Here is a 57,341-nt window from a genome sequence, read left to right as displayed (position 1 = left end):
TTCATTTCATTGCTATATTCCTCATAATCCCTTACGGATCCTCTGCCTGAAAGGAAATCTCTAGGATAACCAACATACAAATATCACAGTGACTTTCAATAATAAACATTCAGAGAACAAAGAAAATTCCCGGAGGTTAAAGATCAGTAACAGTCAAAAGTATTTGGTTCCATGAAAAAAAAATTGTTGGTTTTCTTTAAATGATTGATTTCAGATGTTAAAATTCAGTAAAGAGAAAACGGAAGAAATTGATCCAAATCAAATACAAACCAGACTTAGCCTTAGCCCAGCAGTCATCCATTTTACGAGAAGGACTGCTAAGTTCCTAACATTGCCAGAAAAAAACTTCGTCAAACCCTTTGCTTCAGGGTTTAAAGATCTTTCAGTGAAATGACAGATCGCCTCTTACCTGTAACATGAAAAGCTTGTTTTGCTCTAAAAATATTTCTTTCTTTTAGCTGTGGGAATCACCTTTGCAGGGTGGTAGTGTCCGTTTGTGCTTCTCCACACAGTTTATAGCTTCTCAGACTCGCCCTAGAGGTTCAGTGGCTCAAACATTAACAGCATGGAGAATTATTGATCCTTAATGACTAGGTGTGTGGTATGAAATAGCAGGCATGTAAGGAAGCAGTGCAGCTCTAAGATAATTTATGGCTCCTTATTTCCTTTGGGATTTTCTGTCTGAATTCAGTTTTTCAGTGTGGCTGCAAGAAATGAACAAGCAGTGCCTGGATCGGTGCCCCTGGGGCAAGTTGTCCTTTCTGTAGGAGAGAAGGTGGAGAGGAGAAGGCATGGGCCTCTGGTGCAGATCACGTTTGCTACTCTCCCAGTCAAAATGATAATTCACGTTCAGAAGACAAGAACTTGGACATTAAAGTGACTTTTTTCAGAGCAGCTCGGTGCATGGGGAGGACTCAGCCTATTTATAGGAATAATTCATCAGATATGGACTCAGAAAGTTAAGTTTTCTGTGAGCTTTGCAACAAGTTTACTTTGGGTAATTTTGGGCAAATCTCTTTGGTGTTTCCAGATATTCATAATGGATATAACTCCTCTCCCCCATGTTTTATCTTTCATGTCTGTTTAGGTTTTCAGTTCTTCAAGGGAGTCAATCCCCACTAGTCTCGGTGTCATAGCACCTATACTAAGGAGAATGGAAATCAACTGGACTATAAAGGTCTATAGTAAAATTAATAATAAATAAAATACCATGGAAAATATAAGTGGAAAAAATAGACTTTTTAAAAGTCTTAATCCTTGAGATGTATGTTTTCTGCTAGCTCACTTTTTAATATCATACTTATTTCAGATGTTTTGAACAGCCTTATTTTCTTCTCCCGTAATGTTAATTTTCATCCAGGTTCCAACTTCTGGCTTCGATTTCCTGCTTGTGCTGTATAACTCTTGATACTTGTTTTTTGTGCAGTGTATTAAGCATTTTCTGGCCTATGCATTCAAAGAAAGAAATGGTTTGAACTGATTACAGCTGGAAGGTATACAGTTCTGGAAAAGGTGAGCTTTCTATACTTCAGATCACGCTTTTCTCCCAAAATCAATTTTTGTTTCTGAGGGGAAAAATGTCTGAACTGTGCTTGCAGCATGCTTTCAAACACAACTGTTCTCCATTTGCTCACAGACTCAGCATGTTTTGGACTTTCCAAAAGCTGCTGCTAGCAGAGAGTTATCTTTAGAGCGCAGCTCAAAAACAAGTTTCCATTAAAGCATTACAACTCATTGTTAATGATTTCAAAATAAATATAATAAGGGGGAGGGAACTGAACTTTCTTGGAAATATATTGGCTTAAAGTGACTTACATGGAGATTAATTGTGTATTAGTTGGACATGAATGAGCAGTATTTTCAGCGTGAAATGTTTCAAAATGGCTAGAATTTATAGTGCAGTAACAATCAAATTCACATGAACAAGCTCTGAATTTCATTCTTTTCTTCCTTTACATTAAAATTATACAAAATAACTCATGTAATGATGTTATGAGTCAGAGTCACATAAACAAGTCAGATATTTGTCCTTAAAATGCTGAAGTCCATGTTTAGAACTCTTATTATTAGAAAGTGCAGCAGGGTATTTGAAATACAAATTTAAGATCTATTATGTGCTTAACTGAATGCATATATTTTTTAAAGTCACTGGAAGAGCTGAGTCTGTTCACCCCCAGTGTCTTTCTCTGGCTGAAATAATTTCTCAGTTGCAGAGCAACTGCTTGCAGGTTGTAACCACACAGGAAAAAATTCTCCCATGTCAAAAACATTACAAAGTCCAGAAGCACTTAAGGCTTTACAACAGTCATAACACGGTGCCACAGATAAAATCACAAGAAGAAACTCAGCAGTGAGACTGGTTCCTTGAGCCAGCTGTTTCTCGAGTAAATCTGATGAAAAGAAGGCAAGTGTCTAGGTGTTTATTGTGTGAATCATTGTTAAACGAGTCAGTTTTTCCAGAAACAACTCTTCCCATATCATTAGTCACATCCTCTTCACTCTTCCCATTTATCAGCTCTGAAATTCCTCCCTCCCTCCTTTTCCACTTCTTCTTTTTGTCTTTTTCTTCTCATTTTAATTCACTTGATGTCTCTCCATGTACCTCTTTCATTTCCAAAATGAAATTTCCATTTCATTTTCATTTCCTCCCTAACCTCAGCTTCTTTCCTTTTCTGCTTCTTCTGAGACCATTACTTTTATGGATCTCTTAGGGCACAATAATTTCACAACAGCATCAATAAGTATGAAAGCGGGCTAGTACCAGTGGAGGAAATAGCAGCATAGAAAAACAATGCTTAAAGAAAACTCAAGTTGCTAGTTATCTATCTCCTTCACTTCTCTGAGGCATAATCAGTCTTTTTGCAACCGTCCTGATTGCAAAAAATGCAAGCAACGGCCACTCCTAGTCTCCACAACTGCTTCGTCTGAGTATTTCCCGATGCCTGGTAATTAACACTATCATCTTCTGGACGTTGTTCAGTTGTTCTCCATCTTTGATGGTGGGCTCTGCCCCAGACTCTTCCAAATGAGGTTTCCCAATGCAGCTGAGGACGGACTTCCACAAATAATATTCCCTGAGAATATTGCAAGTCTTACTAATCTAGCTATAAAGTATTTTCATGTTATTTTTATTATTTTTTGGTAGTTGTACCTCAATTATTCTGATTTTGTCTGTATTTGCCTGTGCTATATACTCACCTTTAGTAATAAAATCTACTTATGACTGTCTTTGTGATTCCTTTATGAGTCTGATGTCACTTAAGAGTTCTGATTTAATAAAATGCTTTGCTCTTGCTACCCTTCCTAACACTACTGACACACTGAGACAGAATATGCCCTTCAAAACATTTATACGGAGGCCTGGTCTTTTCTGCTAATGCTTTTCTTTGATATGTTTCTTATGAAATCCTTCTTATCAATAATCTGATTTTATAGAAATCTGCTTTCTTGAAGTCCATTCTAATTTTTTCCCCTTCGCTCTTTCCCTTTGCAAGAATTGTAGACTCTGTTTCACCACAGCATAATTACCAGGGACTTACATCATCCCTATCTCCTATACTCTGGACTTCAAAATAAATATATTCATCCCCATAAACATTTCACTTTTTTTCCTGACAGTTCTCTCTGAAGCACTTTACCCTTCTATACAAACAGCCCAGTTACAAGCTATTCAACAAAATCCTTGCAGTTCTCATAGTCTTGATAACGTATTAAGAGTTCCAGGGCCCTGTATTACTTGCATTTCAAAAGTTCATCAGACTTTCCTTTTACATCTCTCACACTATTTTGAAAGCCTTGCCCTTTCTAGTGCTTAGATCTTTGTCCATGTTGAGATTATTTATGTTTATACGATGGTACCAGGTGTTGTGGTATTGGGGAGAGGGACCTTTGACACCAAGCACAAACAAGGACAATCAGATGGGCGCAGCTTTTTGTAAGCAATGAGCTAAATCATCCAAAACAAGGGGCCACCATGGTAAATGGGGTAAAGGGGGATAACGATGTAGACGTATGTGGGATAAGAACAAAGCAGAGCATTGATTATTTAGCAAGCTCTCAGTATGGTTTTTGTACTATGGGCCTTCATCTTCAGCCTTCTCTGATCCTAATTTAAATCATTCTTGCTTGTTTAGGCAACAAGAGCCCAAAATGGCAAGCAGATGTATCCAGCAGTGTTTCATGTCCAGGTTCAATGAAGTCAAACCACCCAGCCAGTGCAGCCAATGCTGCACTTATCCCAAGGATATATATCTTTCTGATTGGCCTGTGAATGACTATACCTTGGATGATGGAAACCTCACCTGTACCATTCTTGTCATCAGAACCTGATAGTCAGTTCTGACCTACTAACCATAACACTTGGCAGTATCCTTAGGGCCTGCTGGGACAGCAGCTAATGGACCACTAGAAGTGTAGGAGAAGTACATAAACTGTTCCCCACACCGTCTCAAAGACAGGCACTGTCTGCTTTCTTTTTTGAAGATGTCACTGTTACTTGCACAGCCACTGGAGATGAGGCCTCTGTCCTGTGTCAGGGAGCTCACAGCCGATTTCTACCCCACAAATGGGCCTGCTCCTTCCCCACTGTTGCTGGGGAAGTGTAGGACACTACATTGCTATCATCTAGGCTTCCCTCCCCATGCCAATTACATTGATGAAATTATCATGGCCGTTGAAGTGTCTCAGCCTACCCCCTCCTCCTGTGGCCCTTCACCTATGTAGTATCTCGTTTCTGCTTCCATCGATACTGATACTATTTTGCAGTTCAGTAAATCCAGACCAGGACTTGAGTGGCGCTGTCCCAAGCTACATTCAGTTGTACCTACATGTGGCCACCCTCCATGCAGGCAAAAGCTGAATCAGTAGCATCAGTGGCAGCACTTCTACATCTTTGTTCCCAGAGGATCTCCCCAAATGCTTCAGTCAGCCTCAGCCCTGCAGCAGATGTGTAGTCTTTCCAGCTACAGCTCCAAAGTCACCCAGGCACAGAGGTCGGACCTCTCCCACAACACAGCCCAATGCAGAGACCATTTGCCTTCTCCATCATTAACACAAAAGGTCCGTTATAAATTCTTCCATTTGCTGCCTTTCCATGTCCTGGCCCCCGCTAGTTGTTGAGCTAATGCTATTTAACTCTTAAGCTCTTAAACATGCCCCAGTCACGATGATAGATTTTAGTTCCTCTTTTTCTTCATGCAAGCAATGACATAATGGAACCAAATAGCTCTTCTGGAATAAACAATGCATATTCCAGAGATTACTTCTGTTTACACTACTTATTGCAAGACCTCCAAAGGAGATTAAAAGTTGTGTTCCATGCTGAAGCACAGGGCAATTCACTTTCTTTGAGCATGCTGGTATCCTCCAGCTAATTCTTATGAGGACATTGTGTCAAAACACAATACAAAACCAAAACCTTTTTTTCAGATGCCCTGTTTAGAAAAGAGCATCACACTATTATGACATGAGAAAACCAGTAAGCTGGCAGGCTGATACTGTTTTTTGTTTATCCACATGCATATACAACTGCAAATGACCCTAGGATCCGTGAAGCAGATGTTCTGTGAGCACTCTGTCATCTGGGTGTACGTGCCCACTTGTAGGACATTGAAATAGCCGTGAAAAAATAAACCAGTCTCTAGGACCATATTTATCACAGTAATCACAGATTCTACTGTCTGGACTGTTACATATAGCAGTCACAGGATAAAAAATCAGAAATAAATCTGGGAGCAGAGCCCAGCTGCCAAGACTCGCCTCTCCAGACTGAAGTATGACTTGAGGACTCTCTGTTTTCCTTTTAGCCCCACAGTTTGCTGCTCTTTCTGCATCGTGAACAAGATTCAACAGGAAGGTAAAGTACACTCTTTCTACCATTCCTGTTAAGTGTGAAAATAATAAAACCTCTGGGCTCTGGGGTCGTATTTTACTCTGAGGCTCAGGTGCTTAAGAGAAATTCCCAGCAGTGTTTAGGCTTTTTCTTAGATCTGACACCTAACTTTGTTATTAAAACCACTACTATAGTATGCTATGATGACAGCTACAAAGGTCTGTAAAGCCAAACTGAATTTTACCGAACTAGATGCACAAATCTGCAGTGGCTGGGCATCCTCCTGCCCCTGAGCCCAGCTGGGAACATGGAAAACTGGCCTCTAGGTAAAAACAGCTTTAAAAATCCAACACAAGTAGCTGGACTACAATCCTGCAATTGGAAGCTGATGTTATTCCTCCCTCCCTCCAGCCCCCACACCTCAGACTGCAAACTGAGTTTTTGCTGCTCACTCAGGCCTCGCTCATTCCCGCCATGCTTGGCAGGGTGAGCGCAGAGGAGGAGTTTGGGGATTGCTGTCGCTCTCCCTTGATGTCCCCCGTAGTCGAGATGTGGATGCCTGGCTGTGTAAGCAGCCACAGTGGATCAGTGCAACACCCTCATCTCAAGGGGAGTCCTCCAAACAGCGGGATTTATTGTTGTCATGCTCAGCTAAACGTAAGAAATTGTACTGAGAGTTTCAACTTGATCCACCAGGTTAAAAAAGTCCCACTTTTTTCATAAGCATGGACCAGACACACCTCATTCATTCTCCCGTGGGTTTTAGCCCTTCTTTCCCCCACGTACACAGTATTCAGAATGACACTGTTTTACATCACAGGGTGGAACTTTTACAGCCTGATAAGATACCAAGTGGCTTCCTTGAGCACAGTATTCCTCATAAATATTTGTGCCAGCAACTGTAATAGTGAAAAGAGCAAGCAAACTCCAGCTCATCAGGAATTCTTCCTGAGAGCTGAGTTGCTAGAGTAAGTTTCCCTAAATAATATCTGTATTTCTCATTCTGAATTTCCTTCTCTGAAGCCTTTGACGAGAGTCAGAATTTGTAGCAAGGGACTGAATATTCACATTGATTTTGACTAGCAGTGGAGGTACATTATGTCTAAACATCCAATTCAAGGTTCATTTTAGAGTATGTTCTTTTCAGAGGCACTGCCAGATAAGCATAAACGCATTTCGTGCAGGAAAAATTGCCACATATCAGTTCTACTACCTCTCATCTCAGCAGGAGCATGAGGTCTGGTTGTAGTAGTGCCTTTACTGAAAGCATTATAAACTCCCACAGAAGTACTAGAAGTGGACTTGAGCCCTCAAGAGATCTGGCTGTTTCATTTCAGAGCCAAAATATATGGCCTACATCACAAACTGGGTACTTGAATCAATTCTGAAAATGACTTTTATCTATTGGAAAGAATTTTACACGCATTAGAGGCCTACTCTGATATAAATAATCTCATTTACTTCAATTACCTACTTTTGTGATCAAAAGCTAGCCACATGGATGAGCCATTAGAGACAATAAGGCCTGTTTTCTGCAAGAGAGGATTGTGCACATTTGGTGTTGCAGCCGCCTACCACGAACATTATTTAAAGTACTAATTCCTATGCTTAAAATAGGAAATGCCAGAAATATCGTGTAATTTTAACTTCTGCAAGCAGTGGCTAACCCGCTTTCTTTGGCATGCCATACACAAGCTGGGACCTCATGGGACTACTTGTCTGACTAAATAGTTGTGGCATTAGGCTATCAGTGTACGTACTTTACGCTCACTTTTTCTGTACTCTCAAAGATTGTAATACCACCATTTTAGCTCATTCTTTTCTTCGTTTGCGACTTATATGGAAATCACTCATTGAACACACACCTCTGCTCGGTTGACATTAATGGAAACTGTATGACTTAATGCCCTTCCCCATCTCCCACCTGAAAGTCTCAAACTAAGTGGGTGATGGCCTGGTTTGCTGGCACCAATGTACATCCTAGACCTCAGTGATCCAGGACCAGCAAAACTAGGTCCATATGTTGTGAATCTCAGGGTTTATCTCGTGGTCAAAGACAACAGAAGACAGGACAGACTTCTTTCTTAGGAATCCAACAACGAGGTTGAAGGTTTCACTGAAGAAAGAGAAGAATAAAGTCATTTCCTTTTACTCAGTGACTCCAGCAAGATGTTGCAATCAGCTCAGACCACAGCAAAGCTTCTAGTCCATTCTCAGCTTTACATTTCCTTTCCTTACAGTTACTTCTCAGACTGTATCACCAGCTCAGGCACAGTAGGGTAAGGCAGAGGAAGCAAGTGCTCAATGCCTAGCAAACACATTGCCACAGGCAGCATTCTGCTTACAGCCCAAAAGGAGATCGTGCACTTGGTTAGCACATCAATCAAATAAAAATGCTTTGTTGATGATCTGATGCTCTTGACTATTATGGGCAAGCGCTGCATGGACCCAGCAGCTTGTGGGATCACATAGAATCATAGAATCGGTAAGGTTGGAAGGGACCTCTGGAGATCATCTAGTCCAACCTCTCTGCTCAGCAGGGTCACCTACAGCATGTTAGACAGGGTTGCATCCAGGCGGGCCTTGAAGATCTCCAGAGAAGGAGACTCCACAACCTCTCTGGGCAACCTGTTCCGGTGCTCCGTCACTCTCACAGCGAAGAAATTCCCCCTCACGGTCAGGCAGAACTTCCTGTGCTTCAATTTCTGCCCATTGCCTCTTGTCCTGTCACATGGGACAACTGAAAAGAGTTTGTCCCCGTCCCCTTGACACGCTCCCTTCAGGTACTTGTACACATTGATCAGATCCCCCCTCAGTCTTCTCTTCCCAGGCTGAAGAGGCCCAGCTCTCGCAGCCGTTCCTCATAGGGCAGGTGCTCCAGCCCTCTGATCATCCTTGTAGCCCCACGCTGGACTCTCTCCAGCAGCTCCATGTCTCTCTTGGACTGGGGAGCCCAGAACTGGACACAGTGCTCGAGATGAGGCCTCCCCAGGGCTGAGGAGAGGGCCAGGATCACCTCCCTCCACCTGCTGGCAACACTCTTCCTCATGCACCCCAGGAGACCATTGGCCTTCCTGGCCACAAGGGCACATTGCTGGCTCCTAGTCAATCTGTCATCCACCAGCACTCCCAGCTCCTTCTCTGCAGAGCTGCTCTCCAGAAGGTCAGCCCCCATCTTGTGCTGGTGCCGAGGGTTATTTCTCCCTAGGTGCAGGACTCTGCACTTGCCCTTGTTGAACTTCAGGAGGTTCCTCTCTGCCCAGCTCTCCAGCATGGCCAGGTCTCTCTGAATGGCAGCACAGCCCTCAGGTGTGTCAGTCACTCCTCCCAGCTTGGTGTCATCAGCAAACTTGCTGAGGAGGCACTCTGTCCCCTCATCCAGGTCGTTGTTGAAGAAGTTGAACAGGATGGGACCCAGAACTGAGCCCTGGGGGACGCCACTAGCCACAGACCTCCAACTAGACTCAGTGCCACTGATGACGACCCTCTGAGCTCTGCCTTTCAGCCAGTTCTCAATCCACCTCACTGTCCACTCATCTAACCCACACTTCCTGAGCTTATCCAGGAGGATGTTAGGGGAGACAGTGTCAAAAGCCTTGCTGAAGTCAAGGTACACAACGTCCACTGCTCTCCCCTCATCTACCCAGCCAGTCATTCCATCATAGAAGGCTCCCAGGTTGGTTAAGCAGGATTTCCCCTTGGTGAATCCATGCTGACTACTCCTGACCACCTTCTTATCCTCCATATGCCTGGAGATGACATCCAGAATGAGCTGTTCCATCACCTTTGCAGGGATGGAGGTGAGGCTGACCGGACTGTATTTGCCTGGGTCCTCCTTCTTGCCCTTTTTGAAGACTGGAGTGACACTGGCTTTCTTCCAGTCCTCAGGCACCTCTCCAGTTCTCCAGGACCTTTCAAAGATGATGGAGAGCAGCCTGGCAACAGCATCCGCCAGCTCCCTCAGTACCCGTGGGTGCATCCCATATGGGCCCATGGATTTGTGGATGTCTAGCCTGCCCAGAAGGTCTCTAATCCTATCCTCCCCAACCAAAGGAAAGTCTTCCCTTCTCCAGACTTCTCCCTTACGTCCAGGCTACGGGATTCCTGAGGGCTGCCCTTAGCAGTGAAGACTGACGCAAAGAAGCCATTCAGTAATTCTGCCTTCTCTGGATCCCTTGTCACCAGGGCCTCTGCCCCATTCAGTAGCAGATCCACATTTTCCCTAGTCCTCCTCTTGCTGCTGATGTATTTGAAGAAGCCCTTCCTGTTGTCCTTAACATCCCTTGCCAGACTCAGTTCCAGCTGGACCTTAGCCTTCCTCGCCGCATCTCTACATGCTCTAACTGCATTCCTGTAAGTCTCCCAAGTAGCCTGTCCCCTCTTCCACGTTCTGTGTACTTTCTTCTTCTGTCTGAATTTGGCCAAGAGCTCCTTGCTCACCCATGCAGGTCTCCTGCCTCTTTTGCTGCACTTCTTACTCATAGGGATGCACCACTGTTGAGCTTGGAGGAAGTGATGTTTGAATATTAGCCAGCTCTCCTGGACCCCCCTTCCTTCTAGGGCCTTAACCCATGAGATTCCACCAATTAGGTCTCTGAAGAGCCCAAAGTCCACTCTCCTGAAGTCCAGGGTTGCAATCCTGCTTGTTGCCTTACTTCTTTCCTGCAGGATCCTGAACTCCACCATCTCGTGGTCACTGCAGCCAAGGCTGCCCCCAACCTTCACATCTCTAACCAGTCCCTCTCTGTTGGTAAGGACAAGGTCCAGCAGGACACCCTTCCTCTTAGGCTCCCCCACCATTTGTGACAAGTTATCATCAGTGCATTGCAGGAGCCTCCTGGACTGCTTGTGCCTTGCTGTGTAGTCCTTCCAGCAGATGTCAGGGTGGTTGAAGTCCCCCAGGAGAACCAGGGCCTGTGATTGTGAGGCTACCTCCAGCTGCCTATAGAAGGCCTCATCAACTTTCTCTTCCTGGTCAGGTGGCCTGTAGTAGACACCCACAACAGTGTCCCCCATGTTGGCCTGCCCTTTGATCTTTACCCATAAGCTCTCGGCTGCCTCCTCCTCCACCCCGCCTAGGCGGAGCTCGATGCATTCCAGTTGCTCTCTCACATAAAGAGCAACTCCACCACCTCGCCTTCCTGGCCTGTCTCTCCTAAAAAGCACATATCCATCCGTGGCAGCATTCCAGTCATGAGAGCTATAGCATCCCAAAGAAACCACACTTCCTACCGCAACATTCATGCTCTGTACTTGCAGACTTGTACAGCTAATGAATGATAGTTACTTCCACCATCAACCCCAAAATGATTAGGGGGACAAAGGCAACAATCTTCTGCATCATTTTGCAGAGATATTTCTCAGTGATACTGATTTTGTGTCACAGCCCTAAGTTCCCAAAGTTCATTCTAAATAAAATAGATGATCTCCCAACTTTGGTTTTGGATGTGTGCTTTTGAACGACTAATGGACAGTTCTCAGGATCAAGATTCTATTACTTTCAGTGAGCTGAACTTCATGAGAATATCTCGGTTTTGCCAGTCTTGCCACTGGAGGTCTGATGACAGGTATTCGGCTCACTGGAAATGGACTATACTGTCTATGTATGCAAAACTGTAAAATACTTTGCTACTATTTTACGGAACAGTTCCCTATTTGCTAGGCATAACATCTAACGATATAACTTAGAATGACAGACCCTCTAGATACACATTCCATATATATAGCCAGATCATGATATTGAATAAACTGTATCAGTTAATGGTTAATAATACATTTACATTTTGACAATGCATTTTAAGTGTTCCAAGCATTTTGCTGACTTGGATTAATCCCATCAACAACCTCTCTGTAATAAAAATTAACTCCCTATTACAAATGTAATGCTGCTGCCAATTCCAGGAATTAAGAAAACATAATTCAGGCCCCAAAATACCATGACAGACTTAAGAAGATCTTAATAAGAACAGCCATGTGAATGAGTGTCTTTTTATTCACTTGTTGCCATGTGACTCATTATATTTCTTTACAGCTGTGAAGATTAGATTGAACAAAATGAAACTTCTCACATATTCGTAGGCTTGTAGAGCTATCAGACAAACAACGAAGAATAAGATTGTTCCAGTATGCTCAAAGAATAAAAATACAGCTTTGTCTGAACTTTCTATGCATTCTTCAAATAAATTAGTAAGTTGTTTGGAACTACAGAGATGTTTCAGTAATTCAGCTAAACATTTTAGCAATCTTCACCTAAACTGAAGGATAAAGAGGGTGGTATCTGTCTAAGGGCTTTGAGCTATGTTTGCTGAGCAGTAGTGCTGGTAGTAAACTTTTATGAATGACTTTTGCTGCAAAGTTAAACAGTACAATGAGCATCTAATGCAGAAAGAGAAGCAATACAACACGTCCAGCATCCCTGGTACTTGTGCAATCTGCTGTGACAAGATCACAGACACTGACATTCAAGTCAGCCTCATTCAGTGTCATGCAGCACTTGGCACCAAAGTGACTGAGATGTTCGGACACTTTTCCCTCTTCTCTGCTGTGAGACCAGAAATCTGTAGAGTGGAATGCACAGCTGAGGAGCAATCATTTCTAAAACTGCAAAAGCATCAGCTGCAAGACCACTTTTGTCAGACACTGACACCTTTCTGAATTATCTTTTAAATGATATTTTTATTTTCAAATTATTTTTTAAAACTAGGAATTGAATCATCTTTACTTTAAAAATACCAGTCAGCCTATTATTTTCATTAAGCCCCATTAAGTTAGAGTCCTTTTACCTCTGGTAGTTTCCTAACCTGTAAAGCAACATACAAACACAGAACTTTCACAGCATTTGATATTCCATTTGTGTTTTAAAAACAAGCATGGGAGAAGTTGCAATTGTCAGCAACAGTTGACAACAACAGGGAAAATTGAAAATTGAAAGATAGACTTCTGACTATATGTTTTGACTGCAACATTATTTTTGCAGTTACGTCCTACACAGTGTTAATTATTCTTACAGTTGGTTACTTCATACCACTGGAATTTTTTTTACTAGATTAAGCTTGATGGACATGACAGAAACAAATTTACTTCACTCATTTTGGTCTTGTTCTTGATTTTTGACTTCTTATTGGTCTGCTAGCTTTAAATATGCCATATTTGCAGACTTTCTGCTACAGTTTAAGAGAAAAAAATCTGCTTCAATGTTTTTAGGTTTGTTTTGGTTTTCTTTTAATAAAAAGCTTAGTTGCTGCATGGAGTTGCTGCATGGAAACCTATCCATCAAGCAGGCACAAGTATTTGACATAAAGAACAATAGAAATGCTGTGACTGGCATGTGAATGGCATTCACATGGGAAAGGGAATCTGACACTGCATAAGTTTTATTTAAATAGCATGCCATTATTTTCTTTATTATAAATAATAAAGATATTATTTATATAACATATAAATGCATGTATTTCTTCTTAATTTACTTTTAAATATTAATTCTTTATCTCTTAGATGGTTAATTTATTCCCGTTACTTTTTCTTTTTAGTACTATTCTGTATATCTGTAATATAGTTCTAATTTTTTTATTAGTTTTTGCTCAGTTTATAAGTACCAGTATCTTAGCAAAGATTCGGTTGTAGATCTTCCAGAATTATATTTTCTTGTCATTGGGGAGTTCCGTAACTGATTATTGCTCCTCAGTTTGGACAACATTGGCTATTGTGTGAGAATCTATACAAGATGCAGGCTTTATTGTGCAGCCAGCCAAACTGTGTCTGCAATCAAGAATTGCTTTTCTGGTGGTTTCTACTAACGGTTAGCTGGAGTTCATCAGTGCTGTAGGAAGTTCTGCTGGCTGGTACCACAAAGCATGCACAGGCGTTCTGTAGTTATAGTAAAACTGCTTCAGAGGAGGAACACATCTGGATTCACAGCTGACACTTCTGTTGTTGCCGTACTATCTTTACAGTCGGAAAGGAACATTTCTGGCTCACTGTATTACAGTTCCAAGCCACACCTAGTTCTCATCTACATGCACTGAAAAAGACACCATTCAGAAGAGGAAGACAAGAAAAGGCAAAAGAAAGAAAAGAAAGCACAGTATTCTCAAGGGTCTAAATAATATTGACTTGGAATAATTTGAAAGCCAACAGCTCACTAGTTCCCTCTCTCTCTATTTCCCTTTCCAGACCCAGCAGTAAGTCTCATGTGCCTCTGGAGGTTCTTGCTTGCTTGTGACTCTCTTGTTTGACAAGGAACCTGYAGCCATTACTTGTATGACCTGTTTAGCAAGCAGCTGTGAACTGGCAGAGGTCAGCTTCCAAGCAGCCTGCTACAGCGAAGGGGTCGTCGTTAGATCGACTAGACGGTGGTCAGATGGTCAAAGGCAGCACCTTTGATTACATGTTTCTGCTCACGACTTTTGATGCAAAGTCCTGTTGCAAACCAGCAAAGATCACGACAGAAAGAGAAGCCATATGAAATGACCAGCATTTGTGTTACTTACTTACACGGCCCCCTACAGCAGGACCTCAGCCAGCAGAGCTCGGTGATAGCAGCGCATTTCTTCTGGAGGATTTTCAGAGGTGCTGTGCAAGGAGGCTTCTGCTGTATGATCTTGTATTAACATTCTTGCAGACATACGGAGAGTCATATTAGAGACACTGCTTTTTTTCTTATTTACATGTGAATCTTGTTTCAGTTTCTTTAGATAGGTTGACTGCAGTTTATGATAGTCACTAGCATACGCATCAATAGCTGACTATGGTATTCTGCTTCTATAAACACGGCTAATATTTCTGTAACTGTTTTAAGTACATATTGCATGCAGACAATAATGTGGTTTCTGGAGGCATATGCAATTTTTAATCCTGTGGTTTCAGGTCATAATCCCAACACTATGTACGGATTTGAATTCTTACATACATTGGCGTGCACTCATGCGAAGCTTGTTTTCTAATCTGAGAGGGAAGAATTTGTTTATTAGTTTATTTGTATTTCAGCAAACTTAGGAAAAGACATTCCCAAGTATAGCCAAAATCTCTATTGCAAATGGGCACCAATAGAGCCTAAATTTCTGAAGCTACTGTTCTGCAAAAGGATTTCCTTTACTATATTAGTCCAGACTATTGCAAGCACGATTTTCTGATTTCCTTTTCTAGGAACAAAAACTCATCTTTCCCTTTTGAGTTACTGCTCTGGAAACCAAAAGTATTACTAGAAGCTTGTATTTCAGCAGTCTTCTTGCAGGAGGTAATAACTAGGTACTGTCAACTGGGGATGCAGAAGTTCTACACAGTCCATGGGGTGCTGGTAGCAAATCCTGCCTTCCAGAGCGAAGTGTATAAAGCTAGTAAGAGTTCTTTTATGGATCTTAGGCAGAGTCTGGCCATTTCCATCTTCCATTTAAACAGAAGTGCTCAATAATCATGCCGATGAAATATTGCAGGTAGGAGCTACTACAGGTGTGGCCTTTAGATGTGGAGCTTAACTACTGTTAAGCTTTGCCTGGACCTCTTCCAGCTGGCGGGTCCAGGAGTCCTCAGCCTGCCTGTGACAGGGACATGTTTCTTGTCATTCTCCCATCCACTAGGGACCAGGTGCACCATGCTGCACATTATGTCTGGCAGAGCTGGAGGTCACCTATTGTATCCTGAGGAAGGGGTCTCAGATACCTCCAAAATGAAGCAGGCAATATTGAGCCCTGAACAGACATTAAAAATGGTATCTTTCAATAATGTATGTTATAAGAGGAGGCAGTATTTCTCTCAGGTGCAGAGGGCAAACTGAGATATGAATTTATTGTTTGGCTATAATCAGATCCAAAGTCAAAGCTAGGATCAGGAATAATTTTGTTAATCTTTCCCAGCCCTGAGGTCACTGAGACCTCTGAGAGGCCTCTTTCCAACCAGCCTCTAGGCAAGAAATCACTCTTTCAGAGCAAATGTGAGTCAATTAGTAGACCTACATGCTATTTCATGACTTCTGGCCATTTTAAAATGTTTGTTGGTAACCCAGACAGTGACTGACAGAAGGAGGGTGCCTGTATAAGCTGAATGGAGAAGTATGTGTGCACAAAAATTGAATTTTTCTCCATCCAACATGCACTCAGCAGTGAACAGTTTAGAGAAAAGCCTGTATTTAGTTTCAATACAATCTCTTGTTTCAGTGTGTGCCAAAGTGCAGAATGTTTTCAGGCCCTACCCAACAAAGATAAAAGCACATCATAAAGTCTTAGATGAATCAGAAGAAATCATGGTATATTCCTATCCATGCAGGAGAATGACGTAGCTTTTTGGTCACATACAAAATGACAGATCTTCTTTTGTCACGTAGCTCTTTCTCAGTTCAACAGAAAAGACAGTCTAGTCCTAAAAATACCACTAGTGCAAATAACATTCGTTGGACTGTTTGCATGAGCAAACATCTATAAGTGCTAGCTGCAGGTGTCCCTCTTGCTTGCTCTTTGTATGATGAGACACTAGACACTGGCAGGGGTGACAGAATTGTCTTTTATCAACTTGTCACCTCTTTTTAGGATTTTATTTAAGATTTTTATCTGCAAGAAGGGCTCGCTCTGATAATCTTTACGAAGGCAAGTTTTGTTGCACTCAGAATACGGGAGCTGTATAGTGCAACCAAATATATGCATTCGAGTCACAAATTATTAACTGTACAAATTATCTTGTCATTTTCAAATAATGGATGAGAGTGGTATGGTGCATTTAAATAGAGTATAATTTACATGAAAACTGTTTTGATGATTAAGGAGCTCATAAAACCAAGTGAGAGGGTAAAAATGTCAAATGCAAATCAGTGCAGATAAATGTAACATAATGCATCTAGCAAAAAATTATCTAAGCCATGTGATAAACTTGGAACTGGTAGTTACAACTCAGGAAAGTGACATGTCATCACTGTTGACCATGGCCTGAAATCATTCGCTAATGGTGCAATGGCAGCCAAGAACACCAACCATGTGGCTTTGCCTCACTTTCTCAGAGACATCTGTGGCTAGAAGGACTACGGGTCTAAGCCAGTAGGGAATTTTTTCTTATCAATTTCTTAGATTCCTTCTGATCATTCTCCAGTGGCAGTCTGAAATCCATAAACTAAAGAATATGAATCGCTTTTGACAAAAACATCAGAGGAGTGATTTCTGTAGCACATTCATCTGGGATGTGAGTGACATGTTTCTTCCATCACCTCTGTAATTCCCAAGTAGCAAGCTCTTTCCACCTCATCCACTGAAATGTTTCACTTTCTCTCTCAACAGCCTGGAGTGAGGTACCTGGGACATGGCCCAGAGCCCAGCACTCCTCTGCCATGGTGCTTTCCCATTTATTGATGGGATAGTGTTGACATAATCACACTACGCAGCTTCATTCCCAGAGCTTCATAGCTGTGCGTAACATCCTGACCACAGCACAGGTGCTGTGGGAGCTTCTCCAATGCAAGCCCAGGTGCCGAAAGATTTTAGGTAAATCCTGGTAGCAGGGGGAGAGGTGGGGTGAGAAGGTAGGTGGTTACCAAGAGCCAACAGTGGCAAAAATGCTGCCATGGGTGGGAAAGGATCATTCCAGCCCAGCTGCTCACTTCTGAATTGAGCAAGTTGATGAGAAGCAAATGCAGCCATTTACACAATACGATTTCATCACAGTGAGGAGGAAAATCTGAAAACTTAGACGACTAAAAATGTAATGAAAAAGTGATTAAAATAATATCCTAGTGGCAAAGCTTGAGAAATCTCTCTAGACATCAGTTGGGCTTTAACAGTATTTAGAGAGGAAATATATTTTGAGCACCTTCAGAGCAAGATTGTGAATCAGAGAAATACGCACTCCAGTGAAGGCCACCTTGTACATGGGGACTGTAGACCCACAAATAACACCCTGCTCATGTAAACATTAATGGGAGGTCACTTCTGACTTCAGTGGAAGTTAAATGATTTAAACCATTCAGCAAAAATCACGCTGAGAATGGGCACAAGGCTCAGCTGAGCCAGGGTCCCTCCTCCAGGTGGGTTGTGGCTGCGCTCACCTTTTCCCAATGACCTCCTGGCACCCTGACTTCAGGCAAGTGGCATCACTGGGACGGGCGCTGTGGCATCCAAGGCCAGCAAGCATAGGGGACTGGGGGACCGATCGTCTGCGCTGGGCTGTGCAGAGGCAGCATGTGTGTGCACAGTAGCTTAAGTCAAAGATCATCCAGCACATCTGTATGATCGGTTGAATTTTTGCCCTGCCTTCCTGCAGCCCATCTCCTGCTGTTTCACCCAAAGGGGAGGGAGGACTGTTTGCCAACGAGCAGGTAGAGTTCAGCTCTGGGATCACAGGTCAGCGCAAACAGTGTCTAATCCGAGGCTTATGAGTTCGCCCAGAGAGTCTCTGCTTTCTGCATGCTGCGGTGTTCGGAAATACCATGTTTTCTTGGTGTAGGAGCACTTTCACAAACACGATGTTCAACCCAGAAGGCGTAACTACATTAACATGACTGCCACTAAAAAAATAATTTGATTTTAAAGTTACTCAGGTACAAGTTTCAAGTCTTAGAGGAAGTGTGTTACACTAATCATTCTCTTAGTAAATTATTAGCCCAGTGACAAGACATTGCTGGTGTTGTAAAACAAGCTGCACAAGACTACAGTCTTGTGGGTGTATCATCCTCGCTCTCTGACAGAACGCAACATGTTGCAGCAAAGTAACTAAAATTTCAAGTAATTAGCACACTGAATTTCCATATCTCTAGGCAAAAAGCCATTGATTTGATAGTCTTACCTATGCGATCTCAGAGAATAAAATCAGAAAGATTTCCAACTTGTGCGGGGTAGTCGCTGAGAGATGAGGTCCTGCTTGCCCTGATGTCTGTAGGAGATTTCTAGAGTGAGAGTGCCGTAAGGAAGGAGCACACGGGGAAACCACGTGCAGTCTGCAGACTAGTGTTATGTCCCGCACTCACTGTACACGAGATGGGAAGAACCAAGACTCATCCTGGTTCCTGTAGCCATCTGCCGTTGCGTCCTTGCACCTGCAGGCAGCCTCCCGCGACCCCTCCTGTAAACTGCAGAAGGAGCAAGGCTTCTCCAGAGCCTTTCTGGAGGGTAATTAACAGCATAACAGACTTGTGCTCCCGTCTTTAACTGGAAGAGGCCACATCTAGAGGCCTAAAGGTGGTAATATAAATATCCCACAGGCCACGTCTAGCCTGGGCTTTACATCATGCTCAGCAGTTGCATTGGTCCTTCAAGTAGGCAAGCACCGAAGAAACCACATTTTATCCTGTGCCTGACCGGTGCCTCCCCACTGAACTAGAACTGACATGGGACTGTGGTCAAAGGAAACAACTCTAAGTATGATTTTGTGCATCTGGAAGAAACACTCATCAAGTGCTAGCAGTGTGTTGAACAGCCTGCAGCATTTGCCATTCTAACTGAGCAATGGCCTCTAGCAAGTCCAGAAAAGAGACTCAGAGGAGGACCTGCTACGCTGGCTCTTGTCTCCCGCACAGGCAAGAGCATTTGCAGGTCACATCCAAGGATGATTCACGCAGTCGCTGCAGCTCGACAGCTCTTCAGAGGTGTTGCAAAGAATGTGAGTGCAGGGCTCACTTTTGAGAGTTCAAGAATATATCACTTGGGGGATGTCACCGGTGAAGCACCCGTAGCAGAGCTCACCCTCTCGCCTCTTCTCTGGGTGCCACAGCTTTCTGTAAGAAACCTGCCCAGCCGGAAGGGAGAGGTGTGAGAAGTGTGGCTGCTCCAGAGTTAATGCTGTGTAGAGCGCAACCGCCTCCTTCCACTGGTGCAGCCTTTTGTTAATCATGTTTTTATCTCCAGAACTGCCGCTGGGAGCCTTTTCTTCCATTTACATCTACACTCCAAAGCAGCCCAAGTGAGCTAACTCTGGTCTATGCTCTTTATAGCTTTCCAAGGGACTGATGTTAAAAGACTTGTCAAGGTGAGGGTTAAAAGCGTAGTGTAGCTATGGATTTAATTGAAGATGTCTCTCTCAACTAGATTTTATCAATAATTCTCCCAAATATGAACATATGTAGCACCTTCCGATCAACTTGGTGCCACAGTAGAGGCAATGAATAGTACTTTAGGTAAATTATCAGGGGAAAGTAATGAAACAGGGTAATTTTATCCTAAGCATAAGTAAACCTTTCTTCTTGCAGTAAATCTGTCATGATTAAATTAATTAAAGTTGGACATTCCTCCTAATGCCTCTTGCTGATCTGATCTGGCTTTCTAAAAAAAGTTTTTTGTAAGAGCTATTACACTACAATTGGCATTTAATGTATTCTTAGACTCTTCTTTTTTTGCTCTATTTATTATATTTTATTTGGACTCCGTGAGTTTTGCCATTCTGGTCTTGGTGCACTCACTGCTGTGACTCACTGATTCCACAGTTACTGCCAGATCTCTGCAGCCGACATTATAATTATCGCATTAGGATCTGTTATTGTAGCCCTGACTTCACAAATAGTCAGAGCAGGAATTAGAATCACTGATTGAGCCAGTCCATGGTTTTGGACACTCACATAGGAGATGAACAGGACTGTGGCTATTAAGAGTTCGAAATGTCAATGTTCCAGGTAATAATTAAGTATTAAGTAGTCATTCCAGGTACACTAGCTGTTAGAAATAGTGAGCATTTCTGTATTTGATAAGCTGGTGTTGATCAGCCAAAAAAGGTGACAAAAATTCATCCCGTAATAAAACCCTGGCCCTTTCTCTGTGCCCAGCTCCTTGGGCTGTGAAGGAGTCTCGCAGCACACGACTTTCAGATGAAATTAAAGGTGCCCTTCAGGACTGCAGCCTCACATGGTCATTCGGTCCATAGGCCCAGACTAGACCAAGTCCAAAGCGGAAAAAGCTCTGACACGTGCACAGAGTGGATCCTCAGCACCAACCACTTCACACCACATACAGTGGTTGAACAGTAGCACGTGCTGATGATACCTGAGCAAATTGAAGTGACAGCTCCTCAGGGGCGGGCTGCTGTGAGTGGTTCTTCTTCAGCCTCCTCCACACTCAGAAAACTTTACTGGAAACTCGCAGTAAGCCAGGAGCATGCAGGATGGGCCAAGATGGCCAGTGTGAAGTTGACTTGGATGCATATAATAAGGTGGATATAATTCTCCAAAGCATTTTGGTCTGAAGTCACTGCCACACTACACAGCAGGACCAGCCTTGGCCTAGCAGCACCCCCAGAAGCAGACCTGCAACTGCGGAGCTGCTAGTAGTGGGAGCTAAATGGAAGGAGCCTACTGCATGGCCATCGCCATTTTCCTTTAAAAATACATTCTAGRCTTATCTAATCCAGAGAAAAGCTTGAAAACACAAAGACTGTTTTTAAGGCTCAGAAAATAGAACACCAAAAAGTCAAAAGCTTTCCCCCCAAAATTTACATGTTTTATAAAGAAATGCTGTTATTCTGGAAGGAGGTGGGGGTGAAAACTGCCTACGTGACTTCAGCCATTTATGATACCATCCAGCGATGCCATGAACATGAAAGGCTTTTACCCATAAAGTCTATATGATCAGCATAGACATTTTATATTTTTTCAAAGCCTGTTTAGTTTAAACTTGTAGGGCCCATATATTGACAGATACAGAAAAAGCTAAGGAATTCTCTGCCTGCACTCAACTATACTTTAATATTTGAAAATTAATATCTATTTAATTTTTTCTACTTTTTCTGTCCTTGAAAGAGGAAATGCTAGTTGAAAAGTTCTGACCTCAGGTGTTGGAGCAAGTATTGCTCTGTAGACTCCTCTGGATTGACCTTATGTTGCATGCTAAAACACATTCCTTTAAAATCCTCTACACATATAGGGTGATAACAGCAGGAATCTTGTCTTTGTGCTGTTCAAAATATTGCATTCTGCTCTTGCCAACATCTTATTCTAGATCAGGAATTCCCTTCTAGAGAGATTTGAATACTGTAATGTGATATTTTACCCCTAGAGAACAGCTACCCCTTTTCCATTCGCTTACCAAAGGCAGTTTTCGGCAGACAGTAAGTTCACGCCTTTCCAGAGCATCTGCTGGATACATGTCCCACAGCCCAAGACGCGGAACCCAGTTCTCCTTTTGTAGTGGTTCATTTTTTTGCATTCGTCGGCAAGGAAGAGGAGGCGTCAGGCTGGCCATTCAGCTCTTCTGGTGTAACTATACATCCGCACTGACCTTGGAGGTGCGCTCACAAAAGCCAGTATAATCTAGGATGCAGGGCGAGTAAAATAATTTCCAACACTAATTGAGGATTAGGGCAGAGCCTGCCCTGGAGGCCACGCCAATGAAGTGCTTTTAGTCCCTGAATGCAGCATTTTGCTTTCTGTCTCTAAAATGGAGGTAATGATAGTTATCTTCATTTCTAAAGTGTTTTCAGGCTTAGGGCCAAATACCTTATTTAAGAAAGGATTAGTTTTCTCTCTGTCATCACAACCTCATTTGCACACAGGGGATAGTGTGCATTAACAGCACGGAGATTGCCAGTGATTCTTGCTTTGTGATTCTAGGTTGCTAAGTAATCTGTGTTTAGAGATGCATGTAAGGAATCCTCATTGCACTTGTCATGTAGCAATCTTCCCAAGCATTCAAAATATTTTCTCAACTTAAAAAAATTCCTAGGGGTTTCCTGGTGAGGCTCAAAGGCAGTCATATATTTTATTTATTTTATTACAAGGCATGTAAGTAAAAACTTGCATAATCTGAAAAAAGTTATTAGATAGAAAACAGTAATAAAATTAACATTATTCTTTTAAGAAACTTGGTAATAAATACATTTCCCCTCAACATTAATATGCTTGTTATTTTGCACAACAATAAATACAGCATAGCTCTGGTATAGACAAGGCCAAGGCTGGATACAAGAAATCCATGTGGTTTATTATAAAAGCTCAGGTGATTTTTAAAGGTTTGGCATCTTGCACTTGATGCACTTTGATACAATTTGCACTTTGATTTTATTTTTTACTCTGATTTTTAAAGTCTCCCTAGCATGAAAATAAGAGAAGAAAAATTGTTCGATTATAGGATTTTTCCTTTAAATATTTTCAAAGTAAAAGATGTGCAAACTCATGGAAACCGTAAAAATAAAAAAAGAAAAAAAAAGAAGAAGAAAAAAGAAAAAGTGTCTTGGTGACTATTTTACAAAAATACAGAGTTTTCAGCTGTGGGTGCTTAAGCCTGACCAGCCAATTGGCAAAGAACCATTCCCCAGTCAGTTCCTCACTTCTTTACAGTTTTCCAAAAAACAGTAATGAGAAAGAGTAAAGAGTGTAGTATTCACTTCCCAAGTCATGATGGTTTGAGGTTCTTACACTATTATCCAAAGGTGAGAGGAGAAAAAACAGGTACTTTCCAGAACACTTCCCAGCATAACTTTGGGTCATTCTGGTCTACACTTTTCTTTTAAAACTACCAGCAAAAGAGAAAGAGAGATACTTCCATGCACTGTGCTGTTCCTACGCCAGCACATTTCATCACAATCATAACTGTGAATCTAAGTCACTTTTGTAGCCCAATCTAATATAGATTGATTATTTCCCACAACATAGATAATGTCCACATAATGCCACAAACTCTGGCAGAGTCCAACGTTCTTAAAGTACCGATAGATCATGGCAAGATTTAGACTTGAGTTTGAAGGCCATATTCTTGTTGTTCTTGGCAACTATTTTGCCCCAGAACCGCCTGGCTTTCTTGGGGATGCTCTCTCTTCGTTTCTGGTAGGCCAGCCGCTTCTCGTTCTTTTCCTTGCTGTCCCTCCGGAGTCGGACTTGTCGCACGATGCCTTCAAACAGCTCTTTCACGTTGTGCTGCACGGCTGCCGAGGTCTCGATGAACTTGCAGTCGAACACGACGGCGCAGGCTCGGCCCTCTGCAAGATTGCAAGGCRGATACGTCAGGAGGTGGCATGAGCGAGGCGGGGGGAGCAAACTCGCTGCGGGAGCCAGCTCTAGCAGGGGAATTCCTCTAGCCTAATATAGGCATGGATAAGTCTTTAATCACCTTAGGCTGCCTTCTAGCCCATGATTCATCCGGCCTGTGTCAGACTCACTGCACAGTGACAGGGAGTGAATCTCCTTCTGGAAAAGCCCAGTTCTCGCTGTCAGCTGTGCAAGGAGCTGAGGCTGACTCGCACCAAGACATCAGTGGCCGAGAGATCAGCAATGACTCAAAATCATGTAGTCATCTTCTCACAGGCACACTTCCTCAAGTCATATTAACAGGTGATGACAGTGCCCTCCGTAAGCATGGCGCAGCCCTTTATAGCATAGCAGGCAAGGCCCAATTCCCTTCTACAGGGGACATATATTCAAGTTTGCAAAATCCACTTTTCTGATGGGGTCTGGCTAAGATGAGACAATTTAATGCCCTGCTGAATGTTGTAATATGTCARCTAAGCTTCAAGGAAGACTCAAGGACAGGTTTTACCAACTGCAGACCCTCAGAGGGAGCAGCAGCTTCCCCAGCAGTCTGTCTGTTCYTGCTTGTGGGCTCAGGACTCCCAGAAGTCTGGGAGAGCAACCTGGACTGTTTATTTGTTCGTATGCAGCAGAGAGGGCTGTTTGAGCACCCCAAAGCAAGGCACCAAGGATTGCTCGCCTGAAAGGCTGCCCAGTGCCTGCGTGTCCTGTTTCAAGCARCACAAACCAGAGCAGAGGCCATGGTTGTGTCTAACTTGCAGGTGTCAACTGACCCAGGCATTAACCAGGCTCTGTCCCACCCTGATTTGTTTGGCTGACAGTCAGGGTTTACAGGCTAGGTTAATGCAGGTTGGCTGGTTGCAGTCCTACGTGAGCAGGGCTATGTAGCACTAGACTGAGCCAAGGGGACTCAGTGTCCCTGCCACCAGCAGGAGGATGTTTGCACCMCTCTCCATGTTCTAAGAGCTGGGAGTTGTTAGAATAGCAAAATAAAGGGTGGGAGGGAATGTCAATTCRTCAGGAAGTCAAATGCCAGAGGAAAGAGAACTAGTTAAACTAAGGGATTATCTTTGGCAGCAGAATAAAGGGCCCTAAACTGATTGTGCATGAGTATGTATTGGAAATTCAAAGGGTTTCCAGCTACCAGCRCAATTGCATTCAGCAGTGATCTTCCATGAGGAGGTACAAGGGAAGTTATGATGAAATTCAATAAATTTAGGAAAGGGATTATGTCATATGGTAATTGTACCACCAGGGGAGGCTTAGGGACCTGGCAGGTCCTTTCTGATCTTCTGTCCACTGTTCCAGTCCTCTGTTCTTTTATTGCTCTTCTATTGCCCAGTCCTGRCCACAGTGTACTCCCTCAGCCAGAGCTCTGGGGTTTATTCAAAAGCTATTAGATGACTCTTAAAGTTTAGCTAGTTTTTGTCTTCATCACTTTTCTTACCTGCCACTGAAACTTCACGGCACCTAACAAGGTCACTTTTGTTGCCAACCAAAATAATGGGGATGTCTTCTTTCTGCCGTGCCCTGCGGAGCTGTATCCTGAGTTCAGAGGCCTTCTCAAAGCTTGCTCGGTCTGTGATGGAGTAGACAATCAAGTATGCATCTCCCACTTGCATGCAGTGGTCTCGAATCCATTCTCCTTCGCGCTGTTCAAATGAAATGGTCAATCGCCTTTAAGCACAGCAAGGATTTTTCCTTAGAAAAATATAACATTACAGAATCCAAACCCACTCCTGGTGTAACTACACTGTATATGGYTTGAATCACAGTTATACTAAAAGTAATTCCAAAGTGGTGATGATATGAATACATCACCACAAAGGAGGGCAAAAGTTGGCCCAAAGAATTCATTGTGTTGGTTTTAGACTGGAATGAAAGCAGTTCTGAAACACGGCTTGCATGTTTTATTTCATCATTGAAAAAGTAAAGAAAGCAAATAAATTGCCTTGCTTTTCTCAAGCTCACACTGCAGAGCCCTTAGGCATGCTTGGTTTGGCAGGGACAGGGGGAGGAGGATGACTAATCCTATATTTTTCCTGATGTTAAAGTATGGAAAATAGCTACTTTCTTTCCCTAAAGATACCTATTTTTGATATTAGCACACTTGCATATGCAGTTTTCCTTTAGCATTTGAAGTACCTTATTATCCCACATGTCAAGCAGTATAATGGTTGCACTTTCACCATCCACCATCAGGGTTCTTTCATATGTGTCTTCTGGAAGGAAAATAGAAATATTATTATATATTATGGCATCATGTACATTACAAAAAACAAATAGCTGAATACATACAATCTGTTCGTGGTTCAAGCTAGTGAGCCAGATTTTATGCTGGCTCACATTCAGTTCTTTCCTCATTTCTGTCAGCACTGAACCTGCCCTCTGTTCATTGCTGGTTGTCTTATTTCCGTGATATATGAACGAGACCAAAAGATCATGAAACAAAATGTTCATTATTTTGGCTGATATTCTCTTTATCTTATGTGGGAGAGAGAAAATAGAACCCATGGAAGAAATAACCAAAGGCTGAACATTTGCCCCATGGGAGCAGCAGAGTCCAGCGAGGCTGAGTAATGGAAAATATTTGCTTTCGCTTTAGCACGGACAGTTCACGGGTGAACAGTCACTGCTGCTGAGAGCAATACAGCTAACAGCCTACCCAGCAATGAGGACAGGGCTTTGCCAGACAAGGGCTGCTGAGTTTTAGAGATGCTGAGATTTGTSTCCCATCTCACAGTTTCCAACATTACCTTTGATGTCAAAAAGCAAAGGAGCCAACAAACCACAAAAGTTCAATCATTTGGTACTAAGACCACAAAAAAAATCATATCTAGATTACAAATTCCATGTGACTAGGTGCTGCTTAGGCCTGGGGGAGCTCTTCCCACCAATGGTGAAGATTGTGAAATCTAGTCTACCTCCTGTATCAAGTTATAAATCTCCCTTCTTTCCCTGAAATCTGGGGACATTTGGAGGAGTACTATGGGGTTTGGTCCTGTCTCTAGTCTCGGGCTACTCCTCAGTGAAAAATGCCAGATTTTGGGCATGCAACTTTTCAGCACCTTGTTGAAGGGGCTGCCCCAACCATGCATGCAGATAAGGCTGTCTTAGCTCTTGCCTCATAAAAATGTTTGCTGGGCTTTGCTGGAGTGAGTCCCCCGGACTGCAATCACCAGCTTTCTTATAAACCAGGTGTGTGTGTCCGTGAAAAAGCATGAGCCAAAAATATTACATATTTAAAATAAAAATCAGCTACTGCATACTGAGAAACTTTGTAAACAAGAGCACAAGGCTGGCACTGCTTAAAATGGATATATTAAAAAGACAAAGCTAATCTCGAGGAGTTTCCCTTGCAGGCCCAGTGGCATGACATTTGTATTTATGAGTTGGATTAATCCTATAGTCAGCAGCAAAAGCAATCCATAACAGCAGCTATATTTGCTCTGTGAASTGGCTATTGTGAAACTATCACCTCTTGCAATAAGATTTCCAGCTTGCAAGCTAGAATTTGGAGAATGGTTTCTTCAACTGACCAAGCAGCTGCATAGGAACGAGCGCCATAAGCACYACAGGGCAGCATTGCAAGGACTGCCTCTCTAGTCTCTCTTATACTTGGAGARGCTACAAACATCAAAGCACAGTCCTGGAAAATACTATGCCCAAAATGGGCATATTCAGCACTCATTTGCACCCTGGTCAGTCCTAAGGAACTTCCAYAGGACACTAAAAAGGACAAATATTACAACAGCAAGTTTTCTGATACCTCAGCAGACCTGGCCATGAAAATCTGACATGACTATGCCCCAAGCAGTATTGCTAAGAGCACAAATGAAAAAAAAAAAAAATCACTCAGCTTCCTACGGAGGAGGAGGAAACCGGCTGCCAATGGTGTGTAAAGCAAACRAGCCGCGTGCTCCGACCGACTGCCCACGGGGTCTCACCTAGGGTTCTGCTAAGCCCTGGGTTATACCTCTCCTAGGGGTATAGACACAGAAAGCTTCCCTGCTCGTGCTCCACTGCGGGCTGGAGCAGAAGCTCCCAAACTCTGTGTGCTAGCACTGCTGCCGTCGTACCAGGGGAACAGGCAGAAGGCAGAAGAGTTATGCTGGGGAAAAGGAAAGTTGTGGGTATTGACTAGCAAAATGAGCCTCCAAATCATGTCCTCCAAAGGTGAYGGCACGTGGCTCTAGAGCCACAAGGGATTTCTGTCACAGCACAACCCTTCCACAGCAAYGTCTCATACGCAGTATGGCTCACAAGGTGGTGACACGTCTTCACCTTCTGCATTGACTGAATTAAAGAAAATTTCACGACTCTAATCAAAAAATGCAGGAGAAGAGCAAGAGGGAAGAGCCAAAGAAATCCCTACCGCTTATGCCTTTTYCCACAGTTTAGGCAATAGGAATTTCCTTACACTATTGAAGCGTTTTCTATCTGTTTTTCCCTTGGGGAAGCCATGCTGCGCAAGTAACGTGAAATGAGGAGGAGACATATTTTACTCAAACTCCAAACAGCCTATGCTGAGGCAATRTGTTTATCCATGACTTCTAATGGAAAGTATTTTTGTAGATTATCAAAAGACTGGAGGGGGGAGGGAGGTTATTTTTCATTGTATATTATTTTTAAGCATTACATTCTAGTAAAATAAGAGGACCTTCAGTTTTCTCTCTCATATTTGGGACCTGTGTGAGAGCTGAACCAGCCTCCTCTGTAACACAGGCACAGGCAGTAACATAGCAGCTTCCAAGAGATGATTTAAAAAGAAATAGCATGAGAACCAATGTTGTTCTCTTTCAGAAGCTTTAGCCCCTTGTTAGTGAGGACCTTGTCCTTGCATCCTATTTTGTTTGCTTGTTTTTTTAAGAGATAGATGTGTTGGAATCAATTTTGATGATCACGCCCAAGTGTTGGTTACCTCAGTTTCCAGTTAAATGGCCTTGCTAATTTTCTGTGCCTTAATGCCAGCTACTACTGACAGGGCTGCCCACAAGTAAACACAAGCACTCCAGGCCAGCAGGACCTACCTCCCAGCACCTCACAGTCGCTGTCAATGCTGTCGTGCACCCCTGCAAAGATGTTGGCCAGTGACGACTTGCCTACGCCATGCTCCCCGATCAGCACCACCCGGTAGCAATTGCTGCAGGACTCGGAGGAGATGACGGAGTCGGAYGACTCTGAGGACCAGCTTCTTCTGCAGTAATCATCAGGATTGATGGTGTATCTCTTCTGCRCGTTGTATTCGTTGGAGTCTTTCTGGACCAGCAAATGCTTTCCATCAGCAGGGATGCTCCACCGCTGCTGCTGCTGCTGCAGGCCACTGTTGTTGGTGCGACGCATGGTAACATTGTTGAGGGTCATCCTTTACTCCTAGCGAGAAACATGGAAACCACGAGCGTCACCCACAAAGCATTTAGAAATGCRTTAAAACCCACTTCTAAACTTCAATGCAGCATACTCTGCTCTTCTGTAGGGACCTRGTAGCCAAMAAAAGAAAAATGAGACTTTCTGCAYTTTGATGCTGCTGGTACATGAAGAAATATTCTWGTTAGTGAGTCAGAGCCATGGCTTTTGCCCTAGGGAGGATGTCACCTCACGTGCTAAATCCAGCTTTGTTTAGCCTTTGCGGGCTCACTGCTGCACTCGGGGCAGCGCAGCCCTGGCGACAGGGCAGCGTTGCTGTGTGATTGAACACAGTCACAGAATAAATGCCGTCTTGCCTGCGGCTTCGCTCCCGTTGTCTCAGTTAAGAGTTGAATCTCTTGGGAAGGCAATAGGCATCACGTGCCAGACAGCTAGAAAAGAATGATGCAAGCAAGTCTTGCTATAATGTATTTTGAACGGATTTTGATCTCATCTATAGCAGGGTAAACAAAAAATGACTTCTGCGCAGAGTGGCATTTTGGCCGGTAGAAGTGAGGACATACTCGAGTCCTGCRACTTTTCTCCAGAGGTACTGGATCTGACCTCTAGAGGAGGTGTCACTGGGAGTAAAAGCTCATGAAGTTACAGATTTTATATCAACAACTTAAATTACCGCAAAAAGCAGCTAGCTCACATTATCTAAGCGTGTTCGCTCACCTTACATAGCTAGTCAGCTCACCTTACCTGCGCATGGCTCTTAATTACATTTGATTTTGCAAAGTCTATTTTGCCTTGGTTGGAGGCAGAGTRTAGTGATGTCATTCTCCTGGGCCAACAGCTACCATTTTTAGGAAAGTTACTTTGATGCATTCCAGTCCCCAAAGTGACAGTTATTTAGACATTTAGTATTTTGGCAAATGTCTGATGTTTCTTAGTTCTCTTCTCCATATTGATAAATAGTATATCTGTCTGCACGATACATCGGACTGTGTTCAATAACAAGTGTTGAATATTTTGAGTAAGAAATAGTGAATGCAAATAAGTGCAGCAACACATCAAAATAACATGTACAAATAATTTTTCCTATTCATATAAAGATTTCTGAAAACTTTGTAGAATACATGCACAGCAGGTCATAGAACAAATATGCAGAAAGAGCACACTCTAAGTAAACTTATTCCAACTTATGCAATGTTTTCCGTGTGATGCACAGTGCCTCATGGCAAAATTAGATCATATGCATAGTCCTAGTCACAGTAACTTTGCCAGGAAAAAAATATATCTAACCAGAAATCAAGCACAAAGCAAAGACTACTTCACAAAAAAACATGAAATTTTTACCAGACTTTAATTTTAAAAACCCACTTTTTTTCTTGTACGTTCCTCACTGAAAAGATGCATGAGAAAAGCCAGCTGTAATTCAGTCAAACAATAAACAGTCTAAATGACTATCTTCAATTAACAATCAATCAGTAATCCCAGTCATAAACATTTTATACTTTTTCCTGAACAAATTATCATCCTTTACTAAACTAACCCGAATGAGACAAAGTCTTATAATGCACTGTTGCACATAGCACTCCCAGTTCAAATTATTTTTCACACCACAAACTGCATTTAGCTATCTGGGGCTCTCTTTAGTAAAATGCTGCAGTCGGACCAGCGCTTTTCGGCCAACGCTGCCTTACTTTTGACGGGCTCTTCCCGCAGCCGGGTCCTTTGCTCTCCTGCCCTTCTCTCTCCGTGCAGTGCGATGCACTGGRCTGGTCTGCCCAAGTAAATCCTCTCCTGCTTGCGGGCTGCCTCTTTAACTCGCTCTCAGCAAACCTGGTTTATATTAAGCCCATCTGATCAGGGACAGGGCTTTTCCGTGACGTGGTCGGCCTTTCCACACAACAGCCAGCCCCCAGCTGGGAGGAAGCGGACATGCAGAGCAGCAAAAACTTACAAACAATCTCAAAAGCCTTCCTTGAAATCATATGATTCTCCTGATATTGCCAGTAAAACAAACACATTTGGTTCTTACGTGATGAAAACAGGAGAATGGAAAAAAACAAAATAATACATGCTATTTCATCATCACTCGGTTTTTCAGTCAAGTGCTATTAAAATTGACGGTGTTTAAAAGTGGCATAAGTTTTATTAATGCATAAAATGCTGCAAATGTGTTACAGTCTCTGTCTGCAAAATGCAATGGACTCTGCTGGACAAAATATTTCTCTGGAATAAAATATTGCAATGTTACTTTGAAGATATCTTAAAACTAGGATGATGATTCTGTTTTTCTGAAAAAAAAAAAAAAGAAGTTCTAATACATAAGATCCTATTTTTCTTGTTTTCCTTAGCTCCAAGTCACTGCATCTATTTTTTGGAGTCGTGTAATCAGCTCTCACTTCTGCTGTACCCTTTACTAGCAATGTCTTAAAAAATAGCTGACTATAAATTCTGTGTTACTGCAGCTTYACAGTTGCATAGATGTGTCAGCATTAACAGGCACAAAGTCCAAGTAGCAGAGTGCTTATGCAGTTCATAGTTTATTAGCAAAGATTAATATATAGTGTACATGATGCAAAACAAGAGCCTGCTCCTTAAATTTCAATAATAAATTAATAATAAAAAAAAATTAATGCCACTAGGTGACACTTCTAACAAACTACAGAAAGTACATCTTGATTAACAGATAAAAAATGATAAACTTCCACAGAACTACTTGGTAAGGATACCACAACTTATGCAAAAGTATACGGGAATTCTGTGGTCCATTCTCAATTACCTGAATTCTGGGTTAACTAAGATAACCTCAAAAGCAAGCTCCAAAATATCCCCTAAAATCGACAGATGACTGCYAATTTTTATACTGCACTTTAATCTGAACAACGTGATCCATTTCTGAACAGGGGAAAGAGTATTTTTTTCATGACCCCATTCTTTTCAGTTACAGACCTGTAAGCCTTTAATTAGCCATGTATCTTTATTAAAGAGAACAGTGATATGCAGCAAAGGACGTCTAGTACTATGTTTGCTGTCTAGCACTTATTTCACATACCTCTACACTTCTGTGCTTTGATTAAAACCTGTAAAAYGGATTTGTTTTCCTGTGAAAAGGTGGGCCTTTGGGAAACTCTGCCACTGAAATATGCTTGCTTTATTTCCTCTTCGGCTYTGTTGCATTCCTGTGTCTTTCATGGGGATTTTCAGGGACCTTCTCAGCCTGTCCTCAAGCCTAAAGAGACAAGAGCCCACTAGAGACCATGCCCAAGTACGAGCATATTGCTTTCCCAAATATGCTCATATTAACATATATGGAAATTATTCAGATCTGTTAGCGGGGCACTTGGACAAAACTTACTGCTTGGCGGTAGCTGAGCCCCGCGTCCTACGTCYCTGCTCACCGGTCCCCAGCAGAGCTGGCTCCGGGGCTCTGCCGCCACGCGCTCACCTCAAAGAGCACAAAATAGCAGGTCCCCCTGCACGGCGTGGATGGGACGGCTGCTAATGCTCGCCRCGCAGCATGGCAAGACCCCACAAAACCTCTGCCAGGGAACGTCCAGTGTCACCCTCCGGGGGTGGCCACCAGTTTCGAGGGGGAACGCCTCGCTCTCTTGCAGTCGGCACACGCCGCCTCCCTTCCAAAGTCCCTCATTTTTTTGAAATGTGCTGGAAATGCTGAAGGTGAGTTCGTGGCTGGAGGACTGTGTTCTGCATCTTGGACCCATTTAGCTCTCTTTAACTTGTCTGTAATTTGTCACTACATGTAAAAAAACAAAACGTATCCACCACGGGAATGGAGAGACTTATAGCCAGATTGACCTAAGCAGAACCGTAGGATCTAACGTCTCGCCCAAATGTTTAACTTATATCATAGTAAAAAGCACTGACAGTAGAAATAAACCAAAGTCAGAAAAGCATTTGTGTTTAGTTACGGTTAGTCTTAGATCAGGAATTGCTAGACATCATCTTGCATAAATTCTTCATGAAATTCAAGGCAGAAAAAGAAAACATGGTTCTCTAGTGATCACGCTATATATCTCTTCTATAAAGCCATCCATAGGGATTGTCCCAGCTGTAACATGAAGTGCTTGTACTTGGGAAGCTTGCTCACGTATTTTCACTTATGCTTTCTCTTCTGAGCCTATTTCCAGTTTTGCCAACTTGACAAATAACTCTCCATGCCCATTCTAGACTACGATATGGCTCCTTTCCTCCGGTAATGAAGACATCAGCCATTCCTCAGGTTATGCCATCAGCACCCATGAATTTCAGTCATTATAACTGTGGAGAACATTTTTTTTAATACTTTTTTTTTTAAGCTGGGGAGATATGCAGTCTCCTAAGCCTCCTGGCACTTACAAGGGATAACAGCAGGATGACTGGTGAAGCGCATGAACTGAGCCCTTCTCACTAAGGCTGATTATAGGCTTACATTTCCAAATACAATCCAATAGACTGATGGATGCACRCGGGGCCTTGGATAGCTCTGTCCTCTTGCACTCTTTGCTGGTCAGTAGTTCTGCAACTAAAATTGCCTGAGACACAGGCACGAGAAGAGACAAGCACAAGGCCGAGAGCTATCATAAAGCAGGAGTGCTTGGTGCAGGCAGCTGAAGCAATATTAAAGCTCAGAGTGATTGCTTTTTGCTCATTATAACTGTTCCGCGCCTCAGTAATCATGTCTTAAAGGAATGCTCCCTGTAGCCAGGATGAGATAAACATTGCAGAGTAGCAGCTCTGCAATCCCTCTCTGGCCAGTTGCACTTAGAGCAGGTGATGCCCAGAGTAATTAGGCAGAAATTTTTCATAGGATATAAAACAGAAATGTTTTTAGCTGATATTAAACTAGCCATTTTGTGTTTATGTACAGGAAGGCAAGAGTAGCTCCTCAAATTGCCTTCTAGCTTGAATCAGAAGGCCTGAATAAACTTGGAGGAGGAAAAAAAAAAATGCAGGAGTGAAAAAAATAAAGAAAAGGAGGAACAACAAAAATCAAATTTGTTTTAGTAGAAAGAGAACAAAGAGGATCTGAAATTGCACTCTCACCCTATACATTCAGCAGAAGAATATTTGTTCATTTTTCCCATCAGAGGACCCAACGTGGTAAACCGTRTTCCCAAAAGTTGCTTGCAAAGGCAGTGAATTGGCTCCACCACCTTCCTCTCCTCCGTATCATGGCAGCATTTTACACTTTTCAGCACTCCTCACATCTGGCAGTGCTGGCTGGCCAGGATGCAGTTCTTAGCCCCACCAATAGCATCAGCTAACAATTCAGCAAGGGAAAGAAAAGTTTTTGGCTATCTAGGCATGACRCTGGGCTGGATAGTGCAGGACGCACTGGGAGTACCCCCAGTTACTGTAAGCCTTAGCGGAGCTGCGCTGGGGTCACCACACATTCCTGCAGCACGGTGGGTCGCAGGCAGCTCAGCAAGCAAGGACAGAACAAAAAGCACAGATATATGTGAGAATTAGACCCATAGCAGTGGGACCAAAAATTATTTTCATCAGCTTGCATCCACAGCCTGGGGAGAGCTATTGAGGGTCTTAATCAAGTTGGGAAGAGGAGAGAGAAAGAGACTCTTAAATTAAGCAATAATAAAAATTTGATTTATTTGAAGGCAAAACAGATGCACGAGCATGTTAAAGTGCTCCTCCATCATCAAAAAAAGATGTTTAACAAAAAGGCCCCTGTTCCCATTGGAAGAGCAGATTTGATAGACTGTATTTCCAGCAATTGCTTGCAAAGGGCACTGAATYTGTTCCACCAAGTTCCTTTTTCACACAGCACAGCAGCATTTCAATTTTTAAATGATCACTAAAGGCAGAACATGATCCTTTGATGATGGAGCACAGGGATAGGGAAGAAGCATTGATCTGTACTTCTTGTGCATAAGATAGCACTGAAGGTAAAACCCAGCACTAGAGCTTTCAGGGAATAGGATTGTACTTAATAAGCTACATCACTAGGGATCCCCGCATTAGTCTATTACTTGCAGCTAATCTGATGTCCAGAAAGGAAGGTCTGACTCATATCTGTCCACTACAGAGTCCTTATGACTGTGGTGAATGAGGAAAATACCTTTTGGCCATACTTGCATTAAGCAGACACTGCAGAATATTAAGCAAAGACTGAGAAGTGAGCAGTCAACAGAAGCAATGCCACTCAGCTTATAATAAAAATGTTTTTTTTTTTTGTCTAGTTAACTCAAAAGAAAAGCAGATCAAAACAAGTATTTGCTGTAGGGAAAACAGAATAACGACAAAGAGCAAATGGCAAAACAGAATTATTTCAGTAAGATTTGTTTAGAAAAAGAAATGCCTATTTTCCACCCTTGCACTGAATGACATTAAAGAATTCTGCTAATAATTGTCCAGGGAGAAGGATTACGTCATGTATGACATAAATAAACGTGTTTTTCAAAAGAAATCAATGCAAATGAAAAAATTGTAATATTCTAATTATAGCAGGATGTGGGTTAGCCATAAGCGTTCTTCGAAATCAGAGCTGAAAAAGCCTTCAGAAAAATGGTACCAGTGTAGAGCATTTTTGCAGTTACGATCTTTGCAGTACGTCACAGTCCTCAAAGGAATCAKGCTGATAAGTCACAATCTCCTTTTTAACCACAGCAAACCTAGTTTGCCRTAAAAAATCTCACCTGCTTTTTCGGTAGTAAGTCATGATGGTAATTTAATGATAGACAACTTTTGTATTAGTAAACTGTAGGCTACGAACTGTCAGTGGCATAATCTGGGTCTCTGTTCTTCAGAACTGTTGAAGAGAAATTCAGAAGAAAGTGTTTTGGTCCAGCTGGAGTTTCTTCCTCTCCATTGTGATACTCAAGACTCCCACCAAGAGCAATTGCCAATGGTTGCCAAGAATCAGGGGTTGGACTCAGTTCACTTGTTTCATCTCACTGAAAAATACAAAGAAAGCGCTTGATAATCAGCTACGATCAGAAATATTCCATATGATGGCCAGGGGCTTGACCTGCAGGTCCTTGGGGTTGGTGTTTGAAGGAAAATAGTGATATTTCAGCAGTGTCTTTTCTGCAGATCTTACCCTAATCTCTAGAGTCCTGCTCCAGCTGTCACAATTACCTGTCAGCTTTTAATGCCGTTTTGTTCTGTTCACCATACCCAAAATCATGTTCACTGAGAAGCTCCCACGGGGTTGTTTTCTGATTGCACTTCTCTGGGCGATTAGCCTATCTGCAGCGGGAGGAGGCTGCCTCGTTTCACGCGTGCACGCACTGCTCGGCTCTCCGCAGGCACAAGGAGCTCTGCTCTACAACCCACGTGAACACCAGATTGCCCARTCCCTCCTGCTTTTACATCGCGGAGGGCATTCTGAGCCCATGACCGGCTCAGAGAATCCCTGCCGGGCGGTTTGGGGGCAGCCCTGCCGGGTATTAACGCACGCTGAGCCTGGGCGCACGGGAGGGAAGCTGCGGGGGGACCCTGCCCTTCCGCCGCCTGCCCCCAGCCCGGGCATCGGCAGCCCGGGACGGGGGCTCCCGGTGCCGGCGGCTCCTGGTGCCGGCGCACAGACATCGAGTTGTCCTTCTCCTCCGYGTTCCGATCATCGGAAAGGTATTTCCAGCACTCAGCAAACGGGAGACCTATCTGCTCTGCTGGTGCAAGCTCACRGCATCTATGCGGGGGGTGGCAGCGGACAGGAGAAGCAAGTGCAGCCCAGGGTGTCCAGGCCACACTGCTCTTAGGGCGGTTTCAGTCAGGGGAGACGCGTTTACGCTGGGCTTCGTGTTCAGCCAAGGCACACCACCGAGCCCAGCCAGCAGGTTTTAGCCAGGCTGGTTGGTCACATCAACCCCAGGAAAAAGGTGAGGTTAAAAATGCATGATACAGGTTGGATGGYGATGCTTAAGCCACCTTGTCTCTTCTTCCTAAGCAAGATGAAGCTACAGCTGGAGCACGGCTGCCGGGTATCGCATCCCTCGCCTGCGGTCTCCCTACCGTGCAGAGGACGAACAGCAGCAAAACCACAGCTAAACACGGTCTGCTCCAAGAGGTTCAGTAACGCCGCGTTGTCCTGGCCTCACCTGCGGTGTGCTGCAACGAGGACCCCCGTTCCCAGGCTCGGCTGCGCGCTCGCTGCCTGGCGGAGGGACGGCTCGCGGGACCGCGCGGTGATTCACGGCCGTGTTTGGGTTTTCTGGCTCCCAGGCTTGCGCTTATCAGCAAAACACACACTCTCCGCAGCACCAGAATGTAAGCRGCTTGGAGCCACCCGAAATGCCTTTGAGCAAGACGCTGTGTACGGCCAGACGTAATTAATGTCTATTTAATTGAACAACAGCCCCTCTTTAATTTGCATAGCTTCACGCCTTTGTCGTTCAGTGTGCACTCTCCACTTTGCCAAAATTAAAGATGTGAAAACGAACACACATTTGAAGACGTGCTCTTTTTTAAAAAAGATCTAATTCTTCATCTGTGTTACACTGTTTTCAATATAGGACAACTGAGTGCCAGGCCCTGCAGGTAGGATTCCTTTAACATAATTTAARCTAGTTGTCTTGCTTCCCAAGGGAACCAGGGTTAAACAGGCACCTCCACGGTGATTCCTCTAATACAGGTAGCATGAATCATCCCTGGAGATGTTTCTCTCCCCACAGACACCAGAGGCAACTTGGGGGCATGAATCTCTCAGCACTAATATTAGCCTTAAATTTAACTGTCTACGTGTTAGACAGCTACTCAGGTCAAATTTTTACCATGCCTTTTGAGGTGTACAGTATGAAGACAGGTTTTAATATACCATCATCACAGAAGCAGTGCTGAATACAGCACAATGCTCAGACGGTATCCTGCTATGGTACACAGGGTGCATAAATGCACCTGCAACTTGGCTACAAAACTAGAGGAACCTGCACTGTGTCCCAGTCAGCATGGATGGCAACAGCGGTCTTTCCCTAGTAGCCACTGGGACACTCCTCTTGCTGTCCACACTGGCTGAATATCAATGACTGTTTCCATAAAATGGCCCATAAAAATACACTACAGCCTCTGACATGTGGCAGCATGGCCTGCAGTGACTGAGGGTTTTCTGCGCCACTTCTATAAGCCGGTGTGTGCTACCACTGCAGATAAATCCCATCACACCCAGGCATCTGCTGCGCAGTCCAAGGAATCCACCTTTAACAAAGCTCAGGATTCTGTGTCGAAAGATGCACATCAATATTAAAAAGCACTTGGCAGAGACAGCTTTGCAAGAAACCCTAACTGAAATATGAGGAACAACTGTCGTACACAGAGTACGCTCTACTTTACATGGAGCGTGCACAAATCCAAGAATCCCGTTTCCCGAAGAAAGAAAGATCACAGCCAGCACTTTTTACAGGGAACATACTCAACAAAATACCAGTAGTTACAATGCTGTCAGCTTCAATCTCACTTTACAACGCCAGTTCCTTGGCACTGCAGGCTCTTGCATTCCTGCAGGAACCAGAAAGGAGTGGCTCAGCTGCAGCAGGCTCTCCTCAGGCCCCTCTCCGGGACTCACACGGGCATGCACAAGCCACCGGGTGCCCTCCTACGCCCACTGCTTGTCTGTCTTTTGCTTTCTCTCTACTGTTCTCATAAAATCTGTTCATTTTGAAAGCAGGCAGTAAACACAGGAGCTGGGCATAATTAAGAAAGCCAGCATTAGTAAACAGTACCAAGGACTGTGATGACTAGCAGAACCTTTAACACTGTCATTATATGTTTTTCCAGTGCATCTCAGGCACCTGCTAAATGTACACCTCTGAGATAACATGTTGGACAGCCCAGGCCTTTTCAGAAGCAGTGAATTGCAAGGTCTCCATCATACACTTTTCCCCCTCATGGTAATTAACACATTCTTTAATGCTTTCTGAGCATTTTCTACACCAAAAGCTACTAAGGTTTCACATTAAGGGCCTGTTCTTGTGAAGCCAAGGACTCTGAGCATGCTCGTGATTCAAAGATTTGGGTAAGGAAAAAGGATTCCYCATCAACTACTCAAGCGCATTTCTCAAGTGAGCTGCTCTGATATGCGTTGTTCCCATGAAGTATAAAATTAAAGAAACTGGTAGGGAAAAGCTTTGATTTTGTGTGCATGTAGACAGCCCGCAAGAAGAAGAGACAGCAGTCCTGGTTTTCATAAAGCCTCTAKGTTGCTGTCATTTAATCAATGATCAGCCTGGCAGATTTAGAAGCTAAAAGATAATGCATAATTTAAAGTCACAAGCTAAAGGACATAATTCTAGAATGATTCATAGACTGGATCTGATTGTTGATGCTGTAGAGATGTGAGTYCTATGTAGCTCACAGTTTGGTCCATCAAACACACAGTGCAAGCAGGCTGCAAAGCCACGTTCGCCCTCCCATTGCACTATCCACCCTCTGGAACTGCAGTTTGATGGATTTGAAACAACTCTGCCACATCGTAAAGACCCAATGTACCACAAACATGAACTAAGATGATAAAACGTATCACAGAGAACAGCAAGAGACACAAGAGGAAACAGTGCGGACACGTCCCATTGCAAAAGGCATAGAAAATATTTTGGTTTCCTAGTTACAAGCCCTCTTCTCTTTGACTTCCAACCTAAGACTACACCRCCGGAATTACATCATCACTGCTGGACTATGCAGCACTGACTCCACAAGCTCTTTGGCTAATCAGCAGAGTATTCACAAAGGCAACTTTGGCTTAGTGAGTCAGCGAAGGGAAACAGGCTCATTCACAAGTGAAGTCACAGCAGCTAAGGTAGGCTCCTGTGCTGAATTGCCTCCCACGCAATCCTTCACTCACAGCTTTAGAAAAAGATGAAGCTAAAATGAGCAACACCCTTGGGGGATAAAATGTTTTCTCATTATAGGATCACATAGCAAGTTCTGTTCTGACAATTTCACAGAATCACACAGAATCAGTAAGGTTGGAAGGGACCTCTGGAGAATCTCTATTCCAACCCCTCTGCTCAGCAGGGTCACCTAGAGCATATTRGACAGGGTTGCATCCAGGCGGGCCTTGAAGATCTCCAGAGAAGGAGACTCCACAACCTCTCTGGGCAACCTRKKCCAGKGCTCCGTCACTCTCACAGGGAAGAAATTCCCCCTCACRGTCAGGYGGAACTTSCTGTGSTTCARTTTCTGCCCATTGCCTCTKGTCCTATCACACGGGACAACTGAAAWGAGTTTGTCCCCATCCCCTTGACACCCTCCCTTCAGGTACTTGTACACAYTGATCAGATCCCCCCTCAGTCTTCTCTTCCCCAGGCTGAAGAGGCCCAGCTCTCGCAGCCGTTCCTCATAGGGCAGGTGCTCCAGACCTCTCATCATCTTTGTAGCCCTACGGCTAGACTCTCTCCAGCACTCTCTCCAGGTGCAACAGAAATAGCAACCGCACCCATTTATCCTTTCTTTAAAACAAAAACTAGCACCAGCAGCAAATGCGGTCGTGGCTGAAGATCAGCAGCCAGAGCAGCTCTCTCTGGTCTGTGGCAAAGCAAAACACCCCCAAGGCTGGATGTGAGAATACAGTGCCCTGAGAGTCAAAAGCAATGTGCAGCCTGCACTATTAATTGCTGATTTCATCTGAGCTACACAAAGCACCTGATCGTGGCCTTTTGTTTATATCTCTTGCAGGGCACACTGTAAAGCCTGCGTCACTGCTTTGGTTATTGCCTTTCCATGATGCACTTGTAGAGAGTATACTTCTCTGCAAACGAAGCAGCAAGTTCCTGAATCCTTCCTGGTTAAATGYATAAATTATTCTTACTGCATTGAAGGGAAAATCAGCTTATTTAACACCAACATGCCCAAAGAAGTTCTTGAGTAGGTTGAACAGAACCTCCTACTTGCTGTCACGTTGCCAGATGCAGCAGAGGGGAGAGGCTGCCAAGTTCAAAACTGCATGAAAACATTCAGAGCTGCCATAAAAAGCTGCTTTCTGTAGGGCTCGGGGGAAGCCAGCAACCTCAGAATAGGCAAGGTGCAGGAGATCACAGCACAGCCACCTCAAACCAGAAAATTTGGGGCCCATCACACTGTTAGCGCCAGCAAGCATTACAGAGCTTGATCAAAGCTTCTGTTGAACATGGCAAGTCTGAAACATCTGAACGATATAAATAGCCACTGTTAATACTTAGTGCCACCCAGTTGCYGATCTAGGCTGTAGTATTTTGCAGCTTAATTGGGAATAGCCCTATACACAAATAGATTGTGGTTATGTTTAGCTGAGCACAAGGATTACTTTAGAGACTTAGTACAGAAGCAGATCCTGATAGACYACTTACAAAATAGAAAGAGATTAACTTGACTATAAAAATAGAGACGAGTCACACGGAGAAACCTGGGTTTGCTAGTGGGTTTCACGAAAGAGCGGTGTTTATGAATCACAGAGGCTCTGACGTCTATGATATTTATGTCATTTCTTACGCTAAGACAAGAGCATCCCACAAGCATTATGAGCTCGGTAAATACTCCAAGGAAATAACATTAAAGATTAAATTATGGCTGACAGTGAGGGCATATGCCAGGGATTTGAAGGTGCATATTCTGCTCCTCGTCCTGGCTCTCATTTAGCCGTGCTGGAGCTGGAGTCCTCTGGAGCTGGAGTCCTTGGTTTTCAGCAGTTCTGCTAGGTGTTTTTTAGACATGTGTGGCAGATCTYGGATGTCCTTAGGTCTTGGGCATTAAATCAGTAAAATAATCTGTGCCCAAAACAGTTCTTGTAAGGAGTACTGAAAAAAACATTGAGGCTGTTAGAAAAAAATCACGATCTATGTGCAAAATGGTGCTAAAACAATAATTTGCTTCTAACTGTGCAAAAGAGAACTTCCCACATGGTTATAAGGCTGGAGATTGAAAGAACTGGGAACAACATCATTATCAGTTTACCTGCAGTCAGAGACCAGAATCCATCACGCCAGGCACTGTGCAAACATACATCAAGGAAAACAGCCCTTGTCCCAGAAAACTATTAATCTCATTATTAAATTAGAGCAAATCAGTGTCTTAACGGACATCAAAACATTTGTAGAACAATCACAGAAGAGTTTTGTGGAGAATTTGACAGGGACGGAAATATTTTTGTGGCTGTCCATACAGATGTTCTTCAGGCACAAGGGACAGGACAGGAAAAAGCATGGGAGAGTGGAAAATGTGGTTTTCAATGTTTTCATGACCATGAAAAAATATTTTCCCTCATTGCTACGGAAAAGAAAGAAATTCTTCATTTTACTTTGGGACACAGTTGAATATATTTCCTGGCAGAATTCTAAATAGCTTTGGGGCTTTTATCATGTCTTTATGTTGCCTATAGAATTTATCATTCGGTTTTATGCCATGTTTATAATCTATGACATAATATAGTATCTGACCTTACAGAGACTTATTTTGAGTCCCTCTTGCTTTTCTGAAAAACAAAAATCACAGAAAAGAATTGAATTGCCCTTACTTCAGCCTTCTCATTTTTTTATTTTTAAAAATGTTTTGAATTTCTTAATCTAAATTCCCAGAAGTGAGTATTGATTTCTTGATACCTTGCTGATTTACTATGTTCTTTGATTCTTTTTTCTTTAACTTGCACCATAGAAAAATCAGTTTCTGAAAACTAGGTTCTTTCCAGGTCTACTGAGTTGGACATCCAAACCTGTGCTTGGAAAGGTAGAGTCCTTTGTATTAAAAGACCAAAGACTTGCCACGTAAGAACATAATGAAATACAAAAAAAACCACAATGGAAAAAGAGGAATAATTTACAGTTTTAAAATAGCATGCATGATATAAAAGTTCATGGCTCTATTTAAATTTCAACAAAAAGGAGTGTGGCTTYTTTCATTAATGAAAAATGCATTCATTGCGGGTTTTAAGAGCCTGAATTTAGAAGCTGAAGGCAATTTTTATTAATAGCACATGCAAACCCCTCACATGAGATTCTTGTGGCAGACTCGTCTGCTCCTTCAACGGGCGCATCCGCAGGAACCGGGAGAGGAGAAGGGCTTTTTGCAAACAGGGCCCCCGCTGGGAGCCGTGGCCCCCGGCGCAGGGGCGGCAGGGCCAGGCTCTCCGCCACGTCGCGGGCACGGGGAGCGTCCTGCTCGTGGGACGAGGGGCGTCCTCTCTCCTCTGGAAGGAAATGCGGACGCACCGGAGTGCACGCACYGCTATACGCAAGGATAGGTCCCGGGTCTGATCCCCGGCCGAGCAGGATGGCAGGGAGCGCAGCACTCCAGGGAGCGCACTGGGAAGGAAAGGCTGTACTGGGGACGGTCATGGGTTGCAACTCGCAGCTTGTTCCTCCTCTGCACTATTTATTCCAAGACTCCTCTGACATACCCAGAAGGCAGGTTAGGACCAACCCCATCACTACAGTTTCTCTTGTTGCTATGAGAGAATTCAGTTCACGTCAGCCTTTTCACACAAACACTGAGCCAGGGAAAAAGAGAAAATACACTCTTCCTGCCTTCTGAGAAGGCAAATGGTCTCCAGGAAAAGCTTCGTTCCAGTACAGCTTGGGCAGGTGACTTTGCAGTGAAGGGGCAATCTAAGCAAATGTCCCAGAAGCTGCRTGGCACATGCAGCATTTCATAAACTCATGGATCTCCTAATCTCTCCCTCTTTGAGAAGAAAGTCACATTCCAGCACATGGTCAACCGGTGCCACCAAAGCAGTAGCTCATGCTGGGGAAAGTGCCTTAGCCAGGCGGGGGGACCRCCAGAGCCTCACTCAGCGACCAGCACCGTGAGGAAGAGATGGGATTTCTTTAGGGAATTCTAAAGTTAAAAAGGAAAAGCAAGGCAAAGAGGCAGGAAGGGGTGTCTGAAAACTCTTGGCTAAAACCTTTGGAAAGGCTGGGAAGATGGGAAAAAAAGGAGGAGGTTTTAAGGTCATCATGTAAAAGCAAAGCAGTGGGTGAAAAAGAGCCCCGAGCTACAGTGGCATGGCTGCCTCTCTGCTTGTTCTCTGAAGGAATTTCAGGAATGCCCAGAACTGCTCTGAACACCATATAAAATGCTGATTTTTTCTGCTGGTTATAAACGAGCGATTCCTGGCCCTGCAGGAAGCATTCCAAGCCATCCTGAAGGTAAAAGGGCGAGAGTGCTCCTTACTAGGGAGTCTCTGAATCGAGCTCCAGAAAGACTAAGACTAACAAATGATAATTCCCAGCTGCGGCTGCTTCCCGTACAGAGAACAGAGCTGTCATGAGCCATGACGGCTCTCTGGAGACAGCAGAGAGATGCCAGAGTTGCAGAATCCCTTTACATTAATCATTTTATATAAAGTTGGAAGCAGTTTGGCACATCTGCACTTGAAAAGTACATAAAAAAAAGCTCAGATGAAATATGCTTCTCCTTTTCAAACTTTCCTTTCTCTGTATGTTTGCCTAATAGCTTGATATTTGCCATCAAACCACCCTGAGGCACTTCTGGTGCTTCGTAAAACAACGGGCAGTCGAAGCGTGGTGGTTGCACCACCACCCCATACCCACCAGCCCTTGGAGATGGTGTCTCACCAGTTCACTTACAGGGYGACTTCTTGGCTGTGCATTTTCTCTTGTGAGAAGTTAGGCAGCACCGTGACCATCTATCTGGTACTGTTATCACAGCAATAGGAAAGAACTCGAGGTGACTGCTGGTCCCCAGAAGAGAGTTGCTCTATGCGAGTTACTCCAAGGCCCGCGYGCTGCACCACCCCGCAGCGGCTCGCGGAGCGGAGCGCCTGCCRTTTCCCAACCTGCAGTCGCGTTGCGCCTTAGCAGCATACTTACCGTGTGCATGCGTTGGCACAGGCAGGATTGCTTCCTTGAGAGGTGGTTCTCCGTGAGAGCTTCAGYGAAGGAGCAGAACATGCTGGGACGGGGGGAGGCTCAGCGGGGTGGGACCCTCAAGCACTTTGGAGGTCAGACACTGCCAAGAGGGACACAACAGGGAGACCCAGGGGCCAGCCAGGTGGTATGGCAAATGGCAGAAGAAAAGGAGAAAGTAACTAATGAAAAAACACCAACCCAGCCCCGGGCGATCCCTCCTCCTAGCTGTGCCACCTCACTTTTAGCCAGTGCCTTATGGGGTAAGGGCAGTTCTGCACCCCAAAATGTGCAGATCTGGGCAGCCTGGTGGGAGGGATCTGCAGCCCATGCACACAAGAGGAATCTTAAAAACATGATAAAACCTTCAAAGACGTTTTTCAGTCTAAACCACTACTGTGGCCCGGGTAAGGCCTGCCAATAGGCTAAAACACCTGTAGTGTCGCATGCACAGCATTACGCCAAATGTATATATTGTTCTCCAAGACATTTCCAGCAATGACAAATCATTTCAAATGCAGATGTTTATGTATTATTCCATTTTCATACGTCTTTTTATCCACTTACAGCCATTTCCTGGCACTTAAGTAAATGATACAGTATGTTTTAGATCTCTCAAAGGCCCAGACAGTTTGCATAACACTGATAAAAGATAATACATGCCCTCACATCTGCTAATTCACACAGACAGTCCTCATGGACCTCACTGGTGATATGTGCATGAATAAGGATTACTGCACAATAAAACTAAACTGTAAAAGAAACAAAAGAGGATGACAGAAGGTCAGAATAATTTATGTGAAATATTAATAAACTGTCAAAACAGAAACAAAGCCCTCTTCCCTCCATTCTCCTTTTTTTTTTATTTTCCTCAACAAAGATTATTTTGCATGYGATGCAATACTGGCATCCCCTGCCAGCTTCTCAGCTGATGTGCATGCACCTGGGCTTTGAATAAACATAAACGTGCAGTGATGAGTGCGTAAAGCACAACTTGTGCACAAAGCTGTGCTAGTGTACCTGCAGGGAGAAGCACAACCTAAAGGCACCTTTCTCTTTTAAGAGCTCATCTTTTTGTCTTCAATGCTAAAAGAAAGCAGAAGATGCTGTTGATATTGTAAAACAAGACATCTGAGTAACCTCACGAATCTAACAGCTACAAACTGTATGCCATTTACTACATACATGCAAAAATATTTGCCTATACGTAGATGGAGCTTAAGTGCTCCGTTATAGCTCTTTCTATGTCAGAAAGTAAAGAATTTCAACCACACATGCAGTCGTTTAATTGACTGTTTACTTTACAGCTTTTCCATTTTGTTTGGTCGTATTTTCTTTATTTCAAGTGTGCCATTTACCATCTCCTGCTGCCAATGATCTGGATTCCCGCTCTAGGAGGGTTTTCCTGTCAGTTCATTGCCGTAGCAGATACCAAGCAGCAATGTTAGCAAGCTGCAGACAGCACATACACCCAAGTCATGATTGGTTGTTTTTGGTTCCTAAGAGTATATGTGATCTCTAATCGAAGTCATCTGTAAGCAAGTGTACTTGATGAATTCTAATGAGTGAAATCTGAGGGCAGGTTGGCATGTAATTTCTGTTCCATTTGAAAGACATATTGAAAATTGAAAATTTACATAGGTACAAAATATATTTCTGAAACACTAACAATGTTTCAGTCTTTCTATGAGTACTGATGGGTTAGGAGCAGGCTTTCTTCATTGCTGTTGCAGTGTGGTTATTCTTGTGGCTACATATTTGCGTCTAGTTTGGAGCCACATCATAGTTTGTCTCTGAGGCCATGAAATATTTATAGAGATCCTTCTATGCATTTGAATTGCAGCGAGCAGTACAGTGGCTCACGTCTCATAGTCTGAAAAATATTTAGACAACTTGACCCTACTGATTTTAATAACAGTAAGGAACCTAAATATCTTGCAGGATCAGGGCACAAAGTAAAAACTAGCTTGTTTTCTGACTGCATGTTAAACACCACTGGTAAGAGCAGCTCGGAGAAGTCACTAGCAGCCCTGGTTCTGCAGACCTCAGATCTATTCCACACACTCCAGGGTGCCACTTGACTGTCATTTTATCTGCTAACATAGGTGGGTCCCTACAGGTCTCTCGTGAGGCAATAAACTCTTGCACACTGATACCAGTAAACGAACGTTTGAAATACAGGRCTGCAAGGCAACATCTCTTTTATGAAAACTTTTTGCTAGAACTTTTTGGGACTGCCAAAAGAGAGGAGCCAGCACCACTGGGGCAATATGTTATTCCTGCACCCATCTACCTTCCTTTTCTGGAAGTGCCTGGGGAATTCCATGTTCTGATTTACGGTAGATGAACCGCCTGCACGGCGAGTTCATTGGCTGCTCTCACAGCATTTCAGTAATCCTGTTCACCATAAATATCAGATGGTCGTCACTGCAGGCTGCAAAACAGCTTACGGTGAGCAATACTTGATACTTCAGCGTTGCACAACAGTGAATGCAGCACCACAACAGTGATGCCACAGTGCCTGTGCTTGAAGCCCAGGAGAAAATTCCCTTTTGCCCAGAAGAGACAAAATTAGCCAGCCTTCCCCCTGACTTGGCTTTGGGTTTGAATTCTTCCACTCTGATCCTAGGAAGGAGGCTGCGCAGCATTTAGGAGAAAGCAGTGGCTATAATTATATCTAGCACTTGTGTAGGGGACCGTTTGGTGGCAATATTGTTCAGCGGGTACAGAAAAGGAGGTGACTGTAATCAGTCATCCTGTATAGCACTTGTGCAAGGGACACAAGGGAGGGAAAATGTGAGGCCTTGGCCCAAAAACAAACGCGTGAGTGTTAACTCTAGCAGAACAAGCTAGCAAACCCCACCAACCACACTTGTGCACCTGGGAGGATCTAGGCATATATGATTTTGCTTAAGAGYGAGCTGTGCATGCCCTCCAGTGCCAGTGCCTTGGCCAAGATGACCGTATCTCTTCTGAGATTCACAATCTGCTTTGGTGCCAGTGCTGTCCTGACAGCCTGGTCCCCTAGGGATTCTCAGCATACAGCTACAGTATTCAGCAATATCAATTTAGCAAAAGGCAATCAAACAAACAAATAAAAGCAGTGATCATTTCCATTCAAAAATAGCTAGAGGATGAATTCCCCACATTTTTTTCCTAACAGTCTTGTGGATGGGGCACTCGTGCAGAAAAGGGGAAAAGAGTATTTGCTTCTCTCTTCAACTGGAAGGGTTTAGAGCCTATTCCCTAGGCTGTTTTTGCAATTTACCTCCAACGAAACAATGCAGGGTGTAGGCACTGAAAATTAGGCCTGCACCTCTCACTGACTCTTTTAGCCACTAGACTACATTTATGACCCTACATACTGGATGGCTTTCGTGAATACTATCAGCCTAATGTCTCAGTTTTAGCAAGATGCTCCCTATCACCTAACGTTTTCTTAAAAACTAGTGTTTCGGGCAGGTTCCTGAGAAGAGGAAGATGTAGTTTTGAATCCCTTCAGGACAGAGCTGTTATGGATGAATGGTGTGAGCATCTGGACATTACACAAAAGGTTGCATCATCTTCTGTTCGGGCCCCTCTTTCAAAGGTTAAAAGAGAGACAAAGATAAAAGAAATATCTCAGGAGCACAAGGAGGTTGAGTCTGATTTTGTGGCTTACTCTGTCACAGTTAGTCCCCCAAATACCACCTACACTGCGCTTCAAGAGTTCATGTGCTTGTATTTGGATCTAGCCTTCTCCCTTCCTACTGTCCCTCGCACAAGTGCTAGATGTGGTGAAGCGATTACAGCCACTGCCTTTTCTGGCTTGGGCTCTGAATCCCGTCCTTGTGCACTCAACCAAGCCCTGCAAAGAGGGGAGTCCGTCCCAGGAGACACAGACCTGGGGCCCGCGTCTCTCTGCGGCGTTGCCCGCGGGCTGGTTCGGTGCACAGGGCGTATGTGAGCTCCGGGGSCAGTCATCTTAGACTTAGCTATGCCATGTCAGCACACGAAGGGCTTTCTGGTATTTGACCTTCGTGCCTGCCTGCCTTCTACACATTTGTCAAAGAGTCTCTGAAATATCTGGCTTCAGCTGAGGGAAAACTAAATATTTTTGTTTGGATAGTACCTCCTGAGGAACGGATGCTTGGAGCCAGCTAGCAGCTAGTCCARTGAGTTTAATGTCTAATGGCATTTAAAAGCTGTTTGGGTTTAATCCTGTATATGTGAATGCCATTAAGACTGCATTGTGTCTCTTGTAATTTGGGGCTTTGGACACACGTCAGCATCTAGTTGAGGAGACGATTCCTGCAAACTTGCTCTCTATTGTGTTTTACCACCCTCCTCACGGCCTTTCTGTTTTGCGCGCTGAGTTACTATTACTCCATTTACTCCCCCGTCTATTTTAGTTAAATTAAGCTTAAGCTGTACGTTACTGGAAATACACTAGAAAACAACCACCCTGGCAGCTCAGCTGGCAACAGGGAGCTGGAACCAATGGAATGTTTTCAGCTCCTGGAAGGGGCAAACCAAATCTCTTATGTGTGTGTTAAGAAAGTTTTGCATGTTGCTTTAAAACCTAAATATCAACCTCTTTTACCTATTTAGTGGGAGAAGGAAAATCTTTCATAGTAGCAGAGTCTGAGCTGCTATCTATGCCACTTCTGCCCAAAATAATGTGGACGGAGGAACAGTTTATACAGAGAGCCTGAACACCTCTTGTGGGCCTCACATTTTAGATTTCTTTTTCTTTGCAGTATTTCATAATGACTAACATTTGCCACAACAGTGTTAGTGTATGTGTGCCTATAAGTAAAGCTCTCAGCCCAACAGGACTCCATCACAACTTTCGGGCTTTGGAAATCTCTATTTTATATCAGCAATGATAGCAAACAGAAGGCTCAACCAYCCTGATTAATTAATCCCCATACAGCACCTCCTAGCAACCAAAAGTTGTTTTTTCTAATACTTCTCGCTGGGACTTGTAAGAGCATAACTTAACCGCATGGGAATGCACTATCTCATTCTTATGAGCTCAGAAGTCTTTAAAGGAAACATTACCTACATACATGCTTTCCCTGAGATGCCATCAGTGGCTGGAGGGAGCAGACGACCATCGGACAGACTAGTCACAGCAGGAAGAAAAGGTGTCATGCCAAAGTATGTATTTACAATTACCAGCTCTTCCGGTCTCCCAARAGGCTGATGAAGCCACCCAGCCAGACCATGACTCCATGTTTCCACTATGGCAAAGTATAAGCAATTTCAGAGCACAAAATTGGTACCTTTCTATAAAACATGTAAAATGATGAATTTCCRTCACTCAGTTTGTACAGTGTAAAGTGTTGATACTCTCTAGTACACCCACTACAAAAGCAATATAGCCTCCAGCAATGAAGTTTCCCAAATCTAGTAGTGAGTGCAAAGTGGCATGCCACCACTAAATCTGCTTTCAGTAGCATTACATTAAAGCTCTACTTGACTTGGCACTGACAGGTTATTATGACATTACTGAAGTACGTATCTAACTTYGGGGTTTCAAGATGCATCTTTTACTAGAAAATCTTAGCTAAGCAAAGCTAGCAGTGAGAATGATTTCGGGCATCCATAAATGTTAGGAGAAATGTAGCTGACTTCCAATGTTTACACTTGAGACAAACCAGGAGACTCTGCAATCAATTTAATTGATTCACCTAGAGTAACTAATTTACATTTAAATGCATACATATCCACATGCTGTGTTTTACCAGCTACAGGAGGTCAGCGTATATGCTCTTTGCTGAAGTTAATTAACAAGAGAAGCAGAAATTAAAATCATAATTAATTAATTTTTAATGCTCTTTCTCACAGGGAAGTCCTAGGAGTGTGCTTATAACCAGTGAAATCTCCAGGAAATAAGGCTATATGCTAATGGAAACCATTTGGGATTAAGGCCCCTACTTGAGGTCACATAYTCGGAGCTTGAAGTTACTCTTGATGGACGGGGCTGACACTTAATAGCTGCAAATKAATTCTGTTAGTGCTGATGCACAAAGGGGAGCCTCTGGGGTCTGCATCGAAGTTATCAGTGACTACAAATTTCTGTTCAAACATTGTAACTGACTTTCTGAATTCTAACAACTTGGGTTTGAATTCTGTATTTTAGCACAGTAAAATGTATTTCGTTATTTTCTCCAGTTTTGAGAGGGATTTCAAAGTGGTCTGGGAAATGCCGGCACTCTTTGCTTGGATACTATTGGGGATTCCTTATAAGATACTCCTCTTCTGAGCAGCACGCCAAGTCACCATGACGCTATCTTCTCCGCATTTCTCTTCTCGCACACAGTTCTAGCATTTCCTCCCTCCCTAAGCAGTGACTCCCTTCCTAAAAAAGCTGCAGACCTTTCTCTACCCTTTCCCCTAGCCTCACTCACACACCAGACATGCAGCGAGAAACCCAGACCTCTCCCCATCAGACTGACTGCACAGGCTTTCTTTCACCGAGAGAAAAAGCAGGAAGGCAAAGATTTCTTCTGAGAAAGCAAGGGGCGGATCTCTCCTCCCACTTCCCACTCGCTCACACCTTTCGGGGATCCTCTGCCCTCTTGGTCTCCCATGAGAAGCTCCAGGGATGCAGAGGACAAACAGACACATGTTTCCAGGGCTCTTATCTCCTTGGTGGTTCCAGAGAAAAAGGTACATCCAAGCCTCCGAGTGGTGCCGGAGGATCCTGCTGGCATGGATCCCCAGCCGGGCAGGTCGGAGAGGAGCTGCCACCGCACCGCTGGGCCTGTCGCAGCAGCCTCAGGGCACAGCGCTCTGAGCAGCCGGGGGACGAGGCAGCAGAGCTCGCACGAGGGCCAAAACCCAGGAGCTGGGCTCGGGCACAGGGCAGGAGACAGCTGCCTTCTCTCCAAGGCAGCACAGGATTGGGGCTTCTTATCAGCACAACGCATCACCACAACTGYTGATCATTACAGATTACATAGTCTTCAGAATCTAAATACCAGAATCTAAAAACAAAGTACCATATATTTTCTGGCTTTGAAATCATGTGGGGAGATGGAGGAGGGGGGGAAAAGATGCTGAATGCCACCTGGTTGAAAGCAAGCCATTACCTTTCCACCTGCTGTGCACAGGGGCTGCTGTGTCTCCACATCCCCCAGCCCTGGCCCCCAGCTACAGCCCCTCGCTGGCTGCRGCCGTGTGACCAGGAAAGGTGGTGCTGCCAGTGGAGGAACTGGGAGCATCGGAGAAGATCAGCACAGATAGCGCATTACCCCAGCAACTCCTTTCCAATCTAAGGGGAACATCTGCTGAGTGTATTTTCAAATTCTCCTTCCCAACTCCTGGCTTTTGCTTCCTTGCCTATTTTCTTGTATTTGTCCCATGTTGAAAGTGCAGTAAACTGTGTATCCTCTTTTAAGATGCACATAACACCATTTGGAGAGAAAGGCTCCCACTGAGGTGGATGCAAGGCCTTGGTGAGAGCCTCTGGCAGGTTCAGCTGCTGCCAGGACCCAGCAGGCATTTCAGGTGGAGCAGGATGGCCCAGGAAAGCCTCTCTTCCCCAGGTGCAGAATATGGATTATTCTGAGCAGCCAAACCTCCCACTGTGTTCAAAGCCACCAACCACCTTTCACCRGGGTGAGAAGGGGTTAACCCTGGCCCAGAGCACAGCCTCCAGTTCAGGTGTTAATAATAACCTCTACTATGGATTGCTGGTCACCAAAAGTTAGCTACCAAGATCATTGCAGTGCGGGATGGAGACAATGGCACTTACCTAAYTGCTAGCAGACAGTTATCAGTGATGCATAACAAATATTTCCCTGTTTTTACTAGACTTTTCCTTATGGCTTTTCTCAGATGGTGCTTTCTTGGTTCTTAGAAATGTATTTCAAACATGTCACCAAACTGAAATCAGCCCATCTCAGGTTGGTTTGGATGCTGTAACAGATATGAGTTAGTTCACTGTTCACATGGTGAGCACCCTGAGGTGGAACAGAAGCTGAGGAACATACAAGGAGAAAAATGAGCAATTTGGGGAAAGCCACACTAGTTTCATCCTTYGCAGATACTCTCTGGGTCTTATGCTTTCTCTTCTGGCCCCAGCCGAGCATTCTTAGGATACAATGACACCTTGGCATAGGGGGAAAAGCAACTGGCCCTGAGCATATTCATGATTTGGAAAAAAACAATGGGCCAAACTTGAAGCATTGTTCCTGCTCGGTTCTTACTCAAGGATTTCAGGAGAAGTGTAGCCTGAAAGAAATTTTGTGTGTGGTCTCAACATTTTATTGCCTAATGGTAATGTAGGAAGAATTAATTCTGTCCCATGGGATTTTGGCCCTCCCAAAGAAAAGCCACGATCCTAATCCCTGGTGTGATGATGCAAAGTGGCCAAATTTGACAATGGATAGGGTTGGGACCTTCCATAGCCTTAACCACAACTCAGGGCATGTTTGAAGGTTATAATGGGTTATCATGTATCAAACTCTTTGAACTATTACCAGGCATTGTAATTTAGAGAAGCCCTCAGGCTGACTTGAATTAGTGATGAGATCCTACTTTCTTCTGCTAGTCCCAGAGATTAAAGAAACCCAGCAGTGTTATGCAATCATCTCTCTCTCTCTCTCCCTCTTGGCTAGTTGGCAAGCCTTGGAGAAAGACGCCAGTRTTAGCCAGACTTACCAAGACACAGGTACTTCAAAACTCAGCATTATAGCACCAAGCTTTTCAGTGCCTTATCCATGGCCCTCAGTTAGGTACATAGGTACTCTGCAATGCTTAGGGAGAGTGGCTATCTTCACAGAAAGGCACAATCATATTGTAATTCATTTATGACAGAGCTGTTCATCAGACCAACATGTACATCATTGATTTCAATACAGAAAAATGGTAATCATGCCTTACTTCTGTCTGGAAGCAGCAGCCAACTTCACATAAGGTCTCCTTTATAGCAAAGTCTCCTTTTGACCCACAAACACTCCTGATGCTTGACAGGATAATGGTCGTATGTCATCCTTACCTTTGAAGGCTCCCTTTAACACCCACTCCATAATCCAGTGCTATATGCTCTATCACAAAGGGCTTTGCGGTCTCTCCGATCAAATCCTACTGTACCGTCACTTAAGCACTGCATAATGCGGATAAACAGTACTGCGAGCAGCTGCTGCCACCCTCAGGTCACTCTTGCATTAAAGCTCTTTCAACTTTTGGTTACTGTTGTCTCTAAAACAAACAATTACAAGCACACTCAGTAGAGTCATCAGCCAAAATGACTTGTGCACCTTATTGGCATGATGATACTACTTGCCACGGATGAATCAAGTTTTTTAATCTAAATTGTGCTGTGTAAGATTAGGAGCAGAAGCAGCTCTAATGTGGAGGGAGCAGATGCAAGAGGACTGTCAGGGCCCCAGAAACATCTCATGATTGAGCTGGTTTCCTTGAGCTTGGACCGGAGGGTCCAGAAATGAAACTGCAGTGCATACCCACAGCCAGGGAGAAGCACGTATTTCCTCACTGCTGCACAATGCCTCAACTCTCTGCTACCCAAAAACCTCCAAGCCAGGAATACTTGGGCAACAGGCCAGTCACCTGCATTAGGCTTGCAGGAACAAGAAACTCAAAACAAGCTGTGGGTCTTGGAAAATTGTTAGCTGCAAGGGCTGGAACAACAAGAGGGAATCGAAACCAGAGATGAAAAAGGAGATGGCCTAAAGTCACCTTCATTCCCCACCTCCAAGTCCCCAGGTAAATCCACAGATGGATTAGACACATGCATACTGCTACACTCCTTTTCCCAGCAGTAAGAGCGCATTTGCAGCTAAACTCACAGCTGTGGTAAAGGCTGGAAAAGAGTGTTTGTGTCAAGTAATCTTAATTGGTTTTTAACAAGTATTTTGCTTGCATTTATGCCACTACAGACCACAACTGCATCAACTTGTACAAGCTGAGAAGCACAGGTCTTGACATACTTCATATGAGATAGCRATGGGGAAAATTCAGATGTGCTGCAAGCTCCTGTGTTGCTCTGAAGTCAGCCAGTGCCCCTCCTTGGTTCCAGGCTGCTGAAGCAGGGGTGAGTTCAGCTGAGTAAACTTAGGTTCTGCACACTCATTTGTAACCAGAAAGCTGACTTTTGCTGTCTTCCTAGTTAAACAAAAATTAATTTGAAGGTGGGAAAAGTCTTTATTCCTATTGCTTTCCTGCTATATCTATGATCTTGCCAGCTCTGTGATACTTCTACAATTCTCTGAAGAAAAAAAGAATTTAATTGTCTAGAGTCCACTTTTACTGGCGCATACAAGCATATAACTAAATAAACCATGCCTGGGGAAAATACTTTATATCCTCCTTGACTGTGTTCACTTAAGGACATTGTTAGCAGTGAGGATTTTTCCTGGAAGCTTGTTTCCAGTGATTCCCTGCACACTGAAGTAGAGAGGAAATAAAAATTCTCTAAACAGGTTTTGCTCATAAGAGTTTCAACTCATCATGGTCAGGAATATTTTTGTCCCCAGTATATTCTTCTCTCCTAGTATTTGTTTAATTCTGAGACTATCACAGCTACTAGGGAATGAAAGCTCTAGCAAGGTGATTTCTGAGCTCTGCTCATCTTTCAAATTAAAGTTGAGACTTTAGAACTTACAACACTTTAGCAAGATCTCAAAGATCTTTTCAGGTCACTAAAGCTTGCAACATACTTGGGAGAGGAGGGCAAATAYGGATTACTATTGCTTTGGTTTTTTGGTTTTTGTTTTAATCTTACAGTTAAGCAAGGACAGAACGACTCAATGACCTGACAAAGCCATGGCTAAAAGCAGCCTGGGGGAAGCTGGTGTTAAAATTTCAAGTAGCCCTCAAGTTTACCCGTTCTTTCACTRTCCATTGACATGCCAAAGACTCCTTGGTTAACATGGGCTCCTAGGAGCTGCCTCTTCCACTCTAGCACTCCCAACTCTTAAAACTATCTTCTTGGCTTAGTAAAAGAAGACCTCAGAATCCTTTCGAGGCCTGTATTTCATAATGTCAGCATCAAGTCTCCCACCACAAAATAGAATTCTTGAATTCTTTTCATATCAGATTTTTAAATCTCACAGTTCCTGACCAGATCTTTTTGTCTAAATACATCACAGATTTCAAATCTCAAGGAACTTCTGAAGATAGTCGGTGGCTGTTTCTCCTCACAGATTCATACTTTCCCATATGCCTAACAAAGTCCAGGGGATCACTGAATGACAGAACAATTTAGATTTAGAAAGAACCTTTGGAGGTCATCTAGTCCTCCACTTAAAAGTCCTCTACTCAAAGCCCAGCCAACTTCAAAGTTAGATCAGGTTCCTCAGGATCTTGTCCAGCACAATTCTGAAAACTACTAAGGACAGAGATTCCATAGCCTTCTGGGAGACCTGTTTCAGTGTTAATCTCTCTTACTGTGAATTTTTTTCCTCATATTCAGTCAGAATTTTTCTTTCTGCAGTTAGTAATTGTTGTCGCTTGTCCTTTTGAAGCCTACCCCTGACAAAAGTCTAGATCTAGATCCTCTTCTCTATAAACTCTAGATCAGATCTTTCCCTTTTACACCCAATGGTTGCAGACAATTTGATTAATTTATCTACACACCACTGCTAACAGGTGAGGAGTTATTAACCACACTCCAGAGATGGAGAATAGAGACACACAAAAATTAAAGTCAAAGACATCCACTAATTTGGAACACCCTTGCTGAGGCAAGTGGGACCAGATGTCCATAATAGAAAGCACAAATTCTGTTCCCATCAGTTGCAAAACTTACTCTGCCAGTCAGACTGAAAGTTATCAGAAATCAAGAAAATGTAAGTAGCAATTCTTAGACAACTTTGATTTTAAAGGCTTGCTCTGATATACAACCAAGAAGCTCAGTTTCTTTGGGCTGTAGCTAGCTGCCTTAAACTGTGACTTWCTTTCTTCTTTTGGCAGCTCTTTACTTCATTTGTCACATACTTTTAGACTGAAGCAACAACTGTTTTTCAATGACCTTCCTTATTACACAGATTCAACTTTTTCCCAGATCACTGTCCATCCTCTAAGCCAAATGAGGCAAGAAAACAGAATACGTGTTCATGCAGGACTTCATTATGATGCATACTTACAAAGCCATGAAAAATCCACAAAACAACTTTAATCCAGTGCTTGCAGCTGGCAAAATAGTGTTTGTATCCTTTGAGAGTCTCTGCTGCAGTTAAGGTTGTAAATATTTTTATCTGGATCATACTTTAGACTCACAAATCACTAACAAAGAGAATCCAGTGACTCTGTAAAAAATCACAGATGGTAGCTGAAAGGAAACAATCACTGTACCAATAACTTTATAGGTATTTGCTAAGAGAGGGAAAATGGTGAGACTCAGGAATGAAAGGGTCCATCACAGAAGCTAGAGAAGAGCATTCTCCTTCGTTTCACCAAAACTTCTGCTCTTTTTTTTTTTTTTTTTTTTTTT

At 43.5% G+C, this 57,341-nt stretch overlaps 1 protein-coding gene across 1 annotated transcript; it reads right to left on the bottom strand.

Moving 5' to 3' along the window:
- Nucleotides 1-22,471: 22,471 nt before the first annotated feature.
- Nucleotides 22,472-30,948, bottom strand: GEM (GTP binding protein overexpressed in skeletal muscle). Its single transcript, XM_085306037.1, has 5 exons — nt 30,806-30,948; nt 28,781-29,123; nt 25,896-25,972; nt 25,198-25,402; nt 22,472-23,701 (listed from the first exon to the last, which is right to left on the bottom strand). The coding sequence occupies exons 2-5, from the start codon at nt 29,112-29,114 to the stop codon at nt 23,424-23,426; spliced, it is 894 nt and encodes a 297-aa protein (XP_085162163.1). The 5' UTR covers nt 29,115-29,123; nt 30,806-30,948; the 3' UTR covers nt 22,472-23,423.
- Nucleotides 30,949-57,341: the final 26,393 nt, after the last annotated feature.

Source organism: Rhea americana, unplaced genomic scaffold (assembly GCF_003343005.1).
Source record: "Rhea americana isolate MKP2758 unplaced genomic scaffold, rheAme1 scaffold_0, whole genome shotgun sequence".
Lineage (NCBI taxonomy): Eukaryota > Metazoa > Chordata > Aves > Rheiformes > Rheidae > Rhea > Rhea americana.
The sequence above is the reverse complement of the archived record's forward strand: the minus strand, read 5'-3'. Positions and strand labels throughout refer to the sequence as shown.